Source organism: Pipistrellus kuhlii, unplaced genomic scaffold, assembly GCF_014108245.1.
Source record: "Pipistrellus kuhlii isolate mPipKuh1 unplaced genomic scaffold, mPipKuh1.p scaffold_m20_p_14, whole genome shotgun sequence".
NCBI classification, from domain to species: domain Eukaryota; kingdom Metazoa; phylum Chordata; class Mammalia; order Chiroptera; family Vespertilionidae; genus Pipistrellus; species Pipistrellus kuhlii.
This window is the reverse complement of record NW_023425449.1, coordinates 31,031,939-31,088,089: the sequence shown is the minus strand read 5'-3', so window position 1 is coordinate 31,088,089 and position 56,151 is coordinate 31,031,939. Positions and strand designations below refer to the sequence as shown.

The window sequence follows — 56,151 nt, the reverse complement described above, 5'->3', positions numbered from 1 at the left end:
CAGTTGGGGCAATCAGGAAGGCAAGCAGGCAAGCAGTTGGGAGCCAGCAGTCCTAGATTGTGAGAGGGATGTCTGACTGCCTGTTTAGGATCGGGCCTAAACAGGCAGTTGGACATCTCTCAAGGCGTCCCAGATTGGAGAGGGTGCAGGATGGACTGAGGGATACACACCCCCACGCATGAATTTCATGCACCAGTCCTCTAGTATATGTATAATATTGATTTCAGAGAGGGAGAACAATATATTGATAGAAACATCAATGAGGAGAATCATTGATTGGCTGCTTTTTGCATATCCCATTGGGGATCAAGCATGCAACCCAGGTATGTGTCCTGACCAGGAATCAAGCCATGACTTCCTGGTTCACAGGTCAACGCTCAACCACTGAGCCATGCTGCCCAGGCTATACTAGTTATTTATTACTGCATAACAAATTATCCCCAAAACTTAGTGGCTTAAAACAACACATTGATTATTTCACAGATTTTGTGGGCCAGGAATTCGGGTCCTCTGCTTCAGAGTCTCTCATAAAGCTGCAATCAAAGTGTTGGCCAGGAATAAGGTCTTATCTGAAAGTTCAACTGAGGATGGATCAACTTCTAATATTAAACAATAGTTTTTGGCATTTAGTTTCTTATGGGACTGAGGCTCTCTATTCCTTATTACTTGTTGGCTGGAAGCCATCCTCAGTTCCTTGCCAAGTGACACTCCTAAATGACAGCTTGCTCTATCAACAAATGCAGTAGAAGGCTGCTAGCAAGACAGAATTCATGATCTTTTGTAACCTAATGGCATAAATGGTATCTAATCAACCTTTTCTTAATCTATTGGCTGGGACAAGTCATTAGGTCCAGGGGATGTGATTACACAAGGGCATCAATACCAGGACATGATCATTTTATTTTTATTCCTCACCCGAGGATACCTCCCTTCTTTTTTTTTCTTTTTTTTTTTTTTTTTTTAGAGAGAGAGAGAGTGTGTGTAAGAGAGAGGGAAAGACAAAGAGAAATACTGATTATTGATGTGAGAGAAACACATTAATTGGCTGCCTCCTGCACATGTCCTGACCAAAGCCTGGGCCAGGGAGGAGCCTGCAACCGATGTATTTACCCTTAACCAGAATCGAACCTGGAACCTTTCAGTCTGCAGGCCTAAACTCTATCCACTGAGCCAAACCAACTAGGGCTCATTTAGACGTTTTAAAAGTCTGCCTACCATACTCACTAATATTTTATCAATCTACAAGGTCAACACAAAAAGAGTTAAAACCAATAAAAGCTAATTTTTCTGTATAGAGTTATATGATGATATAATTCTCTGGGCCTTTTAAAATGTTGATTTCTCAATGAAAATAACTAATCATTAAAGTGTTTGCTTAGTACTCTAGAGGTCAAGAAATACAAAAAATATATAGAACAATTTTTAAAATAAAAAGTGTGTTTCTGTCTAAAGTTACTTGGAAACTCTAGTGGAGACTTTTTTAAATGTGCTTTTTAGAGCAATTCTTCCAAGACTGCCTTTTAAAATGACTGTCAAGACTCCTTTTTTTTTTTTTTTTTTGACAAATACAAATTTCCCAACATCTGTCAAAGTGTAACTTAGAATACTTTACAATGAACTTACAAATGTTGCACTGAAAACAAGTATTTCTTGTAGTCTGCCAAATTTCTGCCACATTGGAAAATATGCAGATGATTGCTTAACACTGTGTGCCACTAGGCAGGAATTATATTTCACATCTTAATGAGAAAATACTCTCTTTTAAACTTAAAATTAATTAGTAATTCAACCATTTTAAACTATTTTAAATACCAACAGACACAAAGTGGTTTTCAATTCCACGAAGAGCAAAATCTAAAAATGGATTTTCAGAATATAATTTTATCATTTTTTAAAAAAAATCTGATTACCAAATTAAGAGAAATAAAAAAGCATAATCCCACCCCCAAGAAATAACCATTATTAAGTATTTTGGTATATAGTACAGGTATGGATGTATATAACTGTATCTAAATCTATGCTATTAGACATAAATATATATTTTTAGACATTTAAATGTGTGTATTTTACCACAAATGAGATCATATTCCTTTTTTATTATTTATGAAATCTTTACAAAACAAAGATTTAACAGAGCAACTGATTTTTAATAAGACATTGCTAAACATGTTCTAGCAAAGTAATGGCAAAAGCAGCTTCAGTGAGTGCTACAAACAGCAATGAGACAGCCCTGTATACATTACTAAAGCTGTTGTTCGCAAAGGAATGGTCTACAAAATAGGTAAGAAGGGCATCTGCTCTGTGTCGTAGTGTTTTAGGCATTTTATTTTGATCGTATTTTTCTTCTTCATGTCCTTCTGTAGCTTTTTATTCTGTTAGGTAACGCCCTCCTTAAACTCTTTCCCCAGTGTCCCAATCTAAATTATGTGTTTCCCAATCACAGAATTACTATTTGTTCTCAGAACATATATCCCACTTCTCATGAATCTTTTTCTGACATCTTAACCGGTTTTGCTTCCCTCTTCCATCAAAACTAGTTGGCATAGTTACTGGCTTGCTACATTACTCTTTTCCCTACTTGCTCCCTCACTACTATTTTGGCCTCCTGGGTTCGATGATTAGTTTTATTCTGGAAACTACTGAACCTATGTCATCTCATATATGTGCCAACCAAACTCATCTACTTCCCCTCAAGTTACTTGCCTTCTTTCCTTTTTCTTCAGTATTGTTTCTTTATCCTAACAAATACCTGATAATTATCTTCTCCCTCCCTTTCTCCTATCAGATCTCTCTATTAAATCCTGCTCTAAGATGCCTCCTAAATTTGTTCATTTCTTGCCCCTCTCTTTGCCTTCACACTAATCCAGGCCAAAACTGCCTACAACTTGACTTATCATCAATGCCCTGAATAGGTTAGGGTTCACCTGTCCCCCGTCCCTCTGTCCCTCTTTCTAGGCACTCTTACAGTCAGTGAGATAGAAGGAAAGAGGACCTGAGCTTGAAATCAGGAGCCCAAGGGTAAATTCCTTCTCTGCCACCTCAGTTGTGACCTTCAGCCTATTTCCTTCCTATCTCTAGGCCTGGGAGTTTCCAAACTGGGCTTAGAGTCCACATGGGCTCTAAGCTGCCTTGTGACTCTAACAATCTCCTCTGGCCCTTCTTTGCTAAAGGAGCAGCAATGACTTTCCCAGCATGCCCCCTCCTCCTTAGACCATAGCGGTCACCCACTGTCTTATGGCTTTCACTGTCCCTTACATCCAGTTTGCTCACATTAGCATATCCCTAATGAGTCCCAGTCTTTCCACTAAGTGTCAGTTCCTTCTTCTATTGTTCTTCTTCTCCTGCATTTATAAATTTCTTTAACCAACACTTACGGAGTGGCTGCTAATCTAGGAAGCACTTTGCCAAGTCCCAGGGGAATAGCAAGATAAAAGACACAATCCTTGCTCTTAAAGAATTTACCGTTTTATTAAAGATATGGGTAACTAACAAACATACAGTAGTGTGGTTAAGTATTGTACTAAAGAATTTAATATATCCTAGTTGTTTGGGGACAGAAAGCAGTCATTACTTAACAAGACCCAGTATCTAGAAAGGCTTCAGAAAGGATGTGTGCTCATCCCAAGCCGAGTCCTTCAGTCTTAAAAGGGAAAATAAGAATTAAGGGGGGAGGGGAAGGAGTGTGTTCTATTGCTACTTTGAGGTGAGGAGAGAAGGTGAAGTTTATTAAGACAAGACATATTGTGCCAAGTGCCAGATTAGAATACTGAAGTCTAGAGGGCAAGAGAAGACAAGCAGTGAGGCTGGCCAAGATGAATGGACTGCAATGTCACCCTAACAAGTTTGGATTTTGTTGGAGTAAAGGGCTGTACTTGGACTTAAACAATTTATTTTCCTAGTCTGTTATTGGGGAAAGATGGTGGGTTTGGGGCACTGAAAGTTCAACACTGATGGCAAGGAAAATCCAGGAGAGGGAAACAATGACCTGCCAAAAATGGTCCTGGTAGGAAGGCTGGCCCAGTAACACGGCAAGGAGCCTTGCCGCCTCCTCAAGCTGCCTGCCTTCACTCAGACCCTGTCCAGGGCCACCCTCCCGCCAGGCGTCATAGAGATCAGGACCCCGCCACGCCACAGAGGAGTGCGCTTCGAGAAACCTCGCGAGATCTCTCCTGAGCCACGAACAGACCAAGCGTGTCTGGTCGCCTGGCAACCACAGGTGGGCAGCCGAGGAACCTGACTCCGGAGAAACTTACCAAACCGGAGTGACTAACCCGGCTTGTCCTGGACCGGTGAGGCGCGCTCAGGGAAGAAGCGTGGGGACCCAGGGAACCCTGGAGCCAGGTTTCTCACACTTGCCGGCCAGTAAGACTTTCCTGGGGGCACTTGTAATGCAGATCCCTCAGCCCGTATCTCTAGACCTCTAGAACTTCTAGGAAAAAATCTGGAAATCTGTGTTTTAAACAAATGGCTATAGTCAGGCAAGATTGGGAAACAGCTCTGGGAGAGGGAGACAGGTAGAGAGGGGTGGCCGCGGAGCGGAGGGAGCGGGATCTGCGGGTGCGGACCTGAGTCTGGAAAGGGGAAAGTCTGAGAGCATGAGCGAATGAGAGCATCTGGGAGCCAGTGAGCCTGGGGCTAGCTAAGAGAAATACACAGTCTCAGTCTGAAAAGCATCTAGCCAGTAGGAGCCGCGAGATGATGAAAGCCAAGGGGTATCTCTCCTCCCCCCACCGCCCTTACACACACACACACACACACACACACGGGTTCCTGGAGTGCCAGTAAAGCAGTTCCAAGTGCCCCTGGCAAGTGAAGCCCCGAGATAACAGAGATATCTACTATGGAAAAGCATTTTCTCACCCTAGTCCGTTGCCCAGGTTGCCCAGTGGCTAAGGTGCAAGCCTGAGGACTGAAGGGTCCCCGTTGATTCCCAGTAGGGGACGTGCAGGAGGCAGCGGACCAATGATTCTATCTCATCATTGACTGTCTCTCTCTCTCTCTCTCTCTCTCTCTCTCTCTCTCTCTCTCTCTCTCTCTCTCTCTCTCTCTCTCTCCTTCCCTCCCTCCCTCCCTCTTTCTCCCTTCCTCTCTGAAAGCAATAAAAATAAATTTTTAAAAAAAGTTTATCAGACTTTGGAAAATAAGGGACCTTTTTAGAAATATATATTTTATTGATTTTTTACAGGGAGGAAGAGAGAGGGATAGAGAGTTAGAAACATTGATGAGAATCAGCTGCCTCTTGCACACCCCCTACTGGGAATGTGCCCGCAGCCAAGATACATGCCCTTGACCAGAATCGAACCTGGGACCTTTCAGTCTGCAGGCCAACGCTCTGAACACTGAGCCAAACCGGTTTTGACGGGACCTTTTTTAAAAAGAAAACCAAGGACACCCCACATGTGTTGACATAATTATTTTTATTATAATGTTCTAAAATGTACTCAAATCCAACCTAAGTTTACTTTAAACTCCTGAAGCTTATAATTTCTCTAAAACAAACTATAATGCCAATGAAGTTTAAAATTATTATATGAAATTTAAACATGGTAAATAGTGGTGTTTTGGTGAAATAATTCTCTTTTGTGGATCTGACTGTTGCAATGCAAATTCTTTTGATTAATAGCCTCTATTATTGTACTAGAGGCATGGTGCACGAAATTCATGCACAGGGAGTGGGGGGGAGTCCCTCAGCCTGGCCTGCACCCTTTCCAAACCAGGACATCCCTCTCACAATCTGGGACCGCTGGCTCCTAACCGCTCACCTGCCTGCCTGCCTGATTGCCCCCTAATTGCTCCCCTGCTGGCCTGATCACCCTCAACTGCCCTCCCCTGCCAGCCTGATTGCCCACAACTGCCTTTCACTGCCAGACCTGCCTCCTCCACTGGGACCAGACTCCTCCGGACCACACAGAACCACGGGACTCCCAGGCCTCACCACACAGAGCAGCCATCTTGTGGTGGCCATCTTTTGGCAGCCATCTTGTGACAATGTTGCACAAGGGCATTGCACAGGGGCATGACACCACCTAGGCTTTTATTATATAGGATGATTCAATTTTCTCCCTTTCCACATTTGAGCCTCTGGAAAGTTTTCCTATAATTTGCTAAAGAGGACCATTGACCTTCTCTTGGTTTAATAAATCATGTATGTATAATGTTTGCCTCTTTCATTTTCTAATTACCTGAGAGAATTAAATTTATGTCTATACAAACCAATTAGTGTAATGGAACTTAGAAATAAAATCCATTTATAATGTGGTCATTCATGAGAATTCATATGATCTAAAATGTTTCTTTTGCCGAAACCTGTTTGGCTCAGTGGTAGAGCGTCAGTCTGCGGACTGAAGGGTCCCAGGTTCAATTCTGGTCAAGGGCATATACCTTGGTTATGGGCACATCCCCAGTAGGGAGTGTGCAAGAGGCAGCCGATCGATGTTTTTCGCTCATTGATGTTTCTAACTCTCTATCCTTCTCTCTTCCTCTCTGTAAAAAATCAATAAAATATATTTTAAAAATAAAATAAAATGTTTCTTTTAGCCTAGGTTAGAAAGCAGAGCCTGAAGCAAAAACTCTGTGATAACAGTTTCTGGGGGCTGTTATCACAGGGAAACAGGAGAGACAGGACAAAAATAAATAAATAATTAAATAATTAAATAATTAAATAAAATCAGACAGAGATGGAGAGAGCAAAACGTTCTAAACATGATTTCAGAGGGACATTTTGAAATGGTTGTGCCTCCTAAAAGTCCATGCGGGGAAGAAGGGAGAATAAATCTTTCATGGCTCTGGTCTCCCATTGGTCAGTTACCCACAGGACATCACATCCCTCCTGGTACAGGGTTGCTCCTGTGTGGCCACTTGCACAGCAGTCTCCTGCCTCAGCTGTAAGGGAGAAGCCCTGTTGTGTAAAACCTCTTTAAGATCTGCATTTCAGCACAGTTTTCAGTGTAAAAAAATATATTTGAAATTTCCAGAAAAAGTTCTAACATTTTTAAATAGCAGCCAAAGAAATCATATTTTCAATATGTGCAACCCTGAAGTGGCCATCACTAGTTTTAAACCCTACAAAAGCTCTTGCAAATATGCTAAGATTATATATATATATATATATATATACATACACACACACACACACACACACACACTAGAATCATAAGAGCAACATTGTAAAAGCAAAAAAATTAAAACACCCAAAGATTTATCATTACACTAAATTTCTTACAATGGAATATTATAGAGCATTGCAAATATTTTAGAGCCATTTTTAGGCTTTCCAACCCTGAAAAGTCTCACACAAAAAAATTAAGCAAAGAAGAAAACTGGAATCAGAATAATGTCATTTATGACAGGTAAAAAATAATACTATATGTTGTTTAGATATTCACACATATGTAGTAAAAGTATAAAGACAAACAGGAATGTCTAAAGTTATGATAAACTAAATTTAAAACCATGGAGAGGGAGAAAAGTATAGATCTGGGTTCCAAATATACTTGTAATGTTCATGGGTGTGGTGTTATTCTTTATACTTTTATGATGATATATTTTATGAAGTATTTTAGGCAAAATTAAGAAAAGTTATCTTAATTAGTAACTTTGTTCATAATATTATTATTATTATTTTAAAATATATTTTATTGATTTTTCACAGAGAGGAACAGAGAGGGATAGAGAGTTAGAAACATCCATGAAAGAGAATCATTGATCAGCTGCCTCCTGCACACCCCCTACTGGGGATGTGCCCGCAACCAAGGTACATACCCCTGACTGGAATCGAACCCGGGACCCTTCAGTCCACAGGCCAACGCTCTATCCACTGAGCCAAACCGGTTTTGGCTGTTCATAATATTATTGTCGCAATTGAAATTTGATCTGTCAACACTAATCTTTCATGCTCAGAATACCACACAAATTGAGGTGTTTGGTTGGTGAAATCCCAGATACATCTTATATAATAAAAGCCTAATATGCTAAATATCCAGTCAGCCGGTCAGCAGGTCAACCATTCAACCAATTAAAGCTTAATATGCTAATGATATGCTAAGGTTGCTCAACCACTCACTATGACGTGTACTAACTACCAGGGGGCAGCCAGTCAACCAGTCGCTATGATGTGTACTGATCACCAGGGTGCAGATGCTCTGACCAGTAGGTTAGCTTGCTGTTGGGGTTGACTGAGTGAGATCGACTGGACATACCTTGGAGCCCCATAGTCCCTTCCAGGTGGTCCCTTCCCAGCCCTGATTGTGCCTGGCCTGTGCCCTCTCACAATCCGGGAGCCCTTGGGTGATGTCAGAGAACCCGTTTTGGCCCAATCCCACAGGCCAAGCCAAGGAACCCACTGATGCTTGGCATCAAAAGCAAAATTGGAGAAACTGGAGTATGTATCACTTAAATGACTACAAAAAGTAGATTATCTCAAACTATGGACCACATATGCATATCTTACATAGAGCAATATTTGATTAATAGCATGTTCCCCTTATTTAATAACTCTAATATAGGGTGTCCCCCCAAAAATGTTATACACTTTGTTTTTTATTTTGTTTTTTGATGTTTATAATAACTTTAATCACAGTTGCCAAAACTTGGAAAACACACTCTAAATGATTATAAAGTCAGTGTTTAACATATAATTCATTTTCAAAATTTAAAATAATCGACAAAAAAATAATTTGTTTTGTGTGTCAATGCCTATTTTCAAACTGATGATCGTTCTGGTCTAGGCACTGCTGATAATGCAAAAACAATGGAATCACAAATATCAAGAATCATTTGGCTTGGTATTTGTGCACCCTCAATTTGTCAACTATTTATGATTTTGTACTGTTAACTTTATCTTTTATGTATCCCTATTAAAAAAAAAGTCTAATGGATAAATTTTATTTTTCTTTTAATATTTTTATTGGGTTTTTTTTTTTGGTTTTTTTTTTAGAGGAAGGGAGAGGAAGAGAGAGAGAGAAACATCAATGATGCAAGAGAATCATTGTTTGGCTGCCCTCCTGTACCTCCCCTACTGGGGATTGAGCCTGCAATCCAGGTATGTGCTGGAATCGAACCTGGGACCCTTCAGTCCACAGGCTAATGCTCTATCCACTGAGCCAAACCAGCTAGGGCTAAATTTTCTTTATTCAAAGCTTAGTCGGGCTTCACCCATTATTTTGAATCAGTTAAGCCTCAAGAGGTGTGAAAATTAAGTGAGTTATCAACTGTTAAAGTATGTACATATTATTTGTGTCCCCCAAAAAATGTATATATACTTTGAATAATTATAAAGGCAGTGTTTGTACTTCAACTGCGTTTTCAAACTTCTAGTGGCATTTTAAGATGAATTTTCTTTGTTCAAAGCTTAGTCTGGCTGAAAAGAAAGACACATCAATTGAGCTATCAGCTGTTAAAGTGTGTGTACATGTTTTGGGGACACTCTGTATTCCAGATGAAATAGTAAAGTGACTAGTGTTTGCCTTATCTGTGAAGAAAATAATAGAATAATGATGATGACAAACATTATTGGCCTATGTACTAGGCACTGTGTAGAATACTCTATACATGACTAACTCCTGTAATCTTCATACTATCCCTTGGATATTGGCCTAATTTGATAAGAAATTGAGGTGACATGCACTAGATTTCCCAACTGATGAGCAGTGGAGTGAAAGTTTGAAACTAGGCTGTCTGGATTGAGAAATGTTGCATTATTACCTGTTTGTGGATTACTAGAGGCCTGATGCACGAAATTCGCAGCTGCAGCAGCTTGCCTCGGCCCTTACTAGCCTGTCTTTGTGCAGAAGGTCATCCAGAAAGACATCTAAAAGGTCGTTTGTCTGACCAATCTAATTAGCATATTACATTTTTATTATTATAGATAGTTGTACAATAGTAGCATAACAAAATTTCAACGCCAGCCCCATTTTCAAGTATTTTGCACCACTCTCTTATGTATATATTCAGAGTTCTCACACCATTTGTTCTGATTTGGGATTTAGTAAATATGATCACAACAGACATAATGGAAAAGGAGCCAGGAGACCTGCTCTTATTCCTACATGCCACTCGTTGAGTAGTTTCAGACAAATCTTTGAACCTTAGTTTCTTCACGTGACAACACTAGATGATAATCCTTGAGAATCCTTTCTACTTCAAGAGAGAAAAATGGTATTTTAACAGATGGCCACAATAAAAATTCAATTCTAGAGAGAGGGAAAGACTTAAAAGTAAATGAGCCTTGTGTATTTAATTTTGGTGTTTTTAATTTTTTAATAAAATAATTTGGTCTATAAACTTAGAAAATACCTAAATGTCCCTGAAAATGTCTATGTACTAGCTACGTAATCAAATAGTTTTATATAAGAAACTTAAAATGTCAAAATGATTTTTTCTAAATATTCCTTTTTTTTCCTTCAATTTTTAGAAAGTTGGGCATAAAGCGATACCTAAAACTGCTTCTTGGCATGGCATCAGAACGGAGCTAAAGTACTAATTTGATTTAGACCAAAATCATGGTTCGACTGACCTTGGATCTAATTGCCAAAAACAGCAACTTTAAACCCAGAAAAGAAGAAACCACCTTACAATACCTTAGGAAACTAACTCATATAAATTTTTCAGACAGAAATATAGAAGCAATTGTAAGAACTCAGAAATTATTTCTAATTTTTATATAATTAACCATGTAAAGTTTAGAAATTGTTGTCAAGATATACCTTCTTATTAACTGTATTTTGATTATACTTATTAACTATATTTTCATTAGCTGTATATTGTGTTATTTAATTTCCTGCTTATGTTAAACTTTTTAAAATTAACTTTCTATAAAATATACCATTGTGGTTGTTAAATATATGTGTTAAATATATATGTTCTTCTAAAATACTCTACTGTATAGCAAACTAGATTTAAAAGCACACGTTGGAAAATAATTTCAAAGATAATTACTCATATGTAATTCCCTAACCTTGAAATATGAATTTTAACATATAAAAATAGTAAAAATTAACTATGTGATTACCATATTTCAAAAGTTTAACAGGGAAATCTTTTCCCCACAGAATTTAATGGTTATACTCTTTCAGTTACATCAGACAAGATTTTGTTCACTTGGATATACTCTGAAATTACATTTTCTCTGTGTTAAGATCGTTCTTGACTTTAATTTGGGAAACTTTAAAGACAACAATAACCCATTTGGGCCATTTGTATTGGTATCCATTATCTATAATAAAATACTAAAGACTAGATGAGAGGAAATTTCTTGGAAACATATAACCCACATGAGGGCAGGGAATATGTTTATTTTCTTCACATCACTCTGAATTCCCCATCCAATACTGTGCCTGTTTCATTTTAAGTGCTTAATAAATATTTACTGAATGAATGAATACATTTTGAAAACACCAAAGCCCCAAGCAATATTGTCAATTAAGACAACGGAAGTTTTGTTTGTTTGTTTTTTCAGAGACCATACCCAGTTCCCATTCTATATCTTTTTCCAGTTTTCTGGTGATCCTTCTCTCATGAACCCAATGGCCCAAATCTCACGTTTCTCTTTGGTTGGCCAAAGCTCTCTACTTCACCATACTATATTTAGGCTGCTTTCTCCAGTACCTCCCTTTAAAGTTGTTTGGCCCCTTCACAATCAATGCTCCTTCAGTATGGATGTTAGGAGGAAAGTAAACTGATGTAAGGCAATTTACACTGAGAATAACTTGTAAACTTAAAGTTACCAAGATGTGGTTGTATTTTAGAAGATCATAACAAAAGCTGAGCTATTTTTGAGCAAAACTTCACTCTATCTCTTGCCTATTCAGTCTAGGCTGACTTTACCAGCACACAAGAAATGACAGCCTTTTAAAATACCTTTAATTATTTTTCTTATCTCAACTGTAACTGGTGTTCATTTGTATAAAATACATATGAAAAGAAAGAAACTGACTAATTTTACCATGTAGAGAAAATCACTATTAACATTTAGGAAAATGTCCTTCCAGTATTTATTCTAGGCATACATTCATGTGATTTTATAATAGTGGTTCACAATAGAATGTACTATTCTCATTCTATTATGAAATCTATAAGATATCACTAAAGAAACTAAAGGATATTTAATGGCTATATGGTATTTCTTTCAATGGCATTATCATAGTTTCTTTATCAGTCCATTGTTCTTGAATATCTAAGCTGATTTCCAATTTTCAGTATTATAAATCACAACACTTACTTCAAATCCTATAGAAAGACTAAGAAGACCTGATTTCTTTCATTAAAAAAAATATATATATATATTTTATTGATTTTTTACAAAGAGGAAGGGAGAGAGATAGAGAGCTAGAAATGTCAATGAGAGAGAAACATCGACCAGCTGCCTCTTGCACACCCCCTGTCGGGGATGTGCAGGCAACCAAGGTACACGCCCTTGACCGGAATCAAACCCAGGACCTTTCAGTCCACAGACCGACGCTCTACCACTGAGCCAAATCGGTTTCGGCAGAATATCTGATTTCTAATGTTAGAGCAATAATTTTTGAAATGCTTCAACTTCCAGAGAAGCCTAATTGCTTCTAAGAAAAATTGGTTGCACTGGGAAAATATTTCTTAACAAATACAATTTTATAGATATAGTTACAGAATACTAAAACCTAGAACTAATTTTGTAGTTACTTTAGTCTTGTTTTGACTGTGCTAAGAAGATATATTGTTCTTTTATATTAAACTTATTAATATTACAAAATGATTTAAGTGAAAAACTATCTTAAAAACAAACAAGTTTTCAAGAAAAATTAAGTATGACCTGTTTTTGTTTTTATTTTAGGATGATCTCTCTCTTTGTAAAAATCTTAGTGTTTTATATTTGTACGATAACCATATTAGTCAAATAACTAACTTGAATTTTGCCACAAATCTGACTCACCTGTACCTACAAAACAATTGTATTTCCTGTATAGAGAACCTCAGTTCATTAAAGAAACTGGAAAAACTGTAAGTGCTTTTATTTAATTGTCATCATTACAGCAATATTTTTGCATGCAGGTATTTCCATTATCTGTTTTTTTTTGTGGAACAGGCCACAATTTTTATTCTCTTTTAGTAGTATTAATACAAAATAATTGTTTCAAATGTAATATCAAACAATCTGTGTTTTATAAAGTCTGTTATACTTTTCTTTTGCAGGAGGTTGTCTTAAGGGCTTATAGAAAAACCTAAAGACATCATTGTGTAGGCTCAAATAGTGAGAAAAGTTTCCATAGAATTCAAATGAGTTTTGTGCCTTTCAGAATCACATTTCTGAAAAGGACAGGGTCATAAAATGAATGCTGATGTAGGCTTCATTATAAAAAGGCATTTACTCTGCCTATAATGATTTTAATTAAACAATGAAAACTGGTGGATCCAGTTTCCCCAGACTAAAAGAACTATCAGTGCTTCTCAAAAAGTGGGCCAAGGGCCTTAGAATGGGGAGCGGACAGTGGGGTGGGAAATGCTGGATTCTTTTAGGGGTGTCGAACTCAATCAGAGAAGGGGCCAAAATCTAAAATCCAGCCTAAATCGCGGGCCGAATGGTTTACTGAACAGTCATAAACTGTCATTGTGATGGAAACGCAGCGGAGTGCAGTGATGACAGCGCAGTGCGGGCCACATTGCAAGGCCTGGCGGGACGGATTTGGCCCGCGGGCCTTGTGTTTGACACATGTGCTTTAGATAGTCAAACCAGAATATCTGCGGGTTAGGCCCAGAAATCTTCATTTTTAAATCTACAACCCTAGGTGAGTCTTCTGCACTCTATATCTGAGGAGTATGGGTAAATAGTTTAATAAGGATTATTACCATTCTCTCCCTTAAAAAAAAATTTCTTAGACTAAATTACATGTAAAAATAATATAAACTTTTCATTAATTCAGTATAAAGAAAACATTGTATGTATAATTTTCACACAGTTCAATGATTTTGTTATATTTTTATCATATTTAAAGACCATGGTGTTCATAGAATGTCTAGTTAAAATTATGTCTTCTATTTTGCAGGTATCTGGGAGGCAATTACATTGCTGTCATAGAAGGTCTAGAAGGATTAGAAGGACTAAGAGAGCTCCACGTTGAGAGTCAGAAGCTTCCCCTTGGAGAAAAGCTTCTGTTTGATCCAAGAAGTCTTCACTCTCTGGCAGTAAGGCTACATTTGAGTATTCTAACAGAGAATGTCATAATTAAGTTATGGACCAGGAAGGTGGTGAAGATTTATTTGGATATGTAGATTCTCTGAATAGTTACAGGCCAACTGAGAGTTAGTTTGAGGACTAAAACTAATTTTTCCCACATAATTCCTCAGAGACTCAGCAGCTATAAAGTGAGGATAAAATCTACTTCTAGGGCTATTGGAAGAATCAAAAGAAGGATATTAACAGATTATGTATAGTATGAAGTCCTAACAATGTTAATTCACTCATAATTTTAACCTTGTTGATTATCATAACTCAAAAAGCCTAAGGAAAGCCAAAACTGGTTTGGCTCAGTGGATAGAGCGTCGGCCTGCAGACTGAAGGGTCCCGGGTTCGATTCCGGTCAAGGGCATGTACCTTGGTTGCGGGCACATCCCCAGTGGGGGTGTGCAGGAGGCAGCTGATGGATGTTTCTCTCTCATTGATGTTTCTAACACTCTATTCCTCTCCCTTCCTCTCTGTAAAAAAAAAAAAATCAATAAAATATATATTTTTTAAAAGCCTAAGGAAAGAGGAGTGCACATTTGGAAAATTTTAAACAACCTAGAAAATCATTACAAGTCATTTTTTCGCTGAATTCTGATTTGATTGTAGAGTGCGCTACATATGGCTGTGCAGATAGATCTGAGAGCGCTGGATTTGATGCTCCAGCTGACACCTGACATCACATGGAAGTGTCACAATGAGTTGAGCAAGCAGAGGGCGCCATAGAGGCTTTTGCTAATCCTCAAAGCAGGATTTGTTAGAGGAAAACTAAGCTTCCTTTGGTTCTGGGCAATGGAACATGGTTGTTATATTTACAGATCTCGTTGGTTTTATTTCAGAGGGCCAAGAAATGGAGGGCAGTATAAGATTTTTGAACCAAACATATAATAATGAAAGGATAGTGCTTTAAATAGGAAAAGAAAGAGGTGACTTGGTTTCTATCCTATCCCTCTATCCTTCCCATAGAATCAACTGTGTCTGAGCTCAACGTCAACTGATCCAAGTAGACTGACAACATTGTGGGAATGGATAGTTTTACTATAAAACACTGCTGAAAATATTTTTCCTTACTCAATTTTTGCATATATTCAAGCAGATTCTGAAATTCTAAATATAAGGCATAATTTTTAAATCTATATTTCAAGTCTTAAAAAGTGCCAGGAAGTATCTTCTCTATGTTATCTGTGTGTGGATACAATCTTTGTAGAGAATCCTGGACTTAGATTTTAAGATGGCTTTTATTCAGTGTTGCTGTGTTGTATATTTATGTCCTCATTAATAGCTGATGTTGAAATTCTTTTAAATTAGCTTATTATTCTAAGTAGCTTTGGAACATATGGATTGTTAAGAGAAAACTACATAGAGAGATAAAGATAAATTAATTCTTTAACGATGTTTAATTAATTCCTTAAGTCTTGGTCAGTGTTTTCTACCTAGAAAAACAGACAAAAAAATTCTTCGTATGAGAGTACAAATTTTAGTGACTTTTAACACAAAATAGTAACTTACTCAAACTGAAATATGTTTTCTACATTGTTATCATTTGTTCATTGGGATACCTTTTCTTTTCTTTGCTTCTTGACTCTTAGCTTCTTTTTTCTATAAATTTCTCTTATGCCTTGATTAACCTTACAAAATACTAGAGGCCCAGTGCACGAAATTTATGCATTGGTGGTGGGGGGGTGTTCTTCTCACAATCCGACCTGCACCCTCTCACAATCTGGAGCCCTCAGGGGATGCTCCAGCTGTCACCTAACATCACATGGAGGTGACTGAGTGGGCCTAAGTTGGCAGTAGGGCTGCTGCAGAGGTGGGAGAGGCTCTCACCACTGCCACCACCCACGAGCCCAGATTCTGGCTGAGCTCCTACATTGAGTGTCTGCCCCCTAGTGGTCAGTGCACGTCATAGCAACCAGTCATTCCACTGTTCAGTCAATTTGCATATTAGCCTTTTATTATATAGGACTAGAGGCCTGGTGCATGAAATTCATGCACGAGGGGGGAGGTGGGGAAAGGGTGGGGAGGCGGAGAAAGGGTAGGGGAGCCCCTCAGCCCAGCCTGCCTGTACCCTCTCAAATCCAGGATCTTTCAGGGGAGGTCTGACCACCAGTTTAGACCCATTCCCGGGGATTGGGCCTAAACCGGTAGTAAGACATCCCTCTTACAATCCTGAACCACTGGCTCCTAATTGCTTACCTGTTTGTCTGCCTGGTCACTCCCAACTGCACCCCCCCCACCGGCCTGGACACCACTAACTGCCACCCCTTGCCAGCCGGGTCACCCCCAACTCCCCTCCCCGTGCCAGCCTGGTCACCCCCAACTGCCCCCCCATGGCCTGGTAGTCCCCCCCCCGGCCCCCCCCGGGCCCCCCCCCCCCCCCGCCAGCCAAGTCATCTCTCATGGCCCCCCCCTGCCGGCCTGGTCTCCCCAAGCAGCCTGCTTATTCAGTTGTTTGGTCATCCCTCACTAACCCCCCTGCTGGCCTGGTTGTAGGCAGCCATCTTGTGAGTGCATGAGGGTTCATTTGTATAATATTTCTTTATTAAATAGGATAGGTAAGTTTTATCACAATTTCTATAGTTCTAAACATTATATATGAAAAAATATATAACATAGAAACAAAATCTTCATAGATTTTTATTTTCTTGCCTAAAGAGCAAAATAAACTGAACAATCTTAAAATTTTCACAAATTAGGATTTCTGGTTCCTATATATAGCACTTAATTAGATTGTTTACTAATGCTAATTTAATTATTTCCTTACAGAAATCCCTCTCTATATTGAATATCAGCAATAATAATATTGATGACATAAAAGACTTAGAAATACTGGAAAATCTTAATGAGCTTATAGCAGTTGACAATCAACTTCTGAATGTGAAGGTAGTATAAAGAAATTTTAATTTAAAAATATTTACTTGAAATTGCTATAAAATGTATTACTGTAAAAACTGTTCTGATTTGTTCTAAAAACTAGCTTATTAATTTTTGCTTCTTAGTATACTTATTTGTATAATTATGCCCTCTTATCTGATTTTCTCTTCTATATACAATGCTTCCAACACTCACCAACTGAAAAAAAGTTTCTCTGAGTAGGAAGTTATGCTTTTCCCTCTGTTATATTTTCCACTGAATATTCCCCTCTAGAACTAGATTTCTTGTCCCTTACCTCTGATCCCCCAATGCATGAGACCTGAATTTTCTGCTCCTTGGGGGAACCATCTCCCTTGTGTAGCTTTTTCTGAACCTTCTCATCAAATTGATGACTATTCAAAATGATGACTGTGTGTCCCAGGTCCTATTTTAGACCCCTGGAGAAACATTTTCTAGGCACTGGGGATACAATGATAAATAAGACAAGTTATCTACCCTCAAGGAGCTTACATTACAGTGAGACAGGGGAGGGGATCAGGAAAAAATAAGGAGAGAAGATTGTGAAAAGCACTCTGAAGAAATTAGGTAGATGACATAATGGGACATTCAGGTTATCAAGAAAGGCCTCTGAGCAAATGACACTTACACTGAGATCTAAAGGATGAGAAAGAAGAAATCTGAGAAGAGAGCTAATAAAGAACATGCTGGGCATAGGGGACAAAAAATACAAAGGTTCTGAGTCCAAAGAGAGCTTAAAGTGTCCCAGAAACAAAAAACAGGCCAGTTTACTGTGATATGACCTCAGAATCTAGCTCAGTTTCTAAAATGTTGGCAAAAGTAATTTTTGAATGAATAGAAAACAGTATAACATGAGATTAGGAAGGAACGTATAGGAGCCAAATCATAAAGGTCCTTTTAGGCCATGGTCATGAGCTTGATTTTAAGTGCAATAGGAAGTCACTCGAAGGATTATACTGTATTTTTATTTTTTTAAATATATTTTATTGATTTTTGTACAGAGAGGAAGAGAGAGAGATAGAGAGCTAGAAACATTGATGAGAGAGAGTCATCGATCAGCTGCCTCTTGCACACCCCCTACAGGGGATATGCCCGCAACCAAGGTACATGCCCTTGACCGGAATCGAACCTAGGACCCTTCAGTCCCCAAGCCGACGCTCTATCCATTGAGCCAAACTGGCTTCAGCTTGAAGGATTATAGTTTAACAGAATTCTTTATCAGCAGTGAAGAATAATTGCAAGAATGACAGTAGCCCTAGCCTGGCTCCTGAATAGAGTGTTGACCTGAGGAATGAAGGTTCTCGGGTTCGATTCTGGTCAACGGCATGTTCCTAGGTTGCAGGCTAGATTCTCGGCCCCAGTATGTGATGTTCAAGTGGCAGCCAATCAATGTGTTTCTTTCACATCAATGTTTCTATCTCTTTGTCTTTTCCCCTCTCTTCCACTTTCTCTAAAAGATCAATGGAAAAATATCCTTGAATAAGGATTAACAACAACAAAGAATGACAGTAAAGTGACCAGATGGGAGACTACCATAGAGGTTAGATATGAGAAGATAGCTGCTTGGAGATGAAAAGGAATGAATGAATTACAGGTTGAACCCATAGAACTTGCCTATTGAATAGGATATGTAGTAATAAAAAAAATAAAAATAAAAAAAAGAATCAAGGATGACTCCTAGCTCCTATGTGAGGAACTGGGGAGATAGTGGTACCCTGTAAAGGCTGGGGAATACAAGGGAGGAATAAAATAATTCCTTCTATTGAAATATCTATTGGACATTGAAATGGATATGTCAAGTAGGTATTCTGAAGTTTAAAGGAGAAATAAGATTGGAAAGTTTGGGAGTCAACAGCATTTATATGATATTTAGAACCATGCAACTGGGTAAAAGATAGTAGAGACAAAAAATAAATGAGGCTAATATTAAGCACAGAAACAATCCAATACTTTAGATGAGAAGGCACCAGAAGCCAATGATGCAAGAGAAGACAAGAGAAAAAAGAACTTCTAGAAAGAGGGAATGGCCACTTGCACTGAATGCTATTGAATGGTTGACATGAGAGCAGATAAGATGTTAATAAAAATGCATTCGATTTAACAACAAACTAAGTTGGGTCAAGAATATATTACGTATGTTTCAGAACAGAGTGCCTTGGCAAGGGTTTGCATTGTTTTTCTTCTACCCAAAGCCACAGAAACTTACTGGAAACTTTCTTCCTTGTTATGGTTTGAGAAACTGCATGCTTTTCACAAAATATTTCCCATACCTGAAATTTCCACATATAAACTAAAAAATAAGAGAAAGGAAAATGAAAAGACTATGTGGATATAATACCTTAAAAAGAAAACATTCAGCAAATCCAGAGGTTTGTATATGCCAAAGGTTGCTTTTCCCTCCCATTAGAGAAGATATACAAAGAGTGAGGACAAAATCTCAAGTTCTTTTATTTCCAGCAAGAAGACACAAGCAATAAAAAATGCCCAGCCACAGCTTCGTGGAAATCTGAATATAATAATCTTGCATGGGGTTCACTTGAAATGTGCCTTTGTGGTCCATTTTACATCATCCTCTGAAAGCTTAATCAAAGGACATGTTGAAGTTTAGCAACATAATGTTAACCTATTTCTCTGTATGTATTCCTGGGGCCAAATCTCCATTTTTTTTTTTTACTTTAATTTTTCCATTATTTGCGCTCATTGATTGAAATTGCCCAGAAGCTGCTGACATCAAACCCTGTGCCATGGGAGAGAAAGCTCAACATGCCATACATTAGGTCACTGACATCCATCCTAAGAGACTTCAGCGACAGACAGCTTTGTGCCAATGGGAAAAAGAAGTGGACATCATTAGAGAATCCTCACAAAACCACTGTAATTACCCCAAGGTTTTTAGCATTGGAGCAGCTGTTTGATACGAACGACCATAGGTTCCTCAAATGCATCGACAGAAAATATATGAAATAAGATAAATGAAAAAAAAAAAAAAAAGGTCCCTTGGATGGTTAAATAACTTTGAATCTTCCAATCAAGGTTATGGTTTGAGCAGTGAGGAAGATAGTTAAGAAAATTTAAAAGGAACACAAATAACAAGGAAAAGTACTGCCATGACAACTAAAATACTAGAGCTCTGTGAAAGGATTAAGAAAAAGAAACAGAGAGAAATGGGTCAATGGGAAACACAGATTTTCCAAAGCAATATCCATGCCCTAGCCTAGAGCTGCAGTGGGGAGGCCACGTTAGAGGTGGAGGAGCAGGACCTGGAAAAAGTGGGGAGGCTAAGTGGCTTCTGTCCTTCCTGCTATTTTGGGTTTCATTCCCTTACCTCTTACTTCTACAGATCCACAGCTGTCTAACCCTACCCTCATCTCTCCTATTCACTAACCCAAAGCTGGTCCCACACAGAGAATTGGGGCAGCAGAAGAGGAAGTGGGGACAGTGGAGAAGTAGAGGAGGAAATGAAAGAGAAGCTTAATCTAGTCTTTTTCTTTCCATGTATGTAGCCCTCTAAGCAAATATTTAAAAATGGTTCCATATAATTTCTCCTTTATAATTCCTGTCCTGCTCCTAACCCCAGATCCATTCATCCATGCACTCATTCATTTCTTCTTATCCATCCATTCAAAACACCTATCATGTGGCAACACTTATTAGACAACAGCAAGCAAAAACAGATACAGTCCTTGGCCCTGAAGAGCTCTCAGCATTGAGAGGAAAAGAAACATTAAGCAAATAATCTGGCAAAAACAAATATAAAAATGCACCCATGGTGAGTAGTACAAAGTGGAAGTATGTGGCTCTGAGAGCCTATAATAGGGGGATTTGCCTTAGTTAGGAAACTCAGTGACAGCTTCCCTTAGGAAGGGATTGCTGAGCTGCTCTCTGAGAGAAAAGGGTTTACCAGGTAAATAGAATAGCTTGTGCAAAGGCCCTGAGGCAGGTCAAAGCATGCAAAAATGAGAAACAGGAAGCAGAGTGAAGGTGAACCATAGTGCAAATAAATTGGTGGGTAAAAGTTGCATAGGTCATAATAGAGGTTTGTCTTCATCCTAAGAACAATGAGGAGACACTAAAGGTGTTTAAGCCAGGAGTAAAGTAATTAGCATTTTGAAAAGATCAGTATGGCTACAGTGTAGAGAAAGTATGTCAAACTCACAGCCCCTGGGCCATATGCGACCCACAATGAATATTTTTGCAGCCCAACCAATATAACAATATGTAAGAAACGTTTTAATAAAAATTTCGTAACTTAATTTTTTACAATATCCTGTTATACATAATTATTAATAATGAACTACAATGTTCGCTAATGACAGATTACTATCATCATGTTGCATTCATTTCCCTTACGTGCCTTACTCACAGGCGCACCATTTCTCTCCACTAATACTAGCAGCAATTGCCACATCATTAGTCTTGGACTAAGTTGTTTGGTGTGTGCAACAGGAAATAGTTCACCTTCGGAGAATGAGAAAAATAGGTGTATTTGTGTTATGCTTATTAATGTGTGCATTTATTCAGTGTCTAGTAAGTTAATGTTCAAGAAAAAATATTGATTTTTATTAAAATGTTCTATTATTTTATGTTAACGATTACTCATTTATTTCAGCCCCTTGTATTCAGCATGTCTCTATCAAAAGAAACCTACGTTTCTATGAAAATTAAAGCTTTTGTTTTTTTGCAGCCCACATAAACTTAAACCTTGTTTATTTGTCCCATATTAGCCTCTGAGTTTGACACGCTTGGTGTAGAGAATAGATTGGAAGAAGCCTGACTAGTTAGAAAGTGAGAGATGGTGGAAACTTGAATAGGGTTGGAATAAAAATGATACGAATGAACATATCAGAAAGCTGTTTAGGAAGTAAAGTAGACAGGATTTGGTGGTGATATAAGGAATGTAGCAGAAGTCAAGAGTCAAGCCTTGCACCATGGAAAACAGAGAACTCAAGAGTCAGGTTTGGGGAAGAGGGAGATCATGAGTTTTGATCAATTTTGAGATGCCTTTAAAATGTTACCTAGAAAATATCAGGCAGACACCTGGATACAGAGGACGGAGCTCAGTGGATAGTATAATTCTTCGGCAAATTGGTTAAGCAGTCACTGGAACTGCCATCCTGGATGAGACTGACTAGATATGCCAGTATGGTGAAAGGCTCAATGTGGCATCCCACAAAATCTGGTTCTTCTCACGTAGAGATGACCCTTCCTTTCTTGGTGTAATAGATGTGTTTTACTAATATCAACATGGACATTCTCCTTTTTGTGAAATGTCTGCATATAAATGCAGAATGGGGGGTGGGGGAAACGCATTTTTCTAGTCATGATTTTACATTTTGCTGTGGTCCAGGGAAGAAAAAATAAATAAATAAAACAAACACTGGGAGGAATAAATGTAAACTATGGAAAAGGAAGAAACCGAATTGATGCCACATCTGCTTCTGCTCCCCAGAGAGAACATTAGTGCTTGGGAAACTTGGCGATGCACTATGAGGAGCTTTTATAGCACCATCGCCACAGTCTTTGTTTCCCCCCTCTTTTAAATAGGTTGTTTTATGGCTGCCCTACCCAGGCAACAGTCTGCCAGGTATAGAACTGTTTTTTATGAGATGTTTTCTCTGTTCTCAAAAGCAACTTTTAGAAAACAGAATGTTTATACCTTAGAGATTCTTATGGTCATAAGGTTGTTACTTGGGGGGTTAGAGATTCATGCAAGATGCAGGAGCCTGAAGAATGTGGAATCACAAAGCCATGAAGGGGGAGCGGTGAGGAGGGAAGTGCTTCATAACTGAGACTGAGAAAGTCTGAGGTTGGCAATGTGATAAGATGATAAGGGATGAATCTAAAAGTTCAGAAGCCACAGACTGCAGGAGTGCCCAGTGATTAAGGAAGCAGAGGCAGTGGCATTGACTCATAACTTCAAATGTGGTCCTAGGACCAGAACTTCAGCCTCAAAAATGCAAAATCTCACCTTCTGCCCCAGACCTAACAAATCAGAAACTGCATTTAAATAAGATCCCTAGCCAAAACCGGTTTGGCTCAATGGATAGAGCGTCAGCTTGGGGACTGAAGGGTCCTAGGTTTGATTCCGGTCAAGGGCATGTACCTTGGTTGCAGGCATATCCCCAGTAGGGGGTGTGCAAGAGGCAGCTAATCGATGACTCTCTCTCATCGATGTTTCTAGCTCTCTCTCTCCCTTCCTCTCTGTACAAAATCAATAAAATATATTTTAAAAAATAAAATAAAAATAAATAAATAAATAAGATCCCTATGTGATTCTCAAGCACATAAAGTTTGAGACACACTGGTGTGGACTGGTACTTTTTCAAGAGTAGTGATGGTGGGAAAGAGACAGGATAAAAGCCAGAGGAGAAGGGGACAATGAAAGAGAAAGAAGATTCCCAGAGGAGGAGGCCTGTGGAAGAGGGGAAGGAATGGAGAGAACTAATTAATTTAGAAAATGAGGTGGGACTCTTTCTTGGTTGAGAAAAATGTGAAAGAAGAAAGGAAGTATGAGACCCAGAGCAGATAAATGAGAAAACTCTGTAGGTGGAGGACCCAATTCTTCCCAATAAAACTGGTGGCAAAGTCAGCCCTTGAGGAGGAGGAGAAAGAGAGGTTAGGCCACACAATACTCCATAGTTTAGAAACTCCTTCCTTTCACTCACAGTGCTCTTGTTTAAATAACATTCACTTTTGGTTAAAATTTCTTTGTATTTTTTTTCTATAGCTCCTTAAATAGCTATAGAAATATATTTCTTAAATAGGAGCTATAGAAAAAAATGTATTAAAATATTAAATACTTTAATGACCAGTTACAATAAAAGTTTTCATATCTCCAAGTAGTTGGATGAGCCATGAACTTCAATAGGGCCAACATTATATAACTTGCTGACACTATTAAATCAATTAAATACCATGATTATAAAAATTTATAAAATGTGAAAAATTTTTTAAATGTTAATTTATACCTAAAGTTTTTATGTCAGCAAAATTTGCTAAATAAATAAAATTATCGGAAAAGTTCATCTCACAGTCAAATATATTAGTGATTTACTTCATTAGTTTCCTGTTGGCCATTTATCATGAGGTAAAGTATCTTCGAGTAAATAGTGGAAATAAAAATTTTGATGTGTTTGCCTCTTATATAAACTAAATATTTTATAAGACACCAACGAACGAATAAACCAATATGGCCTGTCATGTTTTTCCAGTTTCTAATTTATTCAACCTCTGCTCAGTATTGATCCTGACAAGCAGAGTAACCAGAAGATAAATTTATTTACTCCACAGTTTAGTCAGAAACAAGCCAAAAATTATAGATTTTCCCAGGCAGATGATGACAGGCAGTCAGGGGGATGACAAATGGCTGTCTTTAGATTTAGTGAAGACAGTTGGGCCAGACGTTTCCGATAAAAATTGGAGCATGCTGGTCAGATACAGGTTCGTCCGTGGCCATCATTAATTGCAGAGGGAGCCCTGCCAGTGCTGCCGGCGCCCCTACAGGAGCCCAGCGCCAGCCCTGCATGGGAAAGAGAGCTGGCTCCTCGGGATTCGGCAGCGCTCTAAGTGATAGCATGACATGATCATTTATCAAACAGAGACTGTCCAGAAAAGTGTCTGCTCCCTTTAGGAACTTATTGAAGAATAGGAAAATGAAAGCGTTTTATTAAAGACAGGAAGGCAATGAGCAACCAGAGCGTATCCAAAGGGTAATCATATTTCAGCACAGGATTAGTTTAGTCTTAAATAAACATGCACTGGAGGGAGTATATTGAGGGTCATTTATCAAGTGAGCAGCAATTAACAAAACTCTACAGGACTCTTTTATCTATGAAAATGTAAAGTTCTCCTATTGTTATTATGACTTAACTTTTGGGTGATGGGACATCGTATTCAACAGTAAAAAATATAATGCACAATTCGTTCCTTAGAGGTTTTTAGACTACGAGAAATAGAGAGAAACTCTCACATAAAGTAATTATGGCTGTATCAAACACTGTTAAATAAATGCTGTAAGAGAAAAGGGGAAGTGAGGGAGAGAGACAAAAGCATCAATGGTAATAGAATTATCAATTGGCTGCTTCTTGCATGCCCCCACTGGGGATCAAGCCCACGACCCAGGTTATGTGTCCTGACCAGGAATTGAACAGTGACCTCCTGTTTCATAGGTTCATGCTCAACTACTGAGCCACTCCAGCCAGGCTAATTTTCATTCTCTTAATTGTGGTCAACAGAGAAGCTTTTGGTCCACTGTCATGTAGTTGACTTATAAGAAAGCTCTCTTCAAAAGTTGTAACTTCATCCTTCAGTCCTGAGCCCTGGATTATGCTCTCCACAGAATTATCAACATTTATTTTTATTAGCAGCAACATATCTGCTTTCAAGTAATGTTTTGTTCTATTAATGGTAGTTTTCCTTTCCTTTATTTTTTGCCTTTGGTTACTGAATTTTATAAAAGCAATTCAAGGCTATAGAGTAGAAAACAGTTTCTGCATTGCTTGTTCTTAAGTAATTCATACAGACTAAATTTATCTGATTTCAAAAATTAAAAACAGAACTCTATGATACATATAATAGTCCAAGTATATTTCACTTCCGTTAAATATCTAAAATAAAATATACATATTAAAAAATGAGGAAGGAGAGAAAACAAGAAAAGGGACAAAAAACAAGCATTGAACAAAAGAATTGTGACAATGGAAAAAGAAACCCAAATTGGGAGAAGGAGGGCAAACTGAGAGATCAGGTTCTTAAATGCTATTAGTCTGTTTTCCTGACATTCATTTGGATTGTAGACCATGGTATAACTTAACTACTCCTTAAAATATCAATTAGCTGATTTTCTTGTAACTATAAAAACACACAAATGGCTGGTTTGGCTCAGTGGATAGAGCGTCGGTCGGCGGACTGAAAGGTCCCAGGTTCGATTCCGGTCAAGGGCATGTACATGGGTTGTGGGCACATCCCCAGTAGGGGGTGTGCAGGAGGCAGCTGGTCGATGATTCTCTCTCAGCGATGTTTCTAACTATCTATCCCTCTCCCTTCCTCTCTGTGAAAAATCAATAAAATATATTTTTTAAAAACCGAAAAACACAAATGTTTATGATATACATGAAACAAAACTGTACCCACATGACAGTTTAAAAAAGAAATTCCTATGCTCAAAAAAGAAGGCCAAAAGGATATATGACAACATTTTGAAAATGATCTTTGGATGATAAGCATGCAAGTGATTTTTTTCTCATATTTTTCCCTTGACCTTTTCACAGATTTTTAAAATAAATAAGTATTATTTTATAAAATAAAAAGTAAATACTGTTTGCAATGCCAATGGACTGCTTACTCACTGCTCCTTAATTGCCTTAATCTGGACACTTCCATAAATTCCACTAAGAGCCAAAACCGGTTTGGCTCAGTGGTAGAGTGTCGGTCTGCGGACTGAAAGGAACCAGGTTCGATTCCGGTCAAAGGCATGTACATTGGTTGCAGGCACATCCCCGGTAGGGCATGTGCAAAAGGCAGCTGGTCGATGTTTCTCTCTCATTGACGTTTCTAGCTCTCAATCCCTCTCTCCTCCTCTCTGTAAAAAATCAATAAAATATATTTTTTTTAAAAAGAGTTCAGTGTTGGACATATTACATTTTAAAAATAAATAAATAAATAAATAAATAAATAAATAAATAAATAAATTCCACTAGGAATAGAGCATCTTCTGCAGGATGGATGAATGGCCAGAGGGGCAAAAGTTTTTTTCTAAACTGGGTCTCTTTAAGGGAATATGACAAAGAACAATTCCCTGGCCCCCAAACTCAGGACCTCATTTTTTGACTTCTCTTTAGCCACTTTCCATTATTAGTATAGACCATTATATCAAAAAATGATTTACCATACACCTTCTAAGTAGCTGGCACTGAGCTAGAACTCCACAAAAAAAGCAGTAATTACTTTTATAAACAATTAACTGAATGAAAATATATGGGTAATTATGAAATATTTTGTCTTTTTCTTCTATAATTATAGGATTTGGAATTTTTACTGAGCAAATTGATGAAGCTGTGGAAAACGGATCTAAAAGGAAATCCTGTTTGTCTCAAACCAAAATACAGAGACAGACTGATACTGGCCTCCAAATCACTCGGTACACATTTATATTAATATAATTTTCTTTGAAAAAGAGACCTGGTTCACTTTTTAGTTAGTTTATCAGCAAGTCTTCAGAAATATGTCATCTGGATCAACTGTATGGGGGGAGGTAAAAGAGGGTATAGGGAAGGTTAGTGGTGACAGGAGGATACTTGACTTAGGGTGGTGAGCACACAATATACAGGTGATACAGTATAAAACTGTACACCTGAAATCTATGTCATTTTATTAACCAAGGTCACCTACTAAATTCAATTTAAAAAGGCAGTTTTTAAAATGATCAACTTTAAATTCTATGTATTTTTAATAACACCAAAAGTTAAAATTGAAAAATAAAACATGAAAATATCTGCTGTTCAGAAATAATTAATCGAGGCGAGACTCTTTCTTTAAAAAAAAAAAATGTGGTTGTTACTAACAAAAATGGTTAGTCATAAATGTGTAGAATTTGCTCACCTTTTGCCAAATTTTCTCAGGCACAAGTCCTCTGAAGATCATTAGCCTCTTTAGCTTGGTTCTGTTGACCAAGGTTTTCACTGCTGACACGTGCCAAATGGTACCCTAAAAACAGATAGGAGTTCCTTTCATTTGAAAGTGCAGCAGGGTGGGGGGTCCTTCATGAGACCCTTAGAAATCATAACATTCCTCATTATGCACTATATTGGGGACTTAGACCAGCGAGGGATCAAGTTATCTATTGATAGCATCAGAGAGACAAGCCTGGTCTCTCCCAAAGGAGATTTATGAGCCAGTTTCCTATATCAGAACTTCAGTGACATGGGTATAAAAACTATGGCAAAACTCTTTTAAAGCTCATAGCTATAGTAAACCTTGATTAGTCATAACGTTAGTGCAGTGATTCTCTTGAGGGAGGATGGGATTGATACAGGGCATGTCAGAAATATCCAAGAAGGTTTTACACAATATTCTGCCCCCCATTTACCCCACCAGCCTAGGGTAGGGGACAGAGAACAGTCATGTATAATTTTTAAAGCTCTACAGATGATTCTGCCATGCACCACCCCCAACTGTCTATCTCCTCTTCTCTCTCCCCAGTGCACACAATTGTATTAGTCTACTTTCCTTAGGAAGCAGAGTAAGGTAATACAATTAATGTTTCATAATTAAGAATCTTCCAATGTTCATGAACCATTTCTGGAAACATTTCTCATGATACAGTACCATAGGCTGTAACAGATATGGAGACAAGTGTACTAATTTCCCAGTAAGGAGAACTTATTCAAAGTTTAAAAAAATAAATCATCTATAACATTTTATCATTATAAAATTTAATACATATTTCTTCTAGAAAATATTATTCATAATCCTACATAAATCTGTTTAGAATTTGGCATTTGGCCTTACAGTCTTTTTCTTCTATATATAACAAATTCTCTTTGATGTAGCTCACTTAATTTCTTTGTTTTTCCTAAATACAAAGCCAAAAAAACACACAAAGTTCATTGAAGGCCTGGTTTGATATGTCCCAGTAAAAGGAACTATATGGACCTATTTTCTGTTTTGTAAGTAACCCAGCCCTTATCAAACAGAATGGCAATCCACACACTTGTTTACTTAGTATGATGGAAGCAAATTTTGTGTTGAAAGCGGCTTATTAACACAGATCTCATGAGTCTCTGATCTTGTGTCCGTTACCGGACTCCCCCTTCTGAACCACCTCTACACCTAATAACCTCAAACGATATCATTTGCTAAAAGTTAGATAGAATCAGATTTACTGAGGCATAACCTAGTCATTCCTCAGCTTTGTCTGGAACATTAACATAAGGAAATGGGATTACTGTAAAAGATTTGGGTTTTTCACCCCTTATCCTTATAATAGATGTTTTAAAAATATGTACTGACTTACATATAACACATTCAAAAATATACTAATAAATTATACAATTAATAAAAACATATCTGGAAAGATATCAATATATACCAGTACAATGGTTAGGAAAACTAAGTGTAAAGAATGACCTTTAATATAAAGTTATAAGTACTAAGATGTATAATGATAAAACATTTAGCCAATTTCTTGCATTATAATTTGGAAAGTGCTATTATTCAGTTAAAATAAGTATAAGAGACAAGGTATAGAAACAATTATACTATTTCTAGAGTTTATGGTTCTAGTTTATATTTCCAGTTTCATCACTTGATTTGGATTATAACAATATTGTAGATCATATTTAAGTGCCATTGTTAACATTTTCAGTAGTACAATTAATATTTTATCAGGATATTGTCATTTTCTCTTATAAGAATATGACCCAAAAAATGTTTCTACATCCTTTCTACATCCTGGAATCTAGCAGAAGACATTACATGGATGATGAGAGAAAATATATTTAATTTTTTAAAACTGCTATATAAGGAAATTTTTCTAGAAAAGATAACATTTTATCTTAATGTTAATTTGAAGGCCACCTATATTCATGTGGTTAAAATAATATAAAATATAATTTTATAGAATACTATCAAAAGTTATTAAAGAAAAACACAGTAAGATGCTCATGATACAATATTTAAAAGTAGGTTGTAATGCTGTATAAATAGAGAATTTGAATTTTATATAATACACATATATACATACATAGAAAACAAAAAATTGCTAAGAAATATACTAAAGTGTTATCAGCCCTAGCCAGTTTGGCTCAGTGGATAGAGCGTGGCCTGCAAATTGAAGGGTCCCAGGTTCAATTCTGGCCAAGGGTACATGCCCAGGTTGCTAGCTCAAACCCCAGTAGGGGGTGTGCAGGAGGGAGCTGATAGATGATTCTCTCTCATCATTGATGATTCTATCTCTCTCTCCCTCTCCCTTTCAAAAATCAATAAAAATATATTTAAAAATAAAGTGTTATCAGTGATTTTTAGTCATTATTTCTGGTGAAATACAGGCAATGTGTTGTTGTTGTTTTTTTGTTTTTTTTTTGTATTTTCCAAATACTTACAACATACAAAAATTATTTGTCTAATTTAAGATGTTTAATTTAAAAAAAATTTAAAGGAACAAAATGTAAATATAACTGAAATCTCATTTCAGAGAACCAAGGGGGCAGCTATGTGGGTTGTTCCTATTATATAGCCCATGTCCCAGGATATAATAAGCATTATTAATGTATGTGCTTTTAAAATAACATGTTACATATATAAATCTTCTTAGTTACTTTAAGATAAAAATATTTTTATTTTTCCTGAGAATAACCATAAAATTATTTATTTTATTTTTTAATATTTCTTTATTGATTTCAGAGAGGAAGGGAGAGGGAGAGAGAGATAGAAACATCAATGAGGAGAGAATCATTGATTGGCTTCCTCCTGTGCACCCCCCAATGGGGGTCGAGCCCACAACCCGGGCATGTGCCCTTGGCCAGAATCGAACCTGTGACCTTCATTCCACAGGCCGATGCTCTGTCTACTGAGCCAAACCAGCTAGGGCATAACCATAAAAAATAATAATATAATTTAAATATGATCCTTGAAGGATCATCAAATTCTGTTTACAATGATTATCTTTGTCAGTGAAGGAGAGGTATGGGTAGTAATTACATCCATGTTTTATGTTTTTCCCTCATCCTGTTTCAGTTACTTATAATAAGCACATATTTTGTTGAAATCATTAAAAAATAATTAAAAATAAATAAAATCTAGACAAAAATACAGAAATTGTGTAAATAAGGTATTTTAAAAAGATACTTATTTCAGCATATAGAGTAACAAGTTTATGTGCCCCTGAACAATAAATATATATATCTTACATATATAGTGACATATCTATATTATATTTTAATATCTTTTTTATCTAGACTGTCTTGATGGAAAAGAAATTAAAAGCATGGAAAGACAATTTTTAATAAATTGGAAAGCATCCAAAGATGCCAAGAAAATCAGCAAGAAAAGGAACAGTAAGAAAGAGGATGACAGTATCCCATATATCAGTAAGTAGACTGCCATTCATTAGTTGACACTGCTACTAGCAAAGGGAATGAATATTCTCAACAAAAAATTTCATTCAGAAGGAAACCTGTAAGTAGGTCTGTAGCAAATTTTGTTTAGATTTTGTTTAAAGTTTTTGATTTTTTAACTTATTTACAATTCCTAGGAAATTTAACCTGTAATGTTTATATCTGAATATGGTAGCCGCTATTAGCTAAACCTATGTTTGGTTCCTACCGCGTATAACTGTATCAGCTATGTAAAGAGAGAGCCATAAGGGTAGAGGGAAATGTGTACATTTCTATCTGGCCAAAGTGCCTGGTATTAGTTATGTAAATGGTGAAACAACACCAGCTATGTAAAGTGTGAAACCTCAGTCATTAGTACTACCCTGTTTCCCTGAAAATAAGACAGTTTCTTATATTAATTTTTGCTCCAAAGATGCACTAGGTCTTATTTTCAGGGGATGTCTTATTTTTCCATGAAGAAGAACATGGTACACATTTATTGTTAAATGAAAATAAAGGAAATTCATTACCTGTATATGGTACGGTAGTATGGTAGTTGTCAACAAAAACCAGACAAACTGTGAATCCTACAGTATCAAGAATTTACTCATTTATTCAATGATAATCATGTCATCTTCTGGAACATCATTATAACAATCCAATTCCTGAATTTCCTGGTGAATTTCTTGTGACTCAATTTCTTTCAGAATCAGTGGACCAAATCTCTCATGTTTAGCCTGGGGGGGGGCGCTTATTTTCGGGGGATGCCTTATATTTCATTCAGAAGGAAACCTGTAAGTAGGTCTTATTTTCGGAGAATGTCTTATTTTTGGGGAAACACGGTAGTATATTTGTTTAGCAACAGTGCAAAAATTACATTTTTCATCAAGATAGAAAATAAAAATGTAACACAACCACTTCTGTAGCCTATACTTGTGACATGTCTCCTTTCTTATGTACAATCCCAACAGTTGCATATCCTATCTAATAAAAAAGTAATATGCAAATTGACCATCACTCCAAGACACAAGATGGCCGCCCCCATGTGGTCAATGATGGCTGCCCCCATGTAGGCACAGATGGCCACCACAGATGGCCTGTAGAGGAGGGCAGTTGTAGGCAGTTAGGGGTAACCAAGCCAGCAGAGGAGGACAGTTGGGGAAGACCAGGCAAGCAAGGGAGGGCAGTTGGGGAAGGACCAGGCCTGGAGGGGAGAGCAGTTGGGGGCAACCAGGCCTACAGGAAAGGGCAGTTGTGGGCGATCAGGCAAGCAGGGAGTGTAGTTAGGGGTGACCGGGCTGGCAGAGGAGGGCAGTTGGAGGGGACCAGGCCAGCAGGAGAGGACAGTTAGGGGTGACAGGACCAGCATGGGAGGGCAGTTGGGGGCGACCAGGTCTGCAGGGGAGGGCAGTTAGGAGCATTTGGGCTGGCTGGGGAGCAGTTAGGCATTGGTGAGGCTGGCAGGGGAGTTGTTAGGGGGTGATCAGACTGGGAGGCAGAAGTGGCTAGGGACAATCAGGCAGAGGCAGGCGAGCTATTGGTAGCCACCAGTTCTGGATTGTGAAAGGGATGTCAGACTGCCAGCAGTTGGAGCCAGCAGTCCTGGATTGTGAGAGGCATGCACTAAATGGGCAGTCGGACATCCCTTAAAGGGTTCCAGATTGGAGAGGGTGCAGGCTGGGCTGAGGGACACCCCCCTTCCCTGCGTGAATTTCATGCACTGGGTCTCTAGTTTTGATTATAATTCGCCTAAGGTTGTTTTACAAAGGACATGCCAACCTGCCTTTCCTAAGTAATGAAACTAAATGTAGCTAAGTGTAATGGGTAACAAGTATCTTTATCATCTTGGGGAGCATCCTAGAATTCACTCTTCCCAGATTCTGTAGTACACACATTGGAATAAGCCCCTTCCTTCACTGCCATCTCTACCCAAATGATGATACAGTTCTGATCCTCTCAATCTTAAAACATGACATTGCTCAACACATACATGTATACAGCTCTATCCTTAATATGTGGCCAACAGTTAACGCTATAGTCTTTATGAAAAGGCTGTTATTACTGCTCAAGAGAAACAGAAAGCAGGAATTAAAGTCTAGAAAATACAATTTAACCCTTTGCACTCCGAACCATTCTGGACATTGGCTACCAGCTACTCCACGCTACTTTGGGGCGGACACGTGCGTTAAATTAACTCAATTCCCCATAATCACTAATAAACTGCAATGTCCCCCCTGAGAGGGGACATCCGAGTGATATGCTAGAATTCCAATGTCCCCTGAGAGGGGACAGCAGAGTGCAAAGGGTTAAAATCTACAATATACTTTCAGATGTTTAGAAGAGCTAAGATTAATCTTTTAAAGAAACCCAGTATAACCAAATGCATCATAAGTGAACAGAAAGTCTTAGAGTAATTTTTGTACTCTCTGACCTTTTACATACTTTTGATAGCCTTGTAAATTTGGAGTTCCATATTAGAGATACATGCTAAGGCAATAAGGACTATGACCTCAAACTTCAAAGATTTTACAATAAAAGACTTGTCCTAAATATAATCACATAACTATATAACTCAAAATTGAAAACAAAATCACTTTAACAAAATGCAAAATATGTGTATATCGTTTCGTATTTATTTTTGTAGTGGAAACATTAATTTATTCATTTAATAAATGCTTATTGATATGTCCCAGACTATACTAGTCCCCAGGAATTAAAACTGATTGAGGCAGACCTCAGAGGGAAATCACTGCTGGAAAGGGAGAAGGACCTGTAATTATATGGAATGTTAAGTGCCAAAGTAAAGGCATGAACATATTCCAAAAACTGTACATGACTAATCTACTCCCTAAACACTCTAAAAAAGTAGGTTCAGAAAAGCAAAATACAAGTGCAGTTAATATTTATATTAATGTTAGTGTACCCATTTTGTCTATGAGCGTTGACTATAAATTTTCCTGTGTAGGTTTTTCTGTATAAAAGCCTATGATATTTTTATCTTGGATATTAATTTTTATTGGTTTTACCATGGTTCTATTTAACTTAATTCCATTTCATAAAATATAATTTTAGATAGTCTAATGCTCTGTCCACAATTATTAGTTTCACAGCAGAATGCTTTTAATTCTTTGTATGCAGGTACCTTTGAGGCAGTGCATCACATACTTCCTGTTTATTACCCACAAGTGGGTAAGCCAAAACTACTCTTTATCTCTGACTCTCTGAGATACATGGCTAATGAAAATGCACCTCCAGAAAACTCCCCAGATAATAACCCTAAAGTTATCGAAGAGACCAGGTATGTTCTGTCAAATCTTTGTGTGATTTGTCTTTTGGAGAAAAATGGGACATTCTCACTGTCAACAACAAAGGAAGACAGGCCCTTCATCTGACTCTCATAACTCACTGTTCTTAATTCTTGGCCAAGAACTGCCCCTCCTGGCTCCCCTCCCCGCCCAAAAGAGAAAGTTAACTGTTGCTCAGCCCAGTCACAAAGTTGAGGTACAAGAGTTAGTTCAACAAGAGCTGGGAGAGTTAGCCTGCGTTCCTAAGGTTCTTGGTTTGAAAGGGTATGTACCTGGGTTACAGGTTCCCCAATTGGCGTGTGTGTGGGAGGCAACCAAATAATGTGTGTCTCTCACCTCCCTCTGTCTTCCTCTCTGTGTCCCTCTCTCTCTTTCCTATCCTCTCTCCCTCCCTCCCTTCCTCCCTTCCTCCCTCCCTCCCTTCCATTCTCTATAAAAATCAATGGAAAATATATCCTCCTGTGAGGATTAACAACAACAACAACAAAAAGCTAAGAGTCACAACTAGACATTGAGGTAGGCAGGTAACTCAGAAAGGCCCCAGAAGCAGCAGGAAGAGATGTCTGAGTACTAAGCAGGGACTATATCAAAGGTGCTGTGAACTATGACAGTTGTGAACTGTGACATATACCACATATTTGTAGCTTCAAGCAAAACTGTAGTCACCAGGACTGTACTGACAAAAACAGCAAATAAATCACTCTACCCTTGTTTACCTTACTAGGAGAACACGAAATAAAGGCCCAGTAGATGACGATGGGTAGTCCACTATGTGAGTGGATGAAAACAGCAAGGGTGGCTGGTAGCAGGAAGGAGGGGAGAGGCTGGCTACTCTCACCACTTCTCCAAACCAAATGCTCTTATCTGGTGTCCCTGAAGGAGACCTAAGTTCATTGGATCCTCAAAGGGGCTTATGATCCAAAAAAATGGTTTTAAAAATCATTGTAAAAACAGGCAGTGGACATACTTTGGAAGGACATCCTTTGGAAGAGATTTCCTTTTTCAAGAACTCTGCTGAAGGTCAGGTGGGTTTGTCATGAGAGCCTCTCTGCAGGGTCCAAACGAGGGGTGAGGTCTTAGCTTTCTGTAATGGAGCCACAGGAAGACCCGTGAACAACAGTGCTGCACTGTCCACCACCATTCCCTGAAGGCTGGCATGGCCTTAGGGGAGGGGGGGTACTGAGAGTCTGGAAAAATGCTTCATCTGGGAAGAAGAAAAAAGAAGCCCTAGTTTTGGTCTCGCCTCCTCTCCATTCACACACGCATATGCACCAAAACTGGAAGCTGCATGAAAATTTGCTTTACTGCTTATGTACATTGTAATTACCATCAAAACCTTAGCCAGTTGGTCCATAGTACCCCAGACATTTTTTTAAAAAAGATTTACACAACTGGTGTCAATTCCACAACAGTGTTCTTGAGTTTTGCTTCTTGCCAAGCATTTTGAAAGGTCTTGCTAGTATATCATATATCATCCAGATAGAAAACAATAAAAAAATGGACAGAACCTCAGAAAACAATGTTAGTAAATTCTATACTCTGCCACACAGGCTAAGATCAGTTGTGAACTGTGACATATACCACATATTTGTAGCTTCAAGCAAAACTGTAGTCACCAGGACTGTACTGACAAAAACAGCAAATAAATCACTCTACCCTTGTTTTCCTTACTAGGAGAACACTAAATATAGAGCTAACTGCATTTTTAACTACTACATATGCTAAGATAGGCTACCCTAAAAGAAGCCAGAATAGAGGATACTGTTCTGTATTACATAAAGAATGTCCTTCTGCTTCTATCAGTGAAGTTATGTTCAATCCTTCAGTTTTATAATGTTAAAAAATATTAAAGATTTTAAATGTTTACTTCCTCAGGTGACATTTTTTACTGAGGACATATCAAAATACTGTTTTGCTATTGCCAAAGATTTGTCTTATTAAGTGGGAATATTAATTCTACATCTTGGATATAAAAGGTGAACAAATATATGATGGAATTTCATTAAGCTCCTGATATAGATTTTTAGGAAGTGTCTACTGCTGACATTTTACTAATTTAGTATAGAGCTAAGAGATGAAAAGAAAGCTAAAATATCAGTAAAATATTAAAAATAAAATATCAAAAAAAAGAAAAGAAAAAACCCAGCCCAAACACAAAGAATAGATTTTCAGTTTCTAAAAAGTTGATTCAAGTTACTCCTTCCCCTAATTGCCTTAAAGGGGAGAATGGGCAGACGAGTGGCCTACGGTCTGCATTTAATATTCCAGATGGGAGCCTACTCAGAGGTGGAAAGGAGCTTAGAGCCCTTTTTTCAAAATGCTGAAAGCATGTGACCCACACTCCTGTAAGGCTCCGCACGTTGGGAGCTGTGCCTGCATCCTTGTGGAACCCAGTGAGGCAACATCTGTGCGGTGACAGGGGAATGTTTCCCCCTCCTCTGTGAATGTGTGCAGTCTGTGCTCGTGTATATTTACACAAGCCCGCCTTCCCTACAGGGAGGAAAAAGTCAGACTCGTTGACGTTGTTTTTGACCCTCACACTGAACTTGATACTATCAATGTACGCTTTAATTAAAGATTAGTTCAAAACTATTTTTTTTATTTAAAGGCAGATTCTGAACTAATGTCTTCACGGTTCAGTTAAAAATAATCTATGCCCTTAAACAAAGCATGTACACATTGCTTCTTTCTGTGTTTGTCACAGATGTTTCCTCTCTTTTTAAACGTTAGGGGGTGCTTGAGCTGTAGTGATTTTTAAATAGACGTTAGATGCATTCATATATTGTAAATAAGATCAACTGAGGATACTGTACAGCACAATGCAACGAAAAATGCAAATTGATACTTGATTATTTAACTATCAAGTCTAAGCAATATTAATAGAACCAAATTATCTCTTTTGTTATTGCAAAAATAATAACTTTCTAGCTGTGTTAAATGCCCTTACTTAATTCAGATTCCTTTAAGGAATGTGAATCTCTGGGGCCCATAATTTGCAGGAAATGTTAACTGAATGTTATTTAACTATCAATAAAATACCTACTATATTCGGTTAGAATATGGAAGCTTTAAATTTCTTTGTTAAAAATGAACATTAAATCAGTAAAAATAATTTGCTTTCATCACTGTTAAGGCTATGTTTAAACAGTTGTAACAACAGATTTCCTATGTACTTCAAGAAGAATCTTTAAAACTTAGAAAATATTTCTATCTGAAAATTCTGGGATGATTTTATCTAAATGCTTTTAATTTTGCTGTGTTAAACCCTCAGTCTAATTAATTTTATAGGCAAAATAAACTTAGATGTATCAGTAATGAAGGTATAATGTTAAGATTTTGATTTGCAGTCTTGAAAGAACCCTTTTGAAATTAGGATACAACCTCCTTTAAAAAAAGCAATGTGGTAAGCAGCAAAGTTTTCAAAAGCAGTGTAAGAGAGCTTTGTGACTTCTAGGCTCAACTCTGTCAATGGCTTATTCTGTGAACAAGAGTTAAGTAAGATCTAATTTATGCGATTTGTATTAGTTATTTTACATTCTAATGTCTATTTTGAAAGCTGAATCTTCATTACCGAAACAAGTTTTAAAAAACTGCCGAAACCGGTTTGGCTTAATGGATAGAACCTGCGGACTGAAGGGTCCCAGGTTCAATTCTGGTCAAGGGCATCATGTACCTTGGTTGTGGGCACATCCCCAGTAGGGGGTCTGCAAGAGGCAGCTGATTGATGATTCTCTCATCGATGTTTCTAACTCTCTATCCCTCTCCCTTCCTCTCAGTAAAAAATATATATTAAAAAACAAACAGTAAAACCCTTTGAGATGAGAATACTATCAGCCCCATTTTATAGGTGGAGAAGCCACTCAGCAGAGCCCCGAGTCACACTACTGCCACAGGCAGAGCTAGGACCTGAGTCCATATCATTGACTCCAAAAGCCAAGCTCTCCACTACTCTGCAATGGGGTCTCAAAAACACTCCCAGGTCTAGGCAGGTAGAGGAAGTGAGGGACAGCCCTCGCTGGTTTGGCTCAGTGGGTAGAGCATCAGCCTGAAGGAAGTGAGGGAGTCGGTGAGCTGTCACTGAGGTGAATTGGAGAGCACATGTCCCACTAAAGGCAGCTGCGGGTACTTGGCTCCAAAGCAATGTAGCCAAGCATATATGCTCACCTTGAGATAGCAGCTGGCAAGCAAGATATCTAGATTGTGAAATCATCTAATTTTAAAATTATTGCATCTTTTTTCCCCCTTAAAATATCTATTAAAATAGATAAAAATAAAAAAATATGGTAATACTAGCGAGGATATGGAACAACTGGAGCTCTCAGGCATTACTGGTGGGAATGCAAAAATAGTACAGCCACTTTGGAAAATAGTTTGACATTCTTATGAAGTTAAACATTTACTGACCATATCTAGCAGTCCTACTCCTAGGTATTTTCTGAAGTGAAATGTACCTATACTCACACAAGAAACCAGACTTACAGGCTACAGACTGTATCACCCTAAGACATTCCGGCAAAGGCAAAACCATAGAGACATAAAACAGATTAGTAGTTGCCAAGGCTAGGGGTAAGCACAAGGGAATCTGATGGGGAGGAATACTGCAAATCTTTATTGTGGTGGAGGTTATATGACTTGTTTATCAAAACTTGTTCAACTATATAGTCAAAATAATGAACTTAACTATGTAAATTATATCTTAATAATGAGGGAAAGAGTGTAAAGATGAAGAAAAGCACCAACTATATAAAACCTTTTGTAATATAATATCTATACATATATATAATTAAGCAATATATCATCTTCACCGCTGTGTGATTATTTTACATTATAAAAACAGTGAATTAAGATGGCGAGTAATTTGACATATTTAGAAAAAAAGACAAGTATAATTTCAAGACATACATCACATTCTGTGAAGTAAAATTTATAGCACTCTAAAGCCATGTACTTTCTGGGATCCTAGACAAGAACTGCAGAGAATGATATACTATGAAAATAGTATCTGGATTATTAATGAGTCCAGTTAAAGCAGGCCCTTTATTGAGATAATAGATTCAAAAGTGTTTTTGCAGATTATGAAGAGCTCTACAAATAGTAAACAGAATAGTGTGGTTAAAAGCATAAGAATCAGGGTCAATCTACCTGGCTTAAATCCTGCCTGTGCCCCTTACTAGCTGTGTGACCTTGGACAAATTACTTAATCCCTCTGAGCTTTATGTTCTCAACTGTAAAATGTAAAATTCTCAAAGCATTTTCGTAAAGACCAAATGGAAAATATAGTACTTTTAAAAATATATACTTTTATTGATTTCAAAGAGGAGAAGGGAAAGGGAGAGAGAAATAGAAACATCAGCGATAGAGAATCATTGATTGGCTGCCTGCTGCACACCCCCCACTGGGGATCGAGCCTGCAACCTGGAATCAAACCCGGGACCTTTAGTCCACAGGTCAATGCTCTATCCACTGAGCCAAATCAGCGAGGGCACTATAGTACTTTTTGTAAAACACAGCACATATGAAGTTTTAAATAAGATGTACCAATTTATGTAACATTGAAAATTTGAACACTTTTATCTTTTAAATGTCTTTTTCCTCTTCCCCATCTAGTTTTAATTTAACTGCAAACTGGTTTCTTGCAGGAATTGGACTAATTTAGAGTCATCAGAGGATTCAGAGAACCTACTTAGAGTGGCAGCAGATAAGAAAAGGGGGTGGCCGGCAGTCATTGAACTTTTTACTTCAGTCCTTTCTTTGGTCCAGCGGCTGTTAGCCGCCATGGTGCCCCCTCCATGCCACCTCACAGGGTGGGTTAGGGTGAGGATTGGAGATGCCAAGGGTGCAAATTTTTTTGTCCCAGGCACCTAATTAGCCTCACCCTAAGCTTGTCCCACCTCCCCTCCAATGTTCCATTTTCACATCTCTCCCAACTCAGAGTTTCCTGTTCTTCCCTGCCCTGGCAATGAATCTTTGTTTCTGCATTCTTGAAATTCTGAAAAGATTTACAGTTTGGTGACTAACCATTAGCCTTTACTGCTGCTGTTGTTTCCTAGATTCTATGTTTGCTACCTGTTTTGAATAACTTTCATTTTTGAAATAATTTAACATTAGGTTTTCCCCCCTTCTATTAACAGGAATCTCTCTGAAGGAATCTGAAATGTTTTGACAAAAAGTGATGAACATGAACCTACTTTCATCGTCTGTATAATCCAAAAGTAAAAAATTTTGTTTGTAAAAAAACACGTCAATTCAATCTTAAGAGGCTTGCAACGTTTTGGTGTTTGGGGTGTGTGTGTGTGTGTGTGTGTGTGTGTGTGTGTGTGTGTGTGTTTTGGGGTGGGGTGTTTCACCTTTATATTGTAGAACTAGGTAACATCAACTTTTGTGGTTGTATATTTATATTATTATATGAGAAAAACCTTTAAGTTCTAGTCCAATTTGCTTCTTTATTGAATCTGAAGCATTGCTTTCCAGTTGTTTTATACCTCATTACATACCACTTACTGGCAAAATAAAGACGTGCTTTCTCACTCGTAAGAAAGGAATCCTTTCTTTCTTTTTTTTTTTTTTTTTGAACCAATGGTGTCTTGGCGTGCTTCTGTCGTAAAGTACATCTAACTACAGTTACTGAACGACATAGAAGCCTGAGGATTATTCTGATTCACGAATATAACCCAAGTGTTGAACGATACATTCAAATGCCACCGTTACTGTGTAGTATTTGATACTTCCAATGTGAAAATGTGTTGTAAAGTATGAAACTGTATCGCGTATACAAGAACAGAGTCATGGATGGCATCATGAGTTTGTTATTCCGTCTTGACCCCCAAAAAAGATTTTATTTTTTCAAAAAAGATTTTCAATGTCCTGCTCTTCGAATTGTATAGGCACCGTTTCAAGGATGCTCTACTGATTAGTTTCTAGAAAACGTGCGTCCACTCAGACTCCGGGTGGGGAGCGGAGCGCCGGGGCAGGGCCGCCGGGCCGCACGCTCCCCGCGGGTCCCCGCACGCCGGGCGCCTGGCGAGCTCCCCGCGGGGACGGGGCCGGCCGGGACTCCCGCACTTGACGTCCGACTAGGACAAGCGGCGCCCCCGGGGGCACCGTGTGGCCGCGAAGGGTCTCCACCCAGGGGAGAAGCGACCGCCACCCTAGGGCCGGGGCAGGTGTGGGGGGATCTCCTGAAATCGCCCCGACTGCGGGGCGTTCGGGAGGGAGTGCGGTTCGTGGCGGCGCGGCTCGCAAACGCGTCCCGGAGCGCGGAGGTGGGGCTCGGGCTCTCGGTCCTCGGGACCACGGGAAACGTTTACCTGATGGGAAAGAAACACTGACTGCCTCACGGAAAAGTGAAGGTCCGCCCCATGAAACGTCAGAGCTCCTGCAAGGCGCCCGGACGCCCACCGGTGACCCGCGAAGCCGCGCTGACGCTCCGGAGCCCGGAGCCCGGACTCCCACTCCGCAGGCGCGGAACACGGAGTGCCCCGAGGGCACGGACGGCAGGAAGCCCCGCCCCTGACCACGCCCCTCTGGCCCCGCCCCGCCCCGCCCCGCCCGCGGCTTGATTAATGGCTCTCCCGCGGCGGAGGAAGTGGCTCTGCCCCGACGCAGCCCCTCCTGGACGGCCCCCCTCAGGTGGGCGCGCGCCTCGGCGGGTCGCGCTGTCGTAGGTGGACTCCGGCCCCTCCGGACGCCCGCCTGGGAGGCGCTCCCACCCGGTGGGAGCGGGAAGCGGCCGTCGACTCGGGCTGGGCGGGATGGAGTGAGGAGCGCGGCCCTGGCCTCGCTGACCCGGCTCGACGCTCTGCGCAAAGCGCCGCACGGCCGCTCCCGGAAAGGTGAGGCCCCGGTCCGACCCCCGCCGCTGGCTTCACCTCGTACTTTGGCATCCGCTACCCGGAGGATAGCGGATGCCGAAGTCCGAGGGGAAGCCCGGGGCCCCCACCCCTCCTGCAGAAATGACCTGGGCTCCCGCCGTCGCCCCCGGGTCCCGGGCACCGGGACCTACTGGCACGGGGGCGGCGGCCGTGCGTACCGCTCTCCGCGAAAGCGATCGGCACTATCTTTCCTGCGGGGCGGGCAGGTAACGTTCCCGAAGCGCGGACAAGTGCTGAACCCGAGCTTCCTTCCCCGACAGAGCAGTAGTTTCGCTTAAATTGTCCGAGGAAAGTCAAGCGCGCCCCGCGCCCCGCGCCCCGCGCCCCTCCTCGGCCTCCTAGGGAGCCAGGAACTCTCAGGCCTCAGTCTTCCCAGACGCGGGGACAAACGCGCTGCAACCCAAGCATCCTCCCCTTTAAGCCCGTCCCGGGGACTTCGGGGGGCCGGGCGGGCGGGCGCGCGCGCAGGAATAGGGAGCGGGCTGCTCCCCCCGGGGGTAGCCCCACCGGGGCCCCCGCTGCTCACGGCGCCCCGGGTCCTTTGCAGGGCGCGCGACCCGGGACGGCGCCATGGACCGCTGCGGCCCCGCGGGCAGCCCCCTGATCTCCGGCCACGAGCCCGCGCCCCCTGCCGCCTCCTCCACCCGAGACTCCAGCCCCGGGCTGCCCGGGCCGGGGCCGGCGGGCGCGGGCGGCGGCGGCGGGCGCTCGGGGGGCGGCGGGCGGCCGGCGGCGGCGAACGCGGCGCGGGAGCGCAGCCGGGTGCAGACCCTGCGGCACGCCTTCCTGGAGCTGCAGCGCACGCTGCCGTCCGTGCCGCCCGACACCAAGCTGTCCAAGCTGGACGTGCTGCTGCTGGCCACCACCTACATCGCTCACCTCACCCGCAGCCTGCAGGGCGACGCCGAGGCGCCGGCGGACCCCGGGCTGGGCGCCCTGCGTGGCGACGGCTACCTGCACCCCGTCAAGGTAGGAGGGCCAGGGCACACCGGTGGGCAGCGGGGCGCCCGGTCTTCCAGCACCTGGGCAGATGCCTCCGAGCCCTCACCCAAAGAGGGTAACAGATGGGCCGAGGGAACTTGGCCCTCGAGGTCCCCGCTGCTTAACTGTTCGCAGGTTTAAACCCGGAGGTTGCTGGGCAGGGAGTCTCACGCTCCTTAGAGGATGCCACCCACAGGATGCCCCTTCCCAGTGAGAGGTTTCTCCGGGTGCCTGATTAGATGGTTGGTTGCACGTCCTGGTAATTTTTACAATCAGAGTTATATTTATGAGCCTTTTTTTGTTGTTGTTTTAAGTGTTTTAATTTACATAATTACATTTCCATTGTCTTTTTACCAGCTGTTTGAAAAGTTTCATGAAATATTTATGAACTATGGGGTAATGGAGTTATCTGTCCTTTAGTAATCCTAGGAAACCAGTGTGGAAATTTTTTTGTAAAATTGATAAGAACGAAATAAGACCGTTTTTGCATCGCCACAAAGTATATTTCAGTACGTTTTAATAAAGGTTAACGGGATCATGGACTAGGCAGCCACCAAGAGTGTTAGATAAACTAAAATGTGTTTATGTAATCTGTATAATAAATTGGTATATTCATTGAATGTTCTTATTAATATTATATTCAAATTCTGTAATGTAAAAAGGTAGATAGGAGAATCCGTTTTGTATAATTCTTTTTACATTACATATAGGTAGATTGCAAAGTATTTAGACTCTGAATTGTTATTTTCTCCTAGACTTGATTTTTTTTAAAAATTCATCTGGTTTCTGTTCAAAATGTGAAATCTTCCTTATATTTCCTAAACCTAAACCTAATCTTTCAAATTTTTGGTTCTACCATTCTGAAATATTTGGACACACATACACACACACAGTTATGAGTTAGTCTTAAGTATATCAGTGTTCAGTAAGTTATTGAATAATCATTATTGAAATGTTTTTTTTAAAAAAAAATGTGTTTAAAAAGTACACCCTCTAATACTAATTGACCTTTAAATGCTGTGGTGAGGTATAACAAAATTTACTTTGCAAATACCTGGTATAATAAGCATTGTTATAGGTTAACACTATTTTAAATATTAAATATAAAAATTTAAATATCATTTATTTATAATTGTAAATTTCCCATTCCATTCATTTGTTATATACAGTGTAGAGCAAAAATAGGTTCACAGTTGTTCAAATGGAAAATAGTACAATAATTAATAAATAATAAATAAACTGTTAGGCATACTCACAACTGTAAGCATACTTTTGCCCCACCCTGTTTAACATTCTCAGCTGAAAAGTCATTTCTTTTTTTTTTCTTATAAATAATATTTCTTCCATGCGTTTTATATACATATATATCTCTCTCTCACATGGAAGAAATCATATATATATTATATATATATATGTCTTATGAAGTAACACAGAAAAACCCATATGAGGGTGTCCAGGGGGGTTACAAGGCAGTCTACAACCTCCTTCCCTCCTAAGACCAATCCCAAGTACCCCCACCCCAGGCCCAAAATAGGATCCCAGAGTAAAGGCATGTAAGGAGTGAGGCAGAGGGAAAATACCTCGATAGCCATAGCAAAGAATAATAGAGTTGTCCAGAGGTGGGAAGGGTGGAAGTGGTCACATAGCCACCGTCACCTACACCATCCTCCTTAGCCACCCGATTCCTTCCCTAAATCGGTCGTGTCTGAAGACATTTCTTATTAAGGGGTTTGTACTATGGTGTGCATTAAATTGCTTTCAAATATATATTAATAATAGATTGTTTTACTTGACATTTTAAATATTAAGTAGACTTCACTATAAAAAAGCATCTGTTAAATGCCTCTTTGTGAGAGGTGTAATTCAGATGATAAATCAAGTTGTTTTTCACTCTAGTTTCTTGCAGTGCTTTTTTTGAATAACATTAGAACCATAATTTTCAGGTAACAATAAGCTTAACAAGAGGTGGTGTTTTTTGTTTGTTTGTTTGTTTCTTGGGGGTTTTTTGCACTTAATTCATGTACCAAGTGTTTTTGTAGTACTGTAACTCTTTAGGAAAAACTAAATCTCATTTGTCCTCTGAATTATTTTGATTTTAAAAGACAACGCCAGGGATAATAAAACAAGGTCAAAGATTACCTCTTAATGAAATTGTTGATGGTTGAACAAGTGACTAACTGGTTAGTCTGTTTTAAAATCACTTACTGAATGCCTACTATTGCAAAGAGCACTGTGTTAGCAGAGTGAATACAGTTAAGGGTGAGCTCAATCCCTGCCCTGAATGAACCCAGAGACAAAGATGTAAGGGAGAATGTTGTATGTGCCTAAGAGAGCCATAATCATATGCTGTGGAGACTCAGAGGAAAGAGATTTTATATTCATAATTGGAACCATCACACATTATTTTACAGGCACTACCAAAAATGTTTAACTGTTAAATCTATCTTTGGTTAATCTAATACAAATAAAAATGGTCTGTTTAATGCACTTTTTAGTTAACTCAAAGTATTTTAACCCTTGGTATTTCAAGGACCTTAGAACTAAACTGATTATATGACACCACCCTCCCAAAAATGAAAGGTCCATTCTGAGAGCGCCAATTATGGAATAGGGTTTTCCATTACCATGCCTATTTGGTAATACATTATATTGTTTGAAAGGTTCATTTTGAAGGTGAATTTAGAAAAAGTCACAAATTAGAATACAATGTGATGATTACTGAAAGATTCAAGCTGTGTGATGCCAATATATGCAGACATTTAATCTGGATGTTCTGTCTCATTCTAATATTTATAACTTCCAGATATTGCTTTTAGCTAGATAAAATGTTTAGATAATTGAATTAGTCACCTTTCACTGTGGTTCTTTAACAAGTGCAGACAGATAGTACTTACCATGTATAAAATTTTTTTTAAAATATGGAACATTTCATGAATTTGGAGCCATGCTAATCTTTTCTGTATCATTATAATTTTAGTATATGTGCTACAGAAGAGAGCACCTACCATGTATAACTTTTAAAAAATCTTTAAAGCCAAGGAACTTATTTTATTTTATTTTATTTTTAATTTCTCAAATTTTTAATTCAAAATTTTAAAATATTTCACTTTTTTTTTAAATCAATCTTTTACAAAGCTATTTTAGGCTTAGTTTGCAATTAAAACATTGTGGGTAAATTTTCCTACAGTTATTATATTCATTATCCATGATTTCTTGCCCACATGCACAATACTGTTTTATATAGTTATAATCAAAATCTGGATATATTTTTATTGTTAGCATTAATAAATATTTTTTCATGTTATCCTTTAGACCTCATAATTACAATTACTACTAGCTATAGCTATGTAAGATTGCATTTGCATTGAAGTATTTGGAATTATTATTTTTATTGTTACAGATTATAACTGCCATAAATACTAACTTTTAGATTCTTGCTTAAATATTCTTTTTCAGAAATGGCCCATGCGATCAAGATTATACATTGGTGCTACTGGTCAGTTTCTGAAGCATTCTGTCTCTGGAGAAAAAGCAAATCATGGCAATATTCCAACAGACTCACAGCCTTAGGCTGTCCCCTGATGGGTGTTGAAAGAAAGTGGTGTCCATTGTTTTTAAATACTATGAAATAATTCTATATTTATTACGTCAGACACAACAAACATCATTTCTGAAAGTTTACATATGAATCCGCAGTTGAGTTTTCAGATTTATCTATCTAATCTAAATAAATGTGAAATGAAATAGTCTTGAATAAAACACAGCTTATCTATCCTGAGAGGTAGTCACTACTATATAATGCAGGAGAAAAGAAACGGTTGGAAAAAAGAAACACACAAATGCAAAAAACTGTGTATATATATCCATAGAATGCATACACTCTGTAGTGTATTTATTATAAACTGAAAAGCTGGTATCTATTAATAGTGTTTCTAGTTTAAAAAAAATAAAAGCTGTACTTGTAATATACCAGTATTTCATTTTTATAAAAACCAGTCCATGCTTAAAGTTGGTCTAAGAAGTCATTTCAGTTGGAAGGTGTGAAAATAAACTGAAATGTATTTAGTTTCAGCTGATTATGTGTGAAAAGACTGCTGAGGTAATATAATGATGCAGTAATTTCTATATCTAGTTATTGTTCCCTCTTAGAAAACTTGTTTGGAATATTAGAAAGTGTTTGCTTCAAACAAAAAGGAAAGGTAATTGTTTGCTTCATAGGACAGGGCTTGCCCCTCCATCCTAGAGGATTACTAAGTATCTAATTATATTTCCAAACTATAGGTGGTCTTGGAAATCCCTGCAGCCAGATGGGTGTCACTGGGCAGCGGGGCTCCTCCCCCTCTTCCCGGTCACTCCATAGCCACCCTGCTCTCTCTCAGGTCCTGGACTAGCTGAGTAGGTCTGGCTGCAGCCACCCTACAGAGTGAGCCTAAGGACCCTCAGTCACAGCTTTGGCCGGGCTCCTTCTCCCCTCGTCAGCTTGGGGTCACAGTCTGCCTATTTGGCCATTATGAAATGGGAGACGTCCTGTCTGGTTTGGGAGTTCTGGCATTGATGTGTGCCTCGAGGGGGTCTAAGGACCACCCTGAGATACGTCAGGCCAGAGCAGGCCCTCCTGAGCCTGCCCCAATGAGAACACAGCCTGGGAGACCCTCTGCGCCGGGCCTCTCCTACCACATTGCACACGAGGTGCCATGAGGTGGAGGTAATGGTCAGGGAACATACTGAATCTTTAAACACCTGGGAAAAAAATCTCCACTCTCTTTTGTCATGGTTTTTGCTGACTTAGATTTCCTTTTCTTTCCCTTGTTTTTTATTCAGTCTTCTATTATTCCACGTTCCAAATGTAAAGTTCATTTATTTGTCAGTGACCCTGTTTTCAAGTTGCTGAATTTGATCCAAGATTAGCAAACAGAAAGGCATATTAAGGGGCTTGGCTGAAATAATACTGCAGTTTATTTTCTCCTCAGTTTTCTTTAAACTTTTGGAAATGAAATGAAGTAAAAGACTACTTAAGGCAAAAATTACCATTTTAGTTCACTCAGCCAAATATCAGCATGTTTTGGCTCATATTTGATAGTATGTAACTTTCATTATTTTACTGTGAATATCACCTTGTAATGTGACGGAAGTATGTCTTTAAAAGAAAATGTATTAATCAAAACTCTGTACATATTAATATTTAGCAAAATGTTTGTATATTTAAACATTTGTGAATATATTTACTCATGTAACATTGAAATAGATAAAAAGTAAAATGAGTTATGGATTCAGCCATTCACTATTAAAAAAAGTGCTAAGAATAATCTTTTAAGGAATAAAATCAAAACTTCTTTAAAGTTACCTGAAAATGAACTATAAACACTACATTTGTTAGGAGGAATTTCAGAAAAATGGCTCTCTTGCTAATCTATTTGGCTACAGTGTTTAAAGCATTTAATTGAGGGAAATTATGACTTTTGTTGATTATCAGACTTTTCTAAATCATTATTAAATAGTTACTTTGCCTTTTATAGTATTACTTTTTATTTCTTTTTGTCAGGTTATAAATGTTTTAATGCCAAAGAAATATATTTCTGTCATGGGTTTTTATAACTTCTTGTAAATTGCTAAATATGCTAACGGGTTTTGGTAAGTTGGAAAATATCAGAGAAATTGCATGTTTTCACCCAAAAGTTCACCGGAGTATGCTGTTTTCATTAATGGTGCATGGTCAGGATAAAGGATATTACTAAAATAAAACACTAATTGAAAATTAATTTAGTCTGTTAAATTTGTATCTGTCTCTGTGCCTAGTTAACAAATGATGAAGGTACATTTGAAAATCTTTCTAGTGGATATCTACTTGGCTTTAGCTTCATTTTATATATATATATATATTTTTTAAATATATTTTATTGATTTTTTTTTTTCAAAGAGGGAGAGGGATAGAGAGCTAAAAACATTGATAAGAAAGATACGTGGATCAGCTGCCTCTTGCCCACCCTTACTGGGGATGTGCCCGCAACCAAGGTACATACCCTTAACTGAAATTGAACCCCGGGACCTTTCAGTCCGCAGGCTGATGCTCTATCTACTGAGCCAAACCGGTTTAGGCTCATATTTTTTTTAATGAAGTATATATTAAGACTGGAGGGGGGTATATTTGGATCACAACATTCTATAATCTGTAAGGTAAATTTCTGTCAGTTCACTCAGCTCTCTTAGTGATATGAGATACATTTAAATTCCTTTATAATGATAATTTTGGGGGAGAAGGAAATGCCCTTTTAGAGGCATGAATTCCAACAGACCTTAAAAATATTTTTATTTCTTTTTCTGATTATAAAAACACAATGCAGTTTATTGTACACCAATTATACATCAATAAGCTATCTTAAAAGAATATATATATATATATATATATATATATATATCCTTTTAAAAGTAAATAATAAAAAGGAATGAAGTGGAAAATAAAAGTCCTACGGTGGAAGTGGATGTTTGGGGTAAAACTGGGGATATCTGTTCATGTTACTTGGTAATTTGGTAATAAAAAGAATAGCTCTATGAAATCTATAGTTTCCCAAATTATTTACAGTTAGCAGTATAGTATCGGTATCTTTCTCCATGGCACACACTAGGGAAATATTACACAATTGTATATTTCAAATAATGTGTACTTTTATTACATACTGATCATTGAAAAAAATTAATGCCCCTTTAAATCCTATAGATTTGCTTCCTGTGAACTTGGAGTACAGCCCAGATAGTACTGCAGCACATTTGGGAATAAGGGACATTAAAGTATTCTTGCTTAACTATATAAACCTGGGAAGGATTTCCCTCCCTATGTTTACACAAATCTTAGTTTCAACTCATAAGAGAAACCAGCTCAGTGAAATACACCTCAATCACTCAAACTCTTTCATTATAAATTATACCATAGCATTTAGCTGTCAGAAGCTTTTAAATTACAAACTGAAGAATAATCTTAACTATTAGGTTTAAAGATTATGTCAATAGTCATTTCCTGTGCATATGAATGTTACTGAAGAAATTCATGTGTTCCTGCCCTCCTGCCCTCTCAGGACCAAAAATTAGGTCCATGGGGAGCTCTGGGGATTGGACTTAAATCACTTGTGTCCATTTTGATGGCCATCGGAAAATGAGGGGCATTAAAACAATGTAAGGTCTAAATAAGAATTTATTTAAAAAAATTTTTTTTAATTAGTTGTATTTTTTTTAAAGGCCTGTGCAAGATTGTTTTTTATTCTGTGTGCAGCTCATCTTTGCCTCTTGCTAACTGTTAAGCCCCTATATCAGAGTCACTTTGGAAGGTAGACTATAACCGAGTGAAAAGGTGGTTTGCAATGGCAGAAACAGGAGAGGAAGAGGAGGGAGGTGGGAGGTGGAAAACTGTTCTCAGATCTTCCTTCCAAAAAGAAGAAGCCAGTCCCGCCAGTGTCCAATCGGGCTAGAAGTGTAATATTGCGAGACATAGAGGAAAGACTGACGTGAAAACGAGAACTGATTTCAGGATGAAGCCACCAAAACAAAAATCTGCTAATTCTGGGCCACACATGGCCTGAGAGGGTGAGAGCAGCTGCATTGGGGCTCAGGAAGGACCAGGCCCAGGTGGCTCTATTTCCCTCTCTGGCCAGACCACCAAGACCAGGGGCTGGACGATGTCTCAAGTGACAGTGCTGTTGAGAATGGCTTGACCAAAGACAGAAACAGTATCTGTTGGTCTGGTCTTCCCGGCCTCCCCAAACATGTGAGCCCCACTCAAGGTTTATGACCACTTTAAGGAATAAGCACTTTGGTTCTATTAGCCCTCCCTTCCTTTGGTAAAAGGAAGCAGAGCTTCCTTCGAAAGTGATGCCTGGCCCCAATCGGCTCTGATTGCCAGCCAGGCCTAGGGACCCCACCCACGCACAAAATTCATGTACTGGGCCTCTAGTCTATAATAAGCCTCTTGCTTTTTAAACTAGCTTTTTAAACTGGAGCAGATACCAAACATCCGAATACCTTCCTTACACCTGAGGATGACCCTCTGACCCAGTTCTGACCAATGAGAAAAAAGTAGAAGCCTTGGACCCTAATAACTTTATGAAGTTATCACTTGTGAATTTCTTTTACACTGAGGGGAAAAAAAACCCTACTAATTTATTTAAGTCACTGTAGGTAACAGCTGAATGTAATTCCTAACTGATATATTAAGAGCAACGGGTGCCATCGCATTAAAAAAATATTTGTGGACCAACTGATGATTGATGAATAAAGGCACTGAAGCATGAAAAGGAGAGAGAGAGTGTGTGTGTGTGTGTGTGTGTGTATGTGTTGTATGTGTTTTCTACAACTTAAATGTTAAATGTAGGAAGCGGTTAAGAGTAAGGGCAGTGAAAAAATTTTAAGTGTGGAACTGCTAAGTCAGTGGATACACTTAAAATAGGGGTGTCGAACTCAATCAGAGAAGGGGCCAAAATCTAAAATCCAGCCTAAATCGAGGGCCGAATGGTTTACTGAACAGTCATAAACTGTCATTGTGATGGAAACGCAGCGGAGTGCAGTGATGACAGCGCGGTGCGGGCCACATTGCAAGGCCTGGCGGGACGGATTTGGCCCGCGGGCCTTGTGTTTGACACATGTGACTTAAAATATTGAGAGATATTGCCAAATTGTACTTCAAAGAGCTTCCACTCCAATAGTGCAGCAGCTGTTATTTCCCCATTCTCACCAATAATGGATATTTTTAATTTGTATTCTTTTCCCACCACATTCCTCCATTTAATATTATGTGGGGGGGAGAGGAGAAGGCACGAGGATAAAAATAAGAGATTTATTTTCATCAAAGACATGCATGCTCCAACACTATGGGTAAAACAAGTTAACTCCAGTATGCCAAAACATTAGTCATCATTACTTAGCTTTTAAGTCCCATTCTCACCAAAAAGAGAGAGAGAGAAGCACTGATGTGAAAAACATCCATTGGCTGCCTCCTACATGCCCTCTACTGGGGATCAAAGTTGCAACCTGGGCATGTACCTTGACAGGAAATCAAACTGGGGACCTTCTGGTGCATGGGATGACACTGAGCCACACCAGCCAGGGCTCACTCCTAATTTTTAAAACAAGGAGGGCTTTTAAAAGCATATTAAAGGATTTGGCTTTAGCCAGAAATCTTCCACAGAAATGCAGAAGTGTTGGGGGTTGGGAGCTATATTGGTAAGCAGAGAAAAGAATACAGAATTCCAAACAACATAAAACACCATAAACATAAAAAAAAAAAAGACTGGGAAAAGTTATTTGCAATGCATGTAACTATTGATCAGTTAAAGATTAGCATCTAAAATATGTGAAGAAATCCCATAAATCAAATTTTAAAATTAAAAATACTCCAATAAAAAATTGGTCAAAGCTATGATTTACCAAAGAGAAAGCTTAAATGATTAAAAACTTGAAAAATTAAGATAAAAAAGAAAGCATGTAAAGTTATATTTCAATGCCATGGGAAATGCAAATTAAAATAGCAGCAAATATCATTTTATATTTATCAGACTGGCAAAAATATTTAACTTCTGAAAAGAGCAAGTTCTTACAAGAATATAGTACCACCACTTGGAAAGCAATTAGACTATATTCAGTATGAAGATGCATTTATCCTTCCATCTATCTCCTGGGGACAATGATGTGTTATGAGAGCCAAATATTAATTATTCAAATATTCAAGAATTTTGTGAGCCACTTGTTGAATAATAGATTGAAATCAGTCAAACTGGGGGAATTTGCACCTTGGAACTCTGCAAATTCGACAAATCAGGGTTTGGGTTTTTAAAAAAATATATATTTTATTGGTTTTTTTTTTTTACAGAGAGGAAGGGGGAGGGAGAGTAAGAAACATCGATGAAAGAAAAATATCATGAGAGAGAAACATTGATCAACGGCCTCCTGCACACCCCCCAATGGGGATGTGCCCGCAACTAAGGTACATGCTCTGGACTGCAATCGAACCTGGGATCCTTCAGTTTGCAGGCCGGCGCTCCACTGAGCCAAACCGGTTAGGGCTTTTTTTGTTTTTTTTTTAGATCCTGTTAACAAGAACAGCACTGGAACATAGAGAAACTATCATGCATATGTACAAGAAGACATTATATAAGAAACAATCAGAATCCACACCTTATTAAATTTTAATATGGTATTAATCTCAGGACATGATTTTTATTAGATCCAACACTTAAGGCACGGATAACATCATAATTTAACCTTAGCTTGAATTTTTCAATTACTTCCACATTCTTAGCTCTCTAAGTAATCATTCTTAAATATTTTTTTTAAACAGTAAGAAAGTCTATTATTTCACATAACAAGAAGCCTAAGCTGAAGTGGCTCCCTGGCTGGTTAATGTGTTGACTATTCAACGTTGCTTGGTCTATTCTTTCTACTTTGCCATCTCTGGCAAGCTCCTCTTTAACAAAATAGCTTCAGTAATGCCAGGAATTCTTTCACAGACGGTAAAGAAGAAAAAAAAAAGGCTACTTCTTCCCATATGTGTATTTTCATCAAAGAAGAAAACTTTCCCTGAAGTCCTCTCATAGACTTCTCGGGGCCCATTGGTCAGCTTGAATAATTTAGTAACCTTCCATTTCATTCAGATTTTGTCATAGGATTACCGGAGTTGTTTGTATGGCATAGTCTTAACATACTTACATTTTAAACAAAAAAGGAAAACCCTAGTGTCTCACACTGACAATTAAAGCCACTTATTATTTTAGATCCGGGCAGAAATCATAAGTAATTTAGGTAATTTTTACCAAAATTATCTCAGTAAAGTTCATGTACTTTAAAGTGTTTAAGAATCAACTTTCATTCAGATCAGTGCCCTATTTTCTGACAATTTAATGTATTTTTCACAGATTTGGAACTTTAACCTTGACGAGAGGTATAAATGCTATGATTATCTTAATGTCAATATTATGTTTAAAAATAATCTTGCCTGAGGTAAAAGGATCTTATATATAAAAGTCATGCATTTATGACTAGGGTCATTTACATTTCTCTTGTGTTAACTCTATTTTGACATGCTTACTCTTGAGCATGGGAAAGCACAAGCATATGGTTATTATAGCCAACTTCCTTCCAGTTCCAACCTCATTTTCTGCTGCAAACATCTAGGGGGACTAGGAAGTTCTCCAAGTCATTAACTAAATATGAAAAAGGACTGAGGGCCAAATGTATTAATTTACTAATGAGATTTACATGTGTAAGTACAGAATATAGATTCTGACAGCTTATAAGAAAAAATGTCCTATATGCCCTGAATCCAGATGTATGTCTTCGTACAATAACTAAACTTTCTAGCCCTGGGTGGCTCAGTTGGTTGGAGCATTGTCCTCTTATACACAAAAGTGTTGCAGATTCAATTCTGGTCAGGGCATATACTTGGGTTGCTGGTTTGATCCCCCGGCCAGGGCATGTATGGGTGATGGATGTTTCCCTCTCTCCCTTCCTTTGTCTCTAAAAATCAATAAAAACATATTCTTGGGTAAGGATTGAAAAAAAAAAACTTTCTAAGGTAATCCTGGTTATACAACCAAAGAATGACTATTTTTTAAAGTTATAATTTGCCCTGGCTGGTATGGCTTAGGTGGTTGAGCATCTTCCAGTGCACCAAAAGTATGCCAGTTCAATTCCCAGTCAGAGAACATAGCCAGGTTTCAAGCTCAATCCCCAGTAGGGGAATGCAGGTGGCAGCTGATTGATTTTTCCCCCCTCTTCCTTTCGCTCTTTAAAACCAATAACTTAGCCAAAAACCGGTTTGGTTCAGTGGATCAGCCTGCGGAATGGAAGGTCCCAGGTTCAATTCCGGTCAAGGGCATGTACCTTGGTTGCGGGCACATCCCCAGTAGGGGGTGTGCAAGAGGCAGCTGAATGATGTTTCTCTCTCATTGATGTTTCTAACACTCTATCCCTCTCTCTTCCTCTCTGTAAAAAATCAATATAAAATATTAAAAAAATAAACCCATGACTTATTAAAAAATAAATATGTCCATATAAAGTAATTTTAAAATTTTAAAAATTATTTATTGATTTCAGAGAGGAAGGGAGAGGTAGAGATGGATAGAAACATCAATGATGAGAGAGAATAATTGACTGGCTGCCTCTGGCATGCCTCCTGCTGGGGATTGAGCAACCAGGGCCAGTGCCCTGACCAGAATCAAACTGTGATATCCTGGTCTATAGGTCAACACTCAACCACTGAGCCACACCAGCTGGATCACATAATGTCATTTCTGATAAACTGCTTTATCAGATTTAAACCATGAAACTTTTCTCTTGGTGTGATTTCAGCTGTGTTTACAACTGGCAGCATTAATTCAGTCGAGCAACCTGGAGACCAGCAACCTTACTGATGGAAAATACCAAACACTTTTCATAATGCCATTCAGGGCTGCAGGGGCAAATCTTAGAAATGGTCTTAAGTTTTACTCCCTAGAAGCATGCACTGTAAACAATTTCTTTTGAAACCTCTCAAAAATATTCTATGCAGTCCTGACCAGTTTGGCTTAGTGGATAGAGCATCATCCTGCGGACTGAAGGGTCCCAGGTTCCATTCCAATCAAGGGCATGTACCTTGGTTGCCAGCACATCCCCAGTGGGAGGGTGTACAGAAGGCAGCTGATGGATGTTTCTCTCTCATCGATGTTTCTAACTCTATCTCTCTCCTTTCCTCTCTGTAAAAATTAAAATATATATATTAAAAAATATTATATGCATAAACATGTTTTTCCTTTAACCAAAAATTAAACTAAATACCTTACCTTCTGCACCTAGCT

General features: G+C 38.7%; 2 protein-coding genes, 1 long non-coding RNA gene and 1 pseudogene across 3 annotated transcripts; 2 read left to right on the top strand and 2 right to left on the bottom strand.

Moving 5' to 3' along the window:
* Window positions 1-1,080: 1,080 nt before the first annotated feature.
* On the top strand, window positions 1,081-40,721 carry PPP1R42 (protein phosphatase 1 regulatory subunit 42). Its single transcript, XM_045581466.1, has 9 exons — window positions 1,081-4,362; window positions 10,412-10,628; window positions 12,809-12,975; window positions 14,019-14,157; window positions 16,961-17,077; window positions 27,107-27,224; window positions 31,042-31,173; window positions 34,318-34,477; window positions 40,616-40,721. Exons 2-9 carry the CDS (start codon window positions 10,500-10,502, stop codon window positions 40,635-40,637), a joined length of 984 nt encoding a protein of 327 aa, XP_045437422.1. The 5' UTR covers window positions 1,081-4,362; window positions 10,412-10,499; the 3' UTR covers window positions 40,638-40,721.
* Window positions 19,460-41,846, bottom strand: LOC123652311. The gene is made up of 3 exons (XR_006741587.1): window positions 41,792-41,846; window positions 27,686-27,790; window positions 19,460-19,903 (listed from the first exon to the last, which is right to left on the bottom strand). It is a non-coding gene; the product is annotated as an uncharacterized LOC123652311 (long non-coding RNA).
* A 201-nt stretch (window positions 41,847-42,047) lies between these two features.
* On the top strand, window positions 42,048-49,095 carry TCF24 (transcription factor 24). Its single transcript, XM_036437091.2, has 3 exons — window positions 42,048-42,316; window positions 42,903-43,324; window positions 46,793-49,095. The coding sequence occupies exons 2-3, from the start codon at window positions 42,926-42,928 to the stop codon at window positions 46,904-46,906; spliced, it is 513 nt and encodes a 170-aa protein (XP_036292984.1). The 5' UTR covers window positions 42,048-42,316; window positions 42,903-42,925; the 3' UTR covers window positions 46,907-49,095.
* Window positions 46,249-46,337, bottom strand: LOC118718723 (annotated as a pseudogene).
* Window positions 49,096-56,151: the final 7,056 nt, after the last annotated feature.

Coding starts and splice junctions, on each gene's coding strand:
- PPP1R42 (XM_045581466.1), top strand. CDS start 10,500: ATGGTTCGACTGACCTTGGATCTAATTGCCAAAAACAGCAACTTTAAA. Junction 27,225..31,041: donor ACTGGCCTCCAAATCACTCG/GTACACATTTAT, acceptor TTTTTTATCTAG/ACTGTCTTGATGGAAAAGAA. Junction 31,174..34,317: donor TGACAGTATCCCATATATCA/GTAAGTAGACTG, acceptor CTTTGTATGCAG/GTACCTTTGAGGCAGTGCAT.
- TCF24 (XM_036437091.2), top strand. CDS start 42,926: ATGGACCGCTGCGGCCCCGCGGGCAGCCCCCTGATCTCCGGCCACGAG. Junction 43,325..46,792: donor GCTACCTGCACCCCGTCAAG/GTAGGAGGGCCA, acceptor ATTCTTTTTCAG/AAATGGCCCATGCGATCAAG.